We start from the raw sequence: 72,089 nt of genomic DNA, 5'->3' as shown, positions 1-72,089 counted from the left end.
AATGTAGGGGCTTCCAAAGAGTCAAAATCTTTAGAATAGGACTGATTAAAAGTTTCATTTGTTGAGTCAATGCTTGCTGCCAAATTTTCATATACTTTATTTTTAGATATAGTTGGTATATAGAAATGCAAGTAGTAGACCTGGTATTAGCAACATTAGATCTTTGAGTTAAGTACCTTCTTTGTTATATCCCACTGCACCTTTGTTCTATAGAGATGTAACTTTAATGCTTTAAGGAGATGCAGATTAAAGAAAAACACTTCAGGGGAAACAAAATTAACATTCATTAAGGAAGAGAGCCAAAAGGTGTTAACAAGCCTCTTGGCCAAAAGATAATGTAAATCACCTGAGACCTTTTGTATACAAAATGATATACGGAAAGAATCTGGGTTGCGAACGCTACATAATTTTGTGTTATCCATTGATCTCCATGTTTTATCAAAAGTATAAAAGGCCTTCTGAACAATAAAGGAGGGGGCCAGGGGCCGGGGGCCAGTTTCTCGGACCAGTTTCTCGAACTAGTCTCTCGGCCTGGTTTCTTGGGACTCTGGCTCCCCCCATGTCTTTCTCTCTCTTTCTTCTTCTCTCCCTTTCCTTCTCTCTGCTCTTTACTTTAACTTCAGGCTGAATCTCCACCTGGGGCGCGGAGGCTCGCCAGGCCTACTTACTTGCCCTGGCTGTTAAGACCCGCACGAAAGGGAGCTTAAGGCGAGGCACCCTTAGATATTCAAGCGGGCGCCGGTGGCCCAATGTAGATGGTGCAAATTCCTTGTCTGGAATTTTATTGGCCTTCCGCGTAAACCAAGCTATTCAGCCCTCTTCCTCCACTTACTCTTCTTACTACACTATAGTTTCCTAATCTAATCTTATATTAATAAATAAACAAGTCTTTCCACGCCAACGCCGTCCACCCTTCGAATTCCCTGGATCCACCGGGGCTGGACCCCGGCAATTATCTATCATTTATCAGATAGACAGAGATCATAGAAAGAACATTCAAGACAAGGAAATAGTATTCACTAAAACAGTTGATAAAATGCAGCAAATAGGCCAGTATGACTGAAGTATAGGCTATGGTGTTGGATGAATGATAGAGGTGAGCACAGAGAAGTAATCTGAGAGCTCAATTTAGGAAGAGAATTAACATACTAAAGAGCCTGGATCTGGTTCTAAGCGGGGAACTCATGTAGATTTCTTACCTCTGGGTGCAGTGTATGGTATTGATTGTGCTGATGGAACATGAAAAGGTAGGGTTCTCCAGGGGCTTGGGATGGGCAATGTGTTGCTGATGTTAGTTTCTCAGTGTGGTGGGGGTAGAGAGTCCTTGCCTTCTTAGCAACTGAGAATTTCTCTCCACCTCAAGGCTGTTATGCTTGTCTTCCAAGGACTTCTTTCTCCTGGGAACCACATGGACCTTAAGGTCTACCACATGGTTGCTGTAGCCAAATTCATACCCACAAATAAACAAACAAAAGGGTCGTTGAGGGTAGTGCCAAGCCCTGCATCAATGTGGAGAAGTGGGAGACTCTGTTAAAGTCACAGGAGACAGTCTAGTCTTCAGTGGCACCCAAGATGCTCTTTAGGAGTCCTGCTACACCACATCCTTGATGTTGTTGAATTTAGCAGGTTTTTCTCTAAAGGGCAGGTCAGATCCAGAACAGACTCTTGGTCGTACCATTGGTTGCAAGGAGTATGCTCTAGACAGCACCGTGACTCTCACACTGTGGTTTGCCATTGGCGCCACCATTGTCTCTGGGTAGCTTTGATTCATGGACTGTGATTGTGAGTTCCTCTATGATGTGAAAGTTTTGTGGATGATCTTATGCAGGAGGGTCAAATGGTTGGTGGTTCAGATGGCATTCCTGATGACCTTGAGAGAGTCCTTATGTTTCTCATGATTCACTTCATTGCACACACATGGGGGATCAGCAGAAGAGGCAAAGATGAGGACTTCTGTGGCTTCCCCTTCAAGTATACCCCAACCTTCTCAAAGATGGTGAAGATACAAGGGGAATCCACACCAACATCACCCCATTTGATGATAATGGGGATGAGGCCTAAAATAGATTTTAAATTTAGTATGCATAGCACATAACTAATGTGTGTCAACAGTAATGACTCTGTTGGTGTGTGATGGATGAGGTGGCAAGTTTGCCTAGGGGAGTGGGTATAGAGTTGGACTGAGACATAGGAGTCCAAGGTTATCACCTGGTAAGTCAACCTTCTAAGCATTCTTGCATAGTTCAAGGGACTAACAAGAAGCCCATAGGACTATCAGGATAGTCCTGCTGAAACAGAGCACCAGCCAGGACCAGGTCATCATTTCAACCCTATCGACTTGTAACCCCTTCTCTCTGGTTCTATTCCCATCCAGACTTGCTCAGCCCTAACCAAAATGCCTGACTTGATATTAAAGGAGTTCACTACCTTCCTCTTTTTTCCTTCCTTTCTTCTTTGCTTTTTTTTTTTTTTTTAAAGAACTTGGACAGGTTATCCCTGCAAATTCCTGCCATTTAGTTCACTTCCATGCAATAAATATCCACAAGAATTTAAGGGAACAGTTGGAAGAAAAATTTGTTTGTGCCTTATGCACTTGGAATTATAACTATATGCCTTGATCTTTCCAGATTATTTCTTATTTTATGTTCTTAGCTGAGAAGAACAATTGTCAATAGTAAACTGATTATTATTTGGGTTAAGTCCAGTGGGCTTTGCTTGTGGCTCAGCTGGTAAAGAATCTACCTGCAATGCAGAAGACATGGGTTTCATCCCTGGGTTGGGAAGATCCCCTGGAGAAGGGAAAGGCTACCCACTCCAATATTCTGGCCTGGAGAATTCCATGGACTGTATAGTCCATGTGGTCGCAAAGAGTCAGACACAACTGAGCAACTTTCACTTTCACTCAGTGATATTCTTAAGAATTTAAAGGAGCATAGATGGTGGAGGTGACAGCCCTCTCTATGGACTCTCTCACAATATAGAGATCACTTATAATGAAATTCTAACCAGTAGATTATAATACCTCATGTGGTGGTTCAGTCACTAAGTCGTGTCCAACTCTTTCAACGCCATGGACTGTAGCCTGCCAGGCTCCTCTGTCCATGGGATTCTCCAGGCAAGAACACTGGAGTGGGTTGCTATTTCCTTCTTCAAGGAATCTTTCCTACCCAGGAATCAAAACCAGGTCTCCTGCATTGCAAGCAGGTGCTTTACCAACTGAGCTACAAGAGAAGCCCAATTCCTCATATAGTTGATAAATAAATAAAAATTTATGTCTAGCATTTAACATTATCACTTTGAGTTCCCATACTATCCTTCTGTTTTAAGTTTAAAAGAATTACTATGACTTTTTCTCAGTTTTGAAATCAGGCTCTGATTCTTGAGGAGATTTGTTTGCTGCAAAAAGATTTATACTTTTTATCCTAAATTGGGTGAGAAGTGATGCAGAAAGAGAACATCCTCACATCTTGTCATTAAAATATTTAAACTTGGGATTAATCCTTGTAAACAAGTTGCCCAGTACAACACTTAAATGCTACCTGAAGCTTAGATAAAGTAAAATATGAATTTGATCAGGCATAATGCATTAGCAGAATGTCAGTTTGTGATATTTTTAAATGAGACAGGAAATTCATGATGGGTGATAAATTGCCTCTCATTAAAAAAAAAAAAACTAAGTTTTTTCTCAGTATTTATTTCTGAATTTGTATACTTTTGACATACTTGTCAGGCAATGCGTTCAGTCAGTTGTGTTCAACTCTTTGCAGCCTCATGGACTGTACCCCGCTAAGCTCCTCTGTCCATGGAATTTTCCAGGCAAGAATACTGGAGTGGGTTGCCATTTCCTTCTCCAGGGGATTTTCCTGACCTGGGGATCAAACCCGAGTCTCTTGTGTCTCCTTCATTGGCAGGTGGATTCCTTACCACTGGTGCCATTCCTGGAGAAGGAAATGGCAAACCACTCTAGTATTCTTGCCTGGGAAATCCCATGGACAGAGGAGCTTGGTGGGCTACAGTCTCTGGGGTCACAAAGAGTCAGACACGACTGAGTGATTGGACAACAATAATACTTATCAACTTAAAACACACACACACACACACACACACACACACACACAGGGACTTCTCTGTTGGGGGAAATAGTGGGGAGGTCACCTGCCAGTAGGAGCTATGGGTTCCATTCCTGGTCTGGGAGGATTCCACATGTCATGTGGCAACTAAGTCTGCATGCCACAACTACTGAGTTCCACACGCCTTAGAGCCCATGTTCCACAGCAAGAGAAGCACGCGCTTCTCCGCACCACTGCCATGAGAGGCCAACGCACTGCAACTAGAGAGTAGCCCCCACTCGCCACAGCGAGAGAAAAGTTTGCCCAGCAATGAAGACCCAGCACAGCCAAAAATTAAAAACGTAAAAGCTATGAGTCGAGTTTATTTAGTGTCTTCCTAAAGAGGACTATAGCTGGGGAGACAGCCCCTCAGAGAATTCTGGAGAACTCTTCCAGGAGGTAAACAGGGGAGGTCAGTATGTATGAGAGTTTGGTTAAGAGAATATGGACAACCAAGCACACATCCTGGTAGAAGTTTGTTGCTAGTCATGAGGTCGTGAGGAAACAGACCTCTTAGTTTTTCTAAGTATGGGAAGATACAGTAGTTTGGGTTCATAAAACACTCTCCTGAAAAATATCAAACTATCTGAAGGCCTGTTCTGCCAGTTCTCCCAGAGCACAGAGTATCTCACTCCTAATCTCCACCCTGAGCTTTCAGGGTGTATTAAAGGTCAGCAACTTCAGTGGCTAGTGACTCAGTCCTTGTAGAGCTGGATGGCTTTTTCTTCAGTTGGTATACTTCTCTGCCACATGTATGTTTTCTAACTTATTAAGTGGGAAAAATAAGCAGTTTCATAGAATAAAACAAACGATTACATAAACCAATCAAACTTCACTAAAAGGCAGAATTCCCTTTCGAATCTTTCTAATAGCTCTTCTTTGGGTTTCATGGCCGGGTGGCTCTACCCCTCTCTCCATCCCATAAGCCTTCATTTACTGAAGATTTTGGCATCGCACTCATAGGAGTCACGACTTCCAGGGCTCCTGCCATAGTTACAGACAGCATTCACATCTGGTGAGAAATCCATCTAGCTTCAACTTCATCTCCTTAATTTACAAAATTTGAACTTCCATTCTCCATGAGCAAGCTGTTCTCAACCATATTCTCACCAAGAACAACTTTATTTCTGGAGCTGGACTCTCCAATATAAAAATAATCCCTACCCACACCTCTTTAGTGGTTCAACTTTCACCCACCTTGTCCCACCGAGTTCTCCAGTCCCTCCAGCTCCTCTTCCCCTCATTGCTTCCTTCCCTCCTCTGACTACAAGTCTCTTTCCAGCTATCTCCTCCTGCGGCATCCACCTTCCAAGTCCTGACCTTGGCTAAATGTACACTTGGTCTTTTCTGTCCCTGACCCTAGGTACTGAATGCCAGCGGAGGAAACCACAGGTTGTTGTTACTACCTGTTTTTTGGTCCCCATATCTCAGTGAGACCCTCAAAGCAATCTTTTAATACTTCTTTAGGAAACAGTCTCTTACTTTCTTCCTAGGGATTATTCAATTTTCCTTAAGTCCCAAGTTCCCTGCTGCCATCTTCTTTCTCAGCAGGTTAACACTGAACCATATTTCACAGTGAATAGTTGAAGCTTTCAGGCATGAAATCTACACTCTTGTTCCTCAGGGCCCATGTTTTTCCCCACTAGGCCTCCACTAGACTTAAGGGGATTATGTTAAACTGAGAAGGTGATGGCACCCCACTCCAGTACTCTTGCCTGGAAAATTCCATGGACAGAGGAGCCTGGTGGGCTGCAGTCCATGGGGTTGCTAACAGTCGGACACGACTGAGCGACTTCACTTTCACTTTTCACTTTCATGCATTGGAGAAGGAAATGGCAACCCACTCCAGTGTTCTTGCCTGGAGAATCCCAGGGATGGGGGAGCCTGGTGGGCTGCCGTCTATGGGGTCGCACAGAGTCGGACACGACTGAAGCGACGCAGAAGCAGCAGCAGCAGCAGACTTAAGGGGATTATGTTAAACTGAGGCAGAACCAGGATAATTATGTCAGGATATTGGCAAACACCATTTAGCAGTTATTTTTTGTTTGATTTTATAGCGACAAGCTTTCCATCTTATAGATAATGTGAAATAGTCCTGTCCTAGGAACAATAACCCTCAAATATCATCAAAATGTCTCTTTCATGTTTCATAGGTGCTCACTGAATGAGTGAATTCGGTAAATGAATGCATACAGGTGGTAAACAATCCCAGGAGTGGACTGATACATGGAGAAGTATAAGAAGTTTGGGAAGAGATTTCAGCCCAGGAACTTATTATTTAGAAGTATTTGAACAAGATGTTATATAATAAGGTTTTGAACTGTGAGGAATGGGAGACTAGAGATAAGGCAAAATGAGGTGCTAATTATTTACGCAGGGGAGTTCAGACAAAAATGTTTTTAATTTATTTTCTGTTTTTGTTTTTTAAGACAAGAAAGATCACAGTCCTCAGATTCTCAGTATATCTCAGGGAAGAAAGGCAGAATAGTTATTTCTCATATGCTATAAGGTGGGAGTGTTGGATTTAAGGCAATATAGAAAGAAAAAGCGAATCCCTTCTAGGCAGTAGGACCGAAAGAAAATTGTAAATAAAGGCAAAGGGGGAGGGGCAGTGAAAATTGTGTCTGGGGTATGACAAGAAGACTGGTTTAACTGGAACATTAAGTGTGATAAGTGGGGTGTGTGGGGGGGGGTGTGTCTGTAGGGTGTGGTGTTTGCAGAAACTAGGCACAGAAATTTCAACTCAGGGACTATTTTGTTAGAAATGTATTGGTGCTATTGGAAGCCACTTTAAAGTAAATCCTATATTGGTGCACTCATATTGGAAGAACCCTGTTGCTTACGATTCTGTGGCAGGAACTCGCAAGACTGTCATTCCCTCTTGTCCAGGTGTCACTAAAGAATCAATATCTTTAATAATTATTCAACAAACTTGGGGAATTTTCTCCTAGATGCAGGCTAATGCCCTAGATGTTTGAGGAGATATAAAGATGTTTTTTTAAAATCTCATGGTGGGGGAGGGGAAGAATGCATAAGCAATCTATAATATATTAACACCTGATTTACGATTATTTCATGCTTCTGTGTGATCACCACCAGGGGGCGAATTCCCTCCCAATTATAAAACGAGCTGACAGAGGGAAGAAAAAAGTGCTTGCACCAGAGCCCATCAAAAGAAGAGTCTCTAATCTGTTTTACAGAGTCACAGAACATAGTTAGAGTCTCTCTTTTTGCTAGATTTAGATAGGTTGTATAGTCCCATGGAAATAGTGCCATGAATAGTGGTTAGGTTTTGCAGGATGATTCCAAAGGTGTATATTTTAGCTAATCTTTCATGTAGTTAGGAAAAAACAAAGCCTATATATACATATTGCTGGAAGTAGCGCTAGTGGTAAAAAATCCACCTGACAGTGCGAGAGTTGCTGGTTGGATCCCTCGGCAGGGAAGATCCCCTGGAGTAGGAAATGGCAACCCGCTCCAGTATTCTCCCCTGGAAAATTCCATGGACAAAGGAGCCTGGCAGGCTACAGTCCATGGGGCTGCAAAGAGTCAAATATGACTGAGCACACAAGAGTATGTGTGTGTGTGTATTATTTATAATTTTTATGAACAAATTTCCCAAGTACAAACTTTCAGAGCTCAACCCATTTATATCAGTGACTGCCTGTTACTTCAAGACATTAAATAAATGCCAAATGAATAGAGGTATGTATTTACCCTTAATACTTTCCTATCTTCTGAAATGTAGAACCACACTTATTAAAGAAACAATAAGGATTTGCCAATACAGTTTAAGACAACCTATTTTCCCTTTTATGAAAGAATAAATGTTCACCTCTATTTTTGTAGGTTGATAGAAATAGACCTACCTCCCCTCCTTCACCACCATTCCCAAGCATTTGATCACAATTGTCTGGAAAAAAATTATAAATGTTTCATGTCAGGTTAAAAATGAGCTGTGCTATGCTTATCAAATAGCTTCAGGCTCTGCAAATAGCCTCTGTGCTGCTAACACAAAGGCACGTTCATTATATGATAATTTTTTCAGCCTGATTTGCTCCCAAAGCTATCACAGGTAGAAATTCTGCCATTAATATTATCTTCAAATGAGAAAGACAGGCACTACAAGTAAGGTCCTTTATTTGTTTTGTAGCAAAACTTTGACATTACAGCCAATGTGACTAAGGCCTGTAGCCCTCTGTCCCTAAGACCCAGCTCCTTTAAGATTTCAAGATCAGATCGGTATCTGCTATTCCCTCTGCTAAAAGGCAGTTGGGGTTATAAGCCACCAATGAGCATTTTGTTCCTAGTTAAGCCAATAGAAGAAACAGTCAAACATTTAAGATCAAATTTTTCCTTCCATGTACATTAGTAGAAAGCATTATACAGGCAGAACCCTATTCCTATAAAGGGGGGCTAGTTCATTACCAGGAATGACTCATCATCCAGTTTGAGGCCCTAGATGATGGGTCCTTGATGCAGGCAGGACCCTCAAGAGGTTGAATGGCCTCATGAAATTATACCAGTGTTGCATAAAAATGCATTTTTGTGGAAGACAAGAGTTTCTTAGATTTTCAAGTTGCTGACTCCAAAAAACTTAACAATCTAGATCTCCTATTTCTCTTCTTTTCATTTTCATTTTTCTTTTGGATTTCATTTTTCTTATGGATTTTGACATCTGATTAAGAATATCAACCCTAGTGTCAACTCAGGAATTGAAAGCCTGATTGTTTTACCTCTTAAAGGTTATGTCATTTGGATGAGTTTCTTAATTTCTTTAATACGTAGTTTCTCCACTTGCTAATGAGAGAGATAACTAATTGTGAGGCACAGAACAGGCAAATGTTAAATGAGATATTAATTCTAACATCGAGAATGTGGGTTTCCTGAAGAAGGAGCTCTGTGTTTAGTGCCTGTGAAAACAACAACAGAAAGATAAGACCCCCTCCAGACAGGGGAACCTTGAAGATCATATCTAGGTTACTCATCGCCTAAGAGAAAACATACACTAATCACCCCTTCCTCCAGACAGGCCATACATTTTTCTGTATCTATTAGAGTGTAACCTCGGGTTTATTGATTATTGGTTAATTGTTTGACTGGTTGAGCACATAGCACGTGAATGATGGGGTTATTGGGATTGTATTTTCCTTGGATTATGTAAGTCTCAAGGAATTTGGAGTGGTGGGTTCAGACACATACACATGGGGTATAAAAGATTTTCACAAATGCTGGTCGGGGTCCTTGGCTAAGAGGAGACTCTGCCTTGGGCCCGCCGGTGTAATAAACTGCACTCCACTATCTGCATTGTCCTTCTGAGTGAGTTTGTTTCCCGGAACGTGTGGCTACAACATTCCCAGTTGGCACAATGGTAAAGACTCCGCTTGCCAATGCAGGAGACACAGGAGATGTGGGTTCAGTCCCTGGGATGGAAAGATCCCCTGGAGTAGGAAATGGCAACCCACTCTGAATTTCTTTCCTGGAAAACTCCATGGGTAGAGGAGCCTGGCAGGCTACAGTCCGTGAGGTTGCAAACAGTCAGACGCAACTGAGCATGCAGCACAAAACCAAGAGTGCATCAGAATCATGCTGGAGGGCCTGTTAAAACAGAGATTACTGGGTCCCACCCTCAAAGTGTCTCATTCAGTAGGTCAGAGATGGGACCTGAGATGAGCAAGTCTCACAGGTTCCAAGGGGATGCTGATGCTGCTGGTCTGAGGGCCACGGTTGTAGAACCAGACCTTCCCCCCGAAACACCTGTGGAAACCTGTGTGCTGTCGACTCAGTCGTGTCCGACTCTTTGCGACCCCGTGGACTGCAGCCCACCAGGCTCCTCTGTCCATGGGATTCTCCAGACAGGAATCCTGGAGTAGGTTGCCATGCCCTGCTCCAGGGGATCTTCCCGACCCAGGGATCAGACCTGCATCTCCTAAGTCTCCTGCATCAGCAGGCAGTTTCTTTACCACTGGTAGGAATATAATGCGTAACACATATATAGTTTTAATTTTCTATTATGTGGGCTCAATCGATCAGTCTTGTCTGACTCTTTACGACCCCATGGACTGTAACCCACCAGGCTCCTCTGCCCACGGAATTTTCCAAGCAAGAATACTGGAGTGGGTTGCCACTTCCTGTTCCAGGGGATCTTCCCGACCTAGAGATCAAACTTGAATTTCTTGCATCTCCTGCATTGGCAGGCAGATTTTTTACCACTAGCACCAACTGGGAAGCCAGTTTTCTAGTAGGCAGGTTAAAAAAATGAAGTGGGTAAAACCAATTTTAGCAATTTTTCATTTGATCTAATATATGATATTACCATTAACAAGTAATTGATGTAAGAAATTATTAATGAGATATTTTACATCTTTTGGTACTAAGCCACAGAAATCTGGGATGTATTGTACATTTCCAGCATATCTCATTTCAGATCAGCCTATTTCAGGGGCTTGTGGCCACTCCACTGGACGGCACAGTTTTAAGTATTTGTGGGGGGAGAGAACTGGACAGTTCTGCATGTGTTCTCAGAATGAAAAACTCCTCAGAGAGTACTGGGCTCTTTATGCCATAGATTCTTCTGTTAAAGAGTGACACAACTTCTCAAAAAGCCAGATGTCCTTGTGTGAGAAAGTGGAAGGCTTGGGCCTGAGATATTTTTCATAGGAAGTTGCATGTTTCACCAGGCAAAGAAAACATCCTTAGATATCCGTTCTGGTGCTCCTAAAATATTCACATTTCTGAAACCACACTCTTATTCCTTGAAAGTAAACTCCCAGCATGCCCATAGATTCTGAGATTCCAGTCAAGTCCAGGAGTGGTGGACTAGCTGCTTTTGTTTCTTCCTGGAAGAGAAACTGGTAGACCATTTGGAGCAGAAACCTCCAGGCAAACTGCCACATCAGTAAATTAGAGTCACCATCTTCCAATTCAGCTTTCTCGCAGATGGCGATGGTGGCCTGTAGTGCCCAAACCTAGGAAGCGCGTGCCTGAGGTGAGAAAGCCCGCCCACTCCAGAGAATTTCTACAGCAGACCGGGTTGAGTACTTCACTAATGAAAGTGCTCAGTCGAAACTCACAGTTTCTATTCAGACAATGTTGAAGCTCCTTCAGCCAAGGATTCTTATTTCTGCTCAAGTAGTCCTTAACCCACAAAGCATTACCTTCTTAAATGTCTTGAGCTGAAGAGCATTTTCATGTTGTCTCTGCATAGTCAGGTTTTTAGGATTCAGAATAGTTGTGCTTTCAAAGTTTTGCAGTCGTGCTGAAATCTGTTATTGATAATGTGATTCCATTTCAGAAATATAATTCAGGGGCTGTATCAACTATATTTCAATGTCAGATGTTTTGGATTTGCTCTGGAATCACTGAGGTTGTGCCATTAGTTGAGAATAAGGCATGAAGTGTGACATGTTTCTGAACCTGCAGTGTGGACTGGTCGTGGCTTATTTTCCTAAGTAACCAAGTCTCGCTGACTCTGCTCTGCTTTATTTTCTTGAGCTTCAAGCCACCGTCATCGCTACCCATCAGCGTCCCTGTCTTGCCCTTTCACTCCAGCACCCAATCGTCTCCCTTCTGCAGTTCAGTCTTGTTTGCATTCCAGTCTCAGTTAACTTTGAATATAACTTTATCTTTTTACTTGACTGCATTCACAGAGAACTCTTGGGACAAAACTCAGTCTAATTTGACCTTGTTTTCTTAATATTATCAACCTTTGTTGGTAAATTATCTTTAAGCTAATTGCATTTTTCATTGTTTTATTTTCTATTTTGCTTTTTAAGCAGGAAGAAGAGGCAATAACAGTTGCAGAGACTTCCAAAAGTATAGTTTATGCTATAAACTAGCATGAGGGATGGGGACAATAACTCTTCATGTTAATGTCAGCTTTTTTTTTAATTTACTTTTTATTGAAGAATAATTGCGTTACAAAATTTTGTTGTCAAACCTCAACATGAATCAGCCATATGTATACGTACATCTCCTCCCTTTTGAGCCTCCCTCCCATGTCCCTCCCCACCCCACCACCCGAGGTTGATACAGAGCCCCTGTTTGAGTTTCCTGAGCCATACAGCAAATTTCCGTTGGCTATCTATTTTACATATGGTAATGTAAGTTTCCATGTTACTCTTTCCATACATTTCACCCTCTCCTCCCCTTTCCCCATGTCCATAAGTCTGTTCTCTATGTCTGTTCCTCCATTGCTGCCCTGTAAATAAATTCTTCAGAACCATTTTTCTAGATTCCATATATATGCATTAGAATACGATACTTATCTTTTTCTTTCTGACTCACTTCACTTTGTATAATAGGTTCTAGGTTCATTCACCTCTGAGAGGCTTATAAAAATCCCTAAGCCTACCTTCTTATAATCTAGAAAAAGCCCACACTCAAATTCTCACCTTTACCTTTAGGATAGCAGTTGCCCAGTCCCAATGACAACTCAGGAGAATTGCCAGAGAGGGGAAAAAAAAGAAGCAGCAGCAAAAAACAAACCTGGCTTTCTATAAGTTATATAATGTAGGTGGGAAACTTTGCCTTGAAAAGGGCCTTTTAGAATAAAAACATGGGCTTCCCTGATAGCTCAGTTGGTAAAGAATCTGCCTGCAATGCAGGAGACCCCAGTTTGATTCCTGGGTCAGGAAGATCCACTGGAGAAGGGATAGGCTGCCTACTTCAGTATTAGGCTTCTCTTGTGGCTCAACTAGTAAAGAATCCACCTGCAATGTGGGAGACGTGGGTTTGATCCCTGGGTTGGGAAAATCCCCTGGAGAAGGGAAAGGCTACCCACTCCAGTATTCTGGCCTGGAGAATTCCGTGGACTATAGTCCATGGGGTCGCAAAGTCGGACATGACTGAGCGGCTTTCACTTTCAGTATAAAAACATAAAATTTAACCCAAGAAAATCCTTTAAAAGCCTTGACCTTTGCCATGAAACCCACAAAGGCAGGTTCAACTAAGAATCCATCATTGTCATTAGAATTTGAAATACACCAGATGTGTTTCAGAAAGACGCAAAATTAACTGATTTCAAAATTAACTGATTAACAAAGCAGGGCTTTGATTTATTTGGCTTAGTGTGTAAGTCTTTGTGATAAAAAATATTCTTAGCCCCTTACTGTATGTCAACCATAGACTTGAGCTCCAGATATACAAAGATGCAGAGGACATCATCCTGGGAGGGAGGCAGACAGACACATGAGCAGATGATGACACTGTACAGGGTGATGAGGGCTTTGACAGGCATAGAAAGGAGCGACAGGTTTTACTTGGGTCAAAGAAAAAGTGACATTCAAGCTAAATTTTGGCAGAGAAACAACAGTTCCTCAGGTAAATGAGGAACAGTTCCTCAGCCCTCAAAGTAAATGAGGGCTGTTTCAAGCAAAGAGAACAGAGACACAGATACAAACACAAAAGAGAACTTCATGAAGAACTGTAGTAGTTTGAAAATGACAGGAGTGCAGAGCATCTGTGGGGTGCCTGGAAGCAGAGCAGGAGGAGAGCAGGTCAGGAAGAGCCTTGTTCTGGCAAAGGAATGTAAATTCCATCCCTCAGACAGTGGGATTTGCAAGTCAGGGGAGTGGTACTCCTACCTAGACACATTTTAGCAGTGTCATTAACAGGAGGCTGGATTGGAGAAGACCAAGACTGAAGGCATGGGACTAATAGTTCAGGAGGTGGAGATGGTGGGACATAAATTAAGTAGTGGAAGTGGCAGGGAAGGAAAGAAATACTAGGAAGGTTTTTTAAGAAGTGAACTGACCACTTGGTGACTGATTAGACGTCGAATATGAGAAAGAAGGAATTTAGAAAGGGATTTTCTTTTACTTCCTTGATGAAATTCTGCATGCCTGTTTCTTCCAATACTTTGTTAGTTTATTCAGTTAACATGTATGGAGGGTTTATTATGTGCCAGGTGTCATAGTAAATGCTGAAGATACAAATTCAGTTAATCAGCAAATATTTCATAGACACATGCTTTCCATCAGGCACTGTCTTATACGCTCAGAATCCAACAGTGGAGGAAACAGATAAGATATGTTGAAACAAGCAGAAAATCCAAACAAAGAAAAAACAAATAGAGGAATAAAATGTTTCTCTTTATTAACTTGTTGATCAGCAGGTAAGACAACCTCTAAAGCAGCTGCTTCATAATGATGAGTCAGAGACAGGATTCTATAGCCTTGTGAGAAGGAGTCAGTCTTGTGAGAATAGGTACTGGAAATTCTGACAACAGAAACCAGAACAAAGTTTCGAGCATCGTGGTGTTCAAATTTTAGCAAAACAGAATATTGATGATATGCATAGTCACCTGCAAGAGCAAAAAGACCCCAGCAGTTTTCCCCAGAAAGGTGCGAGTGGTTATTTCTTAGGAACTTAACATTAGAGCAGGTAGAATGGAAAAATCATGAGACCAGGGAAATTGAAGATAATTCAGAAAAATACAAGCTTTCAAATCCTTGCTATCCTGCAGTTTACCTCAAGTGAAATAGATGATAAAAGTTGGTAAATTATATAGCATATTAGAAAGTGATGGACATTATGGAGAGAAACAAAAAGCACAGAATCGGAATAGGGAAAATAGTGCATGTGCGTTCACAAATAAATGACTGTTCTTTTATTAATAAGTGAGATAACCTGAGAAGGACGCACAGAAGCAGTATAGATGCAGATAAGAAAGAATGCCTGTCTTCAAGGAATTCGGTGTCGTGAAGTCAAACAAGTGCAATATCATGTGAGACATGCCAAGCTGGAGGAATGCACGGGTGGTATGGCAGCTCATGCATTGGGTAGCTAACTCAGCCAGACAGCAGAGGATGGTTAACAAAAGCATCTCCAATAAGGTGCCACCTTAGCTGCAACCTGAAAGTTGAATTAAAGTAAGTTGAATAAGATTTATTCAGTGGGCTTTGTTCCATGAAGAAGGGACATCATATGACAAGGTATAAAGTTATGATAGTTTGGAAATTCCAGAGAACTTCCATTAGCTTAGAGCTACTGAGAGCAGGGTGTGTGTGGAGGGGTAATGGTGACAAGAAAAGAAGGGCTGGATCGTGGATGGACTTGAACATCACAGCAAGTAATCTGGATTTCAGACTGAAGGCCATATATGTGTGCATGCGCGTGTGTGTCCGTGTGTGTGTGTGTGTGTGTGTGTAATATCACTGAAAGATTTTAAGTGCTAAAAGGATTTTAAGCAAAAAATATTGGATTAGTTTTTAGAAAGATTAGGCTCATAGTCATGTTATAGATGGATTAGAGGAGACTAGGAAGGAAAAGAATCCTATAATAGAGTTAGGGAGACCAATTTAAAGCTCATTAGTAGTAAATTCAGGCAAGACAGGAGAAAGCCTGAAGAAGTCGAAGGCTTGGTAATTGAAAGGCGATAGAAGGCAAATTGAGGAGCTATTTAGATAGTCTCTGTTGATGGTGCAAACTCTCAGGCCCTCAGCCCCATTTCCCCTCCATCGCTCTGTTGCTAGTGGGCAGAAGCCCAAACAGAATCTTCCACTTCAAAACCTCAGCCCAGACAAATCAATCCGTCCATCCATCTTTGGTGTAACTCGAGCAGCTGCTCTGGAACCATTGCCTCTGACAGTTCATGGTGTAAAGCGTGCCACAGAGCTGTGCTAGGCATCGTGCAGGTGTGTATGAAAGTAAGTACATAATACTGCTCACCCTTGTGCAGGACAACTGAGAGGAGACCGACTGACAGACTCCGGAGTGTGCATTATGGCAAGAGCGTAAAGGGCTGAGTAATGGAGAGTAGGCGCTCAATAAATACTTGGAAAGTGAAGAAGAGAGGCCTGGCTCTGTCTGCGGAAGCTAGAGGAGACTTCACAGAAAGACATTTGAACTGGGTTTTGAAGGAGGCATATACAGTTTCCTGGGTGCACAGGGCTAGCATTCAATGAAGACAGACTTTTAATGACTGTGGAGACAGGCATGGTCAGCTGTGAGATCCTTTTTCTGTTTTGAAATCTCGCTTAGGTCCACAGCCATACTCAGTTACCTAAATTCAGCCTTCTAATGATGCAGGAAGGAAATGATTTCATTCTGAAGGCAGAGACATAAATAATCACAGAAAACCAAAAATATAAATGTTATTTATCTCTGGTTCTTCTGTTAATGTATCATTAACATTTAGAATAAAAACCCAGGGGGAAGCTAATTCTAATATTTGAAATGATTGAAGAAACAGACTGAGGAGAATCTACGAAAGGCCTGGAACTTCTGTAAGCATCTGAGGAAGGAAGATATGTAACTTGAAAGTTAAACAAAGAGTCTGGTGTCCCAATTCTTTCCATGTCAGTTGTGTCTCTCCTAAATGAGTCTGAAGAGTTAAACAGGCCCTAAACGAAGTCATAGAAAGACTTTGAGGCAACATGAGGACATGAATTTAGCCCAGCTCGCAGATGACAGAAAGGAGCTGGGGATGACCAAAGCTTAATGTTTCCACAGCCTTAGCTCCCCCATCATTACTTCTCATTAGCTTTTTATCACATTTAGGAAACTCTACTCCATATTCTGTAATAACCCATATGGAAAAAAGAGCCTTAAAAAGAATGGATATATGTATACGTATAACTGAATCACCTTTCTGTACACCTGAAACACATTATAAATCAACTATCCTCCAATATAAAATTTAAAAATTAAAAAAGAAAAATAAATAAAACAGAACGCAGATTCCACCCCAAATGCACCAATCTGAGAAAACAGTGAAACCTGTCAGAGGCAAACATTAAATTGTAGTTAGCACTGAATATAGAAGTTTATCTGACTCAACCAGTCATAGATCTGCGTTTGCTAAAGATGTAATGGGACAGCTGGGTTTGTAATAAAAATGTAGCAACTGGTTCTCCAGCTGCTGACATTCAAAGCACCATGGGAACTGAAGGACAGGTGCACACTGCAGTCAAGAGCTGAGTAAGTGTGTACGTTGACTACTTGCCTTGCTCTTCGCTCAGTTATGTAGGAAACACAGAAAGGAACTTAAGACATATTTCCTAACAAAGCACCGTTAAGTACCTACCTCCTTCCCAGGACTGCCTAGCTTGACTTTGTCTGCTCCAGGCAGGAAGACTGCCCGTCAGTCTTCCTGGAAGACTGAAAGAGTTGGACAACCCTGCAAGACACAGAGCTTAACTTAGTCCTGAGGGGGGATGCAGAAAGAGTTGGGGGGTTGGAGACAGACGGATCCTCTGTCGTCCCCTCTGTCATATCAACTGGTAGGCGAGTGGAGACAGGACAGGCTAGGCTTCCAACACGGAGAAGGCAATGGCAACCTACTCTAGTACTCCTGCATGGCAAATCCCACGGACAGAGGAGCCTGGCAGGCTGCAGTCCATGGGGTCGCTAGGAGTTGGACATGACTGAGCGACTTCATTTTCACTTTTCACTTTCATGCATTGGAGAAGGAAATGGCAACCCACTCCAGTGTTCTTGCCTGGAGAATCCCAAGGACGGGGGAGCCTGGTAGGCTGCCGTCTGTGGGGTCACACAGAGTCAGACACGACTGAAGTGACTTAGCAGCAGCAGCAGCAGGCTTCCAATAGCAGAGAGGAAAATGGTTCTGTTCTTGAGGATGGGGCCCTGGGAGGATAGAAATATAAACAACTGGCAAACACAAGCTGGAATCAAGATTGCCAGGAGAAATATCAATAACCTCAGATATGCAGATGACACCACCCTTATGGCAGAAAGTGAAGAAGAACTAAAGAGACTTAATGAAAGTGAAAGAGAGTGAAAAAATTGGTTTAAAGCTCAACATTCATAAAACTAAGATCATGGCATCCAGTCCCATCATTTCATGGCAACTAGATGGGGAAAGAGTGGAAGCAGTGGCTGACTTTATTTTTCTGGGCTCCAAAATCACTGCAGATGGTGATTGCAGTCATGAAATTAAGACACTTATTTCTTGGAAGGAAAGTTATGACCAACCTAGACAGCATATTGAAAAGCAGAGACATTACTTTGCCAACAAAGGTCTGCCTAGTCAAGGCTATGGTTTTTCCAGTGGTCATGTATGGATGTGAGAGTTGGACTATAAAGAAAGCTGAGCACCGAAGAATTGATGCTTTTGAACTGTGGTGTTGGAGAAGACTCTTGAGAGTCCCTTGGACTGCAAGGAGATCCAACCAGTCCATCCTAAAGGAGATCAGTCTTGGATGTTCATTGGAAGGACTGATGTTGAAGCTGAAACTCCAATACTTTGGCCACTTGATGGGAAGAGCTGACTCATTTGAAAAGACCCTGATGCTGGGAAAGATTGAGAGCAGGAGGAGAAGGGGATGACAGAGGATGAGATGGTTGGATGGCATTACCAACTCAATGGACATGGGTTTGGATAGACTCCGGGAGTTGATGGTGGACAGGAAGGCCTGGCGTGCTGCGGTTCGTGGGGTCGCAAAGAGTCGGACACAACTGAGCGACTGAACTGGAACTGGAATGGATTCAAACTCTTAGGGTCTCAAAGGTGCACAAAGGAATTAAGACTTGATATAGAAGGCAGCAGGAGCCCTTGTAGATTCTTGAGCAAGGCTTCAAAGTGATAAATAAAATATATATTTGGGAGATTTATCTGTCAGTGTAATGCAGACTGGATCAGACATGGAAGAAAACAGTAGTTTCCTAAGTTATTGGAATTATCAAATTCTGGTTGATCACATAGGGACAATGGGAATGGAAGGATGGGAAATTCTTTTTTCATCTCTTATTATCCAAGTTGGGCTTCCCCAGTAGCTCAGCTGTAAAGAATTCTCCTTCAATGCAGAAGACACAGGAGATGCTGGTTCACTCCCCGGGTCAGGAAGATCCTCTGGAGGAGGGCATGGCAACCCACTCCGGTATTCTTACTGGAGAATCCCACAGAGGAGCGTGGTGGGCTACAGTCCATAAGCTCCAAAGAGTTGGACACAACTGAAGCGACCAAGCACACACACACATTTTCCAAATGTTGGTTGGGACGGGAGTGGAGTGGGAAAAGATGGCTGCTTGACTGGGAAACTGGAAACAGAGCAAAACAAGTTTATTCACTGAATGATTTGGGACCATGTGACAATTCTCCGGTGTTCTGTAACCTGTGGAAATAGCCACATCATTTGAAAATGGCTGGCTTTGCATTCCTGTCAGTGGAATCCTGGCCAAGGAATAGAAATGCTATTTCATGTAGAATATAGAAGCCAGTGTATGTGGAAATGCAGACTTCCCAAGTCAGAGAGTAGTAGTAGTGAAAGTCACTCAGTCATGTCTGACTCTCTGCAACCCCATGGACTATACAGTCCATGGAATTCTCCAGGCCAGAATACCGGAGAAGGTAGCCTTTCCCTTCTCCAGGGGATCTTCCCAACCCAGGGATCGAACCCAGGTCTCCCACATTGCAGGCAGATTCTTTACCAGCTGAGCCACAAGGGAAGCTCAAGAATACTGGGATGGGTAGCCTATCCCTTCTCCAGGGGATCTTCCCAACCCAGGGATTGAACCCAGGTCCCCCACATTGCAGGCGAATTCTTTACCAGCTGAGCCACAAGGGAAGCCCAAGAACACTGGAGTGGGTAGCCTATCCCTTCTCCAGCAGAAGAGAACTCAGATCCAAAGGGAACTGTGAGGGCTGGTGTTTCTGTGACAGAGAGCTGTGTGATGCAGCATGTGCTCTTATCTGGGGGAGGGGCAGGATTACCTGGTCGCCTTGGATGGCACTTGGAGGACACAAATGGAAAAGGTAAGGCCTCCTCCAAAGAAATTTCTGAATTCGCTACATGTTTATATTCCTTTTGACGCAGTAATGGGATTCTAGGCCTGTACAATTATATTTTAAAAAGAATTTCTTAACATTCTCTCCCTTTTCTTCCTGTGGCCTCTATCCTCATCCTTTGGATTAACACCAAGTTAAAAGAGCAGATTTCCACATTTCATTCTTATTTTTAAGCATCTCATCTTTAATGTATCCATGAATGCAGACTATGTTACAGCAGCATGAGAATCTTCTTTATATTTGAAAATAATTTCTACAATGTTCAATCATCAGTTTCCTCTTTCAAGCATAATGTTAAACCATCAACCGAGGAAGGCTTCTTCCATTCTTGGTGAAAAATCAAGAGAAGGTCCTTTTATTAATGGCATGAATATGAAAGTGAAAGTCGTTCAGCAATGTATGACTCTTTGCGACCCCGTGGACAGTCCATGGAATTCTCCAGGCCAGAATACTGGAATGAGTAGCCTTTCCCTTCTCCTGGGGATCTTCCCAACCCAGGGATCGAACCCAGGTCTCCCACATTGCAGGCAGATTCTTTACCAGCTGAGCCACAAGGGAAGCCCAAGAATACTGGAGTGGGTAGACTATCCCTTCTCCAGTGGATCTTCCTGAACCGGGAATCAAACCAGATCCTGCCATGCAGGCGGATTGTTTACCAGCTGAGCTATTAGGGAAGCCCCATTAATGGCACATCCACTACAAAATCATTGTTGATGATCAAAGTTCAATTTAGTTTAGTAGACTTATTTTTAATGGAATTTTCTAACTGTGAAATTAAGGAACTCTGATAAGCTATGTTTTGATAGCACACTTAATATAATTCCTTTCATTTCATCCACAGACATTTGAGTGTCTCTTTATTCCAGCAACACGCCCAGTGCTAGTGATTCCAGTTTGAAAGAAAGAGGTGACCCTCCCTCTTGACCAGGGTTGATCCCTACCATCTGCACTCTGCATTTCATTTCCTCCCATCTTCTCTGGGATCTTTTAAGCATTAATTATTTAAATCATTCATTCAGCCATTCAACAAACATTTCTGAGACACTTTACACAACCTGTTGCTGAGTCTGGAGGTGAAGGGATGAAAAGACAAACCATGTTAGATGGATATTGCCATTCAGTGTGAGAAGACTGTCCCCTTTCCGGTCCATCTTCTGCCTCTCCACTCCATCAGACTCTTGCGGTCCCTATAACACAGCCAAGCCCTTTCATCCTGAAAGTCAAAGTTGAGGCAGCCCTCTTTGGTCACCTGCTTCTACTCTACAGTTTTTATTCCACAACACCATGTTCCTTGTGTTTCTCACAACTCCGGCTTTATCTTCGTGGTGGATTCATTACCTTTTATTTGCCTTTTAACCCCAAAGTTCAGTCGTTAGCCTCCTCTATTCTCCATTTGTCCAGAACCCCTAGGGATCTCATTCATGCCTTCAGCCTGGCATTCCCGTCAACTCCAGACCCGTATTTTCAACGTCTCAAGGATCTCGTCTACAGAGACATCAAAATCGGGATCTTATCGATTCATTATATCCAACCTTGCAAACCTTCTTCCCACCTTCCGTTTTCTTATCCAACTTGAGGATATCACCACTCAGATACCTGGGCCCGCCTCCTTCTCTGACTCCTATAGCTCTTATCACCTTGCTCGGCAGCCAGCCACCACCAGGATGGTAATCTTAAGGCACAGATCTCTCTGAGCCTCTCTTTCTTACTCTGACAAACTGAGCTAGTCATCGAAACCACATGGAGTTACTGTGACGATGAAGTGAAATTATATATAACATCGGACACAGTGCCTGACCCACAGCAGACACTCAGCTTGTGTTTGTTTCTTCTTTGTCCTTTTTCCTTCCCCTCATGCCCACCCCCATCAGACTGCGAGCCACCTGAGGACAGGGTCTGCATCTTCTTTACTTTCTATGAGGAAGAATTGTTTAATGAATCACAGAACCTATGTAACAGGGACCTAAAATATGCAGACCTTCTAAGTCTGTATTTAAGAATCATCATTGCTACCAATCTTTCAGATTTCTGTGTTCCTACTGTGAGAAGTGCAAAGAGGTACAACTTTGGTATAAACTCTATACCATGATTGCAGTAAACAACAAGGGGGTTTACACAGGGTGTGTTTTTCACACCTATTAGGAACAGACCAACTATAAAACCTATCGCCATGCATTCAGAACACAGCCGGAAGCCCACGTTTCTAAAATCCACCAAAGTTCTCAGTCTGCATATTGTGTGAACCAGAGGCTTTCATGTCCTTATTTTTAATGGAGTCTTATATTTTCATCAATTTGCATTGTACCAGATGCCAAGGTACAAATTATTTTTGGTAAAATAGCATCTTTATCCTGTGAGAAAGAAATCAGAGTAGCACACTTCCTTTATGAGGAATTCTTTGTTATAGTTTAGCATTCACTATGACAACATGGCCAAGTGTGGCTGAATTGCCATCTCACTCTGAAAAAAAATTTTAATTCTAGCTATGTATGAATTATAGGCAGCTATTTCCTGATTATACAGAGATCTGTTCAGTGTTTTTCTAAGTTAATTGTTGTGTAGTAGGTAGTGGTTAATCGTGTTTGCTTTGAGCAAAAAGAACTGCTTGTTTAAGAAGGCAGACTATAAACTGCTGAGTCACAGTTTACTTTGACAAAGAGAAAGTGGACCCTAAAGAGAATCAGTGAAGCTGGGGCACACAGTACATAGCGAGGGCATGGAGTGGAGTGTGTACTCCTCCTCCTCTGGCCTCCAAAGAAGCTAGAAGGAACAGATCCAAAGCCTTGGGGAGCCTGCAGATTGAGAAATGCAAAAACTGGAAAGAGGCTAACCTGGGCTTTATGCAGTTAAGTGACTGGGGAAACCATTTAAGGTTTTTCTCCCCTGTTTTCACTTATTTTATGAGTTGTTGTGTAGCTCATAATAAACACTTTAAAATGAACTTTATTTGGTTTGTTACTTTAAATAAATTCTATATGAAAATACTGATGAGCATGAGGGAAATTGAATTCTGTTTTTCTTAGATGACACTTAGCTATTTGTGGACTCTTTACGGAGGGACCTCATCTGCCGCTGTGGGCTGTGAGGGTAACTTGCAAACTCAGAGTATCTTGTGTGAGGGGAGACAGATGAATTAATACAGTGATATGTGCTATGTATTTACTAACAGGGCACAGTATGAAACCCACAAGAGATACCACACCTGGCCTGGGAGGGTCACAGAAGACCATGGAGGAGCTGACATCTAAGTGAAAAGCTAAAAGATGTATATGATCTTTTACATCAAGGTCTTGACAATCTTCCAATTTTCTCTCTTCCTCCTAACTTAAGTTAGGAACAGGAAATAAGAGAATGTATTTTAAGGAGAAGTTCAGTCGCTAAGTCGTGTCTGACTCTTACAAGACCCCATGGACTACAGCACACCAGGCTTCCCTGTCCTTCACTATGTCCCGGAGTTTGCTCAAACTCATGTCCATTGAGTCGATGATGCCATCCAACCATCTCATCCTCTGTTGTCCCCTTCTCCTGCCCTCAATCTTTCCCAGCATCTGGGTCTTTCCCAATGAGTTGGCTCTTCACATCAGGTGGCCAAAGTATTGGAGCTTCAGCATCAGTCCTTCCAATGTCAGGACAGCCTTAAAAAATGCTACTCCTAATATATGATGACATTCCTTGGCCTAAATTATTGTGTCCAATTTTATATGCTGAACATGACATTAATGTAGAAGGAAAGAGTGGTATCAAGAGTAGAGTTAACTATTTCTAGATATGTTTCCCAGGTGGCGCTGGTGGTAAAGAACCTGTCTGCCAATGCAGGAGATGTAAGAGACCTGGATTCAATGGAGAAGGAAATGGCAACCCACTCCAGTATTCTTGCCTGGAGAATCCCACGGACAGAAGTGCCTGGCAGGCTACAGTCCATGGGGTCCCAAAGAATCAGACATGACTGAAGTGACTTAGCATGCAGATATAATTTAGTCATATTTTGGAACAGAAGTAGTACCAAGAGTAAGAAAAAGCCGTTCCACCACCAAAACAAAGCTGATCATTCTAAATATTTTTCCTATATCAGGTAGTGAGTTCTATCACAAATGACTGGACCATGCATATTGATGTCATAAATCAGTTTCCTCCTCCAATACGTTCTCATGGCAGTATAATAGAAAGTCAGACCCTATGGAGAAACTTTTATCGACTAGAGTATGAATGTCTCTTCATACTGTTCATGGGGTTCTGAAGGCAACAATACTGAAGTGATTTACCATTCTCTTCTCCAAGACTGAACTGAACTGAACTGATGAATGTCTCTAGGACACTGGCTTTGCTGGGATTATAGTTAGACAATTTGAAGTAGCCCAGACTGCAGAAGAACAAGCCAGAAGGTGTTGCTGATTCTGAGTACATGGCAGACACGTCCCTGAGTGAGAGCCTGCTTGTTCCTGAGAGGAAGTTGAAGAAGCCAGTGGAATCACTGGAGAAGAGAAACCTTTGTGGTTAATGAAGGACAGCATCCAAAGGAAAGGGGAGAAAGGATTCAGTTTAGTTCAGTTCAGTCGCTCAGCCATGTCCGACTCTTTGCCACCCCATGGACTGCAGCACACCAGACTTCCCTGTCCATCACCAGCTTCCACAGCTTGCTCAAACTCCTGTCCATCGAGTCGGTGATGCCATCCAACCGTCTCATCCTCTGTCGTCCGCTTCTCCTTCTGCCTTCAATCTTGCCCAGCATCAGGGTCTTTTCCAATGAGTCCGTTCTTCACATCAGGTGGCCAAAGTATTGGAGTTTCAGCTTCAGCATCAGTCCTTCCAATGAATATTCAGGACTGATTTCCTTTAGGATTGACTGGTTGGATCTCCTTGCTGTCCAAGGGACTCTCAAGGATGCAGTGGAATACACTATTCTCACAAGTTGAAGGCAACCCAAACCTGGAGGCAGTAAAATCTCTAGAGGGGGAAAAAGAATTCAGGCAGAACTGGGGATTTCACTTAGCCTTATAAAGAGTGTAGGATAAATTGTCTGCAGGATCACTGGAGCAAAGAGTACAAATAAGCTTGAAAGACTCTGATATTTATATGGAATAGCTGATTGAAAACTGCCCTAGCACAAGCAGAAGAAAAGAGAAGTTTAAAGTCTCAAAGATGCCAGGTTTACTGAACCGAATAAGATGCTTTTTCCTGTTCAGCAATTTATTGGGTTCTCTGGCTTATTGCTTCTTTCCTCACGTCCTCATGAACATTTTCACAGCATATGGTATTCCCTGCTTTATTAAACTTCTCAATTCAAAAACTCAGTGAGCTGAACTGTGGTTACATATCTCCCAGCCTGATTTCTTTCTGCTGGCTTTTCTAAGCAAAAAATTATTTGTTAGAGCTTCCAGGATAAAATAGACACACAGAAAGATGCTTAGAGAGTCTCTGATTCGGGTCATTTCCATTGATTTTTTCGGATGGTGCCCATGAAATCATTGTGATCAGTTCTTCTCATGGGTTTCAGGGTTTTCATTCTGCCCTTCTGGGAGCACAGGGAATTTATTCCTGCATGGTTGGTCTGTCTTTCTTTCCCTTGTTCATTCTGCAAACATTACTAAGCCATCTATGGCTGGGGGATAACAAAAGACTTTAATGTTTGCAAAGCACTTTCATATATGTTATTATTCCAACTTTCAAAAAACTCAGAAAGGGTATGGTCATGTCATTCCCCTGCTTGTGCTTATGAGGGGTCTGCAGCAGGCCACCAGCCACTGGAGGATGCCCCAGCCTCCCGTGGCAGATGAGGCCTGATGATGGTTTCCATCCTGACTGGCAGGGACCATCTCTCACCACTGCCCCATAGAGCCGAAACTAGCAATTTTGTTGTCATGGGGTCCAGAGGGAAAGCCTACCCTCAAATCCTCAGAGGTGGAGGTGTACAGGAGAAGGTGGCGGGGAAATGGCGTCCTCATGCATGGCCAGTCGTCCTTCATCTTATATCTCAGATTCCCTCTCTTCACCCATGGAGCTCCCCTGGTGGCTCAGATGATGAAGAATCTTCCTGCAACGCGGGAGATCTGGGTTCAGATCTCCCCCGGGTCGGGAAGATACTGAGAAGGGAATGGCAACCCACTCCAGTATTCTTGCCTGGAGAATTCCATGGACAGAGGAGCCTGGTGGGCTATAGTCCATGGGGTCACAAAAGGTCAGACAGGACTGAGTGACTAACATTTTCACACTTTCACTTTCTCTCCACCCTGTAAAAGTGCTGCGGAAGTTGTTGAGCTTCAGGTGCTACCCAGTCACAGGACACAAGGAATTAAGATGCTGCACCAGCAGGAAAGTCACTCAGTCTTGTCCGCCTCTTTGCAACCCCATGGGTTATACAGTCCATGGGGGAGGACCTAAACACCTTGGAAGCTGGTCCTGTGCTGATCTGCCTTCTCGCGGGTACAGTGTCGGCCAGCAGCAAGGAAGGCTGTGTGATTCCTCACACATACTAAGCCCTCTTGACCACCGGGCCTTTGACCTTGTTGCTGCTGCAGGAATGTCATCTTCTGTGCCCATCCATATGGCCAAGAGCTGACTCAGGCGTCCTCAACTTGCAACAGGCTTCTTCCTCTGTGTCTGCTGTACATTGTACTTACTTCCAGTAGAGCTTTGTAAATTCTAAAGGCAATTTGTTCCTGCCCCTGACCATTTAGCTGAGTCTGGGTTGGCATGACAGCCAAGTGTGCATGACACCAAAGTGTGCATAGACACCAAAGTCTATGAAGTGAAAAAAAAAAAAAGACCAAACCTTTGGAACTGGAAAGCAAAAGCAAATGGTTAATGTCATTTTTAATGTTCCAACCAGTCATCTTGATTCATGTATCCTTTGAGTGAATAAGCAGAGCATGTAGACCCAATCAATAGATGGAAGACAGAGGAAAACGAGGTCAACTCAATGTGTGAGGGATTATTTTTTTCTGTTTCTTTTCTTTCCCAGGTAAATCTGTGAAAACTCTGTTTTGACTTATGGTTTTATGTTTTCTGACGCTGAGTGACTGAAATGATAGAGATTCAATAACTGTTTTTACACTGTAATCTTCAGATGATCATCCTTTGGGATGCAATTTCATTTTAGGGCAAAGAGAGCCCAAAAAGATGCTCTATGCAACTCAAATCACATCTCACAAAGGTCTCCCTTTCTACCTTTCAGTTACTTTCAATTACACCCGATTGTTTCTGTCTGCTTCTCCTACTTTATTTTTTCCCCTGTGCACTTAAATTATCTGGCCTACAATGTATTTTACTTATTTATTATGCTATTGTCTGTCTTCTCCACTAGAATACAAACGCCTTGAAGAGTTTTGGTCTATTTTGATTACTGTTAAACCCTAAGAAAGATCTTCACGACCAAGATAATCACTATGGTGTGATCACTCACCTAGAGCCAGACATCCTGGAATGTGAAGTCAAGCAGGCCTTAGAAACCATCACTATGAACAAAGCTAGTGGAGATGATGGAATTCCAGTGGAGCTATTTCAAATCCTGAAAGATGATGCTATGAAAGTGCTGTACTCAATATGTCAGCAAATTTGGAAAACTCAGCAGTGGCCACAAGACTGGAAAAGGTCAGTTTTCATTCCAATCCCAAAGAAAGGCAATGCCAAAGAATGCTCAAACTACTGCACAATTGCACTCATCTCACATGCTAGTAAAGTAATGCTCAAAATTCTCCAAGCCAGGCTTCAGCAATACATGAACCATGAACTTCCAGATGTTCAAGCTGGTTTTAGAAAAGGCAGAGGAACCAGAGATCAAATTGCCAACATCTGCTGGATCATGGAAAAAGCAAGAGAGTTCCAGAAAAACATCTATTTCTGCTTTATTGACTATGCCAAAGCCTTTGACTGTGTGGATCACCATAAACTGTGGAAAATTCTGAAAGAGATGGGCATACCAGACCACCTGACCTGCCTCTTGAGAAACCTATATGCAGGTCAGGAAGCAACAGTTAGAACTGGACATGGAACAACAGACTGGCTCCAAATAGGAAAAGGAGTACGTCAAGGCTGTATATTGTCACCTGCTTATTTAACTTCTATGCAGAGTACATCATGAGAAACGCTGGGCTGGAAGAAGCACAAGCTGGAATCAAGATTGCCAGGAGAAATATCAATCACCTCAGGTATGCAGATGACACCACTCTTAAGGCAGAAAGTGAAGAGAAACTCAAAAGCCTCTTGATGAAAGTGAAAGAGGAGAGTGAAAAAGTTGACTTAAAGCTCAACATTCAGAAAACGAAGATCATAGCATCTGGTCCCATCACTTCATGGCAGATAATAGATGGGGAAACAGTGGAAACAGTGTCAAACTTTATTTTGGGGGGCTCCAAAATCACTGCAGATGGTGACTGCAGCCATGAAATTAAACGACGCTTACTCCTTGGAAGAAAGTTATGACCAACCTAGATTAAAAAGCAGAGACATTACTTTGCCAACAAAGGTCTGTCTAGTCAAGGCTGTGGTTTTTCCAGTGGTCATGTATGGATGTGAGAGTTGGACTGTGAAGAAGGCTGAGCACCAAAGAATTGATGCTTTTGAACTGTGGTGTTGGAGAAGACTCTTGAGAGTCCCTTGGACTGCAAGGAGATCCAACCAGTCCATTCTGAAGGAGATCAGCCCTGGGATTTCTTTGGAAGGAATGATGCTAAAGCTGAAACTCCAGTACTTTGGCCACCTCATGCGAAGAGTTGACTCATTGAAAAAGACTCTGATGCTGGGAGAGATTGGGGGCAGGAGGAGAAGGGGACGACAGAGGATGAGATGGCTGGATGGCATCACTGACTCGATGGACGTGAGTCTGAGTGAACTCCGGGAGTTGGTGATGGACAGGGAGGCCTGGTGTGCTGCGATTCATGGGGTCGCAAAGAGTCGGACACGACTGAGTGACTGAACTGAACTGAACTGAACCCCTAAGAGCAAAGAGCAATGCTGGCATATAGTAGGTAAGCAATAACTATTTGCTGAAGGCGTGAACACTTCTTTCCATCAGAAACGAGTCTGCCCCATGGAGGGGTCCTGTGTGTGTCTTGTATGTGTGTCCCCCACTCCCATCTGCTGTGGAGCTGAGACATCTTTGTGTCCACACTCTGTAGCAGGGCCCTTGCTCAGCATTCCTGGCTCCAGCTCGGGCATGTCCATGAGAAAGGAGCCTGTGTGGGACCTATGTTTATAGTTAGATAAGAGAGTAATAGCCTGTGATCTTCTCTCCATTTTCAGCAGGTTCACATTTATACTGGCCTGAAGCATATTGTGAAGTATAATATTTGGATCTATAGTTATCCCTTAGCCACCTCTGTGAGTAAATGTTTTCCCAAATATGACAAATTCTGAATGACAATTAAAATGACAATTTCTGAATGAAAGGACAAGAGAAGTAAAGAGCAGTAGTTGCAGAACTTAGAGGCTGATTTTTTAGGATTGAAGTCCTGATTCTGCACTCACTAGTTTTGTGAACTTTGTCAGTTTCCTCATCTGTAGAATGGGAATAATGATAGTATCTACTGCAAGGACTGTTTGGAGTGAATACATAGGATGCTTTAAAAAGTGACATGTATAACAATAGTGACTATGTGTTGGCAATTAACATTATTTGTCATTATTATTATTCCTGCTTGAAGAATGGTCTTGAGCTAAATAAATTTACTTTTATTGGCAGTAGTAAGCATGTTTAGATACTCTTAATATTATTACAATGATATTGTAGTATGCAAATGAATCTGGCATTTTATTAACCAGAACTGCCCTAGACTGGCATTTATACCTACAGAGCAAAAAAAGAATGTTCATGATGATCATTCTGCTCACTGGGAGATCTTGAATTAGCTTCTGAATTATTGAAGTTACTATAGCTTTGGGGTTGAGTGGATTTTGTTATAAAGAAACTATAAACTACTTTTTTTGAAATATGATAATCTGGAAGTCACAATATGCAAAGACTCTTCAGTAAGTTTATATTCTTGACTGCCAGGGAGAAGTAGTGCAAAGACTCCTCAAAATACAAGGACAGTCTGAGAACCAGTGATACTCTGTGCAGCTAAACAGAGCATACTGGGAATCCAGAGGTGCTGGTTCACTGGGCAGCCCTGGATGATCTGGGCAGATATGCAGGGGCTTCCAGGTTGCCTGACATCTCCAGGTACCATCTCATCCCACCCTGACATTCCTAGGATGACTGCAAGTTTGACTATAACCCCAAATTCCTGATCACCAGCAGGCTTCATCCTCGACCTGTCTCTCCACCATTATCACTCACATTCTGATACAGGACCCCAGAGCCCGCAGACCTTGGGAAGGGGATGGGCTGGAGTTAGTCAACAGGGCTGTTCAGGGAAACAGTGGCACGAGTTCTCCCCCTCACGTGTCTTCGCTGAGGCCGTGGGAGCTTAGAGAGGGAGTGGGGGAAGAAGATCACAACAGCACGGGACAAATAAATGAAAAAAAAGAAAGTGGAAGTGGAATTAAATTCACGAAGGTAGGGAGAGCAGATAGTAGGCAGAAACAAATGGAAAAGTTTGAACTTTTAGGAGCCAAAAGTTCTACACAATATTTGCCTGATAGTTGCATGTACAGTGTTAATCACCACATATTAAGCAATATGATGTTAGATGATTTATATACCATTTCTACTTAATTTTTACATTCTGTAAGTGTGATATAAGTGTTAGTTGCTCAGTCATGTCCAACTCTTTGCAACCCCATGGACTATGGCCTGCCAGGCTCCCCTGTCCATGAAATTCTCCAGGCTGAAATACTGGAATGGGTAGCCATTCCCTTCTCCAGGGGATCTTCCTGACCCAGGGATTGAACCCAGGTCTCCTGCATTGCAGGCAAATTCTTTACTGTCTGAGCTACCAGTGAAGTTACTGTTCTCTTTATGTCATTAAGGTCTGGGAGGCTCAGAGAGGTTGCTTTAAGTCACAGAGGTAATATTTAAGGCTGTTCAGGGAAATTATGCCTGTGTTCCATGCCACAAAAAGTGATTTAAACTGGGCAGGTAGATAACTGAGGATAAACTATCCAAAAATGTCAACTATTCCCCAGAGGGTAGATGAAGCATGACAACTCTTTCATCAATAGAATTTTAAAAGGAGCAAAATTTTACATACTTCAGCTTTACTGTGGTATTAGTTTTATTGGAACATTAGTCACACATGATGTTAAAAATACTGGAGAATTACATGAACTGAAAATGATTCAAAGACTTTAGACAAGGGTCGAATGGAGACAAAAGAGGAGAGGATTGGAGGGAAAGGGTGGGGAGGAGAGTAATCTGAGAAAGTGGGGAAGTGGGGGGGAGAAGGAGAGGGAGAGAGGAGGAGAGGTGAGAGTGTGGAGGAAGAAGGGAGTTGTGTGGCAACACTCATTCTAAGCTAAGACCGTTTCCATGGCTAGAAGATGAACAGATATTTGTAGCATGAAGAACTACTCTCCACCCACTCCCATACCCCACTCAGGGAGGATCTGAATAGAACTTTTTGTCCATCTTTGGTCTGTTTTCCACAAAGCAGCTGGAGTAATCTTTCTTAAACATAAATTGAATGATTTAACTTTTCAGCTTAACACCCTTCAATGGATTCCCCCTGCTCTCTGAATAAAACCCAAATTTCTACTATAACCTTCTGTGTGTGCTTGCTAAATCACTTCTGTCATGTCCAAATCTTTGAGACCCCATGGACTGTAGCCTGTCAGACTCCTCTGTCCTTGGGATTCCTCAGGCAAGAATACTGGAGTGGATTGCTATGCTCTCCTCCAGGGGATCTTCCCAACCCAGGAATCAAAACCATGGCTCTTAGTCTCCTGCATTGAGAGTCCAGTTCTTTACCACTAGTGCCATCTGGGAAGCCCCTGTAACCTTGTAGGCCTGCATAATCTGCCCCTGCCCACCACTCCAACGTCATAGGAGCTGAGACTTTTCCTGCCACAGGGCCTTTGCACACACTGCTCCCTTTGAAAAAATACTCTTCGCAGCATGCTTCAGTGCTCATATGTGATCTCATCACAAAGGCTCTCCCTGACCGCCATATCTTAAGTGAGTTTCCCTTCTTGTCTATCATTTCACCATTTCATTCTCTTCATAGTGCTAATAGTAATTGTGATTATACATATTGTTTTTTTTTGTTTCTGTATCTTCTTCACTAAATTTTTAGGCTCCTGAAGGAAGAAACTATATCTCTTTGCTATACCTGCTGCCAGTGGTCTTGTTTATTTAATAAATACCTGGTGACAATGATGTCTCCCTGCAGTGTTCAGGGTGGCACACACCATCCCTCAGAATGGATCAGATCTAAGCCGTAGCGGTAAAGAATCTGCCTGCCATTGCAGGAGTCACAGGTTCAATCCCTGGGTCAGAAAGATCCCCTGCAGGAGGAAGTGGCAACTCACTCCAGTATTCTTGCATGGAAAATTTCATGGACAGAGGAGCCTGGGGAGGCTACTGTCCATGGGGTCATGAAGAGTCAGACACAAGTGAGCACACACAGACAAGATAAAGAAAGGCAGTCAGTACGTGCAGTGGTTTGATGAGGTCTCTGAATAGTCAGATGTGGAGTGAATACAGGGGTCAGTGAGCTCTGTTGTCATAAAAGGAGTGGTACTAGAAATCGTCTCGTACAAACTAGAGATGTTTAGGCACGGCTTTGAAGTCAAAGAATGAATAAGGAAAAACTAGTGTGCTCTGCTCGCCATTGAGGGCAGGGTTGTAGTGCAGTCAGCAGACTGTAAAAAATGATGTGTAGACTTTGAACACTGAGAATTGTTGTTTGCTCCCGGGAGATTTGTGTGTGAGTGTATGCTACACACACACACACACACACACACATACACACACAGAGGGTTCTAAGAGCTGCCCACTGGTGACCAGGAAGAAAGAGCACAGCTGTCCTCTCAGGGGGTGGCCTGAAGAGAGCCCTGGGAGCCCCAGAGCTCCCGTCGGACTCTTCCCCTTCAGCCTCCCCCACGCATGCCCTGGAACCACCCCCCCGTCCCCTCCACGCACCCTGTTCTGTCCTGAGTTACTCAGGCCCTGGGAAATGCAGTGCTGAAGTGTGAGTTCTGTATGCTCTGCCAGGTAGGAGGGATCTAGAGGGTTTCCTGAAGGACAGGGAACCTGGTGTTGGTTTGAAGTGGCAGCCTTGGGTTGGGGAACGGCAGACCTTAGGCAGCACGTCTGCTGCTGCTGCTAAGTTGCTTCAGTCGCGTCCGACTCTGTGCGACCCCATAGACGGCAGCCCACCAGGCTCCCCCGTCCCATCCAGGTGATTCTTCTGATCAGGGACTTCTGGAACTCACTGCCCCAGAGGGAGGGGATCCTTCAGGGGTGGGGGGAGGCTGGCATTTTGACCACTCTTTATTGATCCTGCTTCAGCGAGGACTTGAAGGAAAAGCCTTCCCGGGAGAGAAGCTTGTGGACTGCCTCACTGAGAACAAACAATGAAAGAGCCAGGCTTCCAGTGGGCTTGATTTCTTTATTTATAAACCAGTCTTTCAACCTTCCTGAACTTCTTAAATTCATCTCAGGTTGTAGAGTCTGTTATCCTGACAAGTTGGGAGTGACAAACCCTATTTTATGTCTTTGAATGTTGCTCCCAAACACCAACCTTGAGAGCTGGCACCATCATGGAGGGGGGTTGGGAAGGGAGGGGTGTGCATGAAAATTAAAAAAAAAAAAGTTTTAGTCCTAGAAGCCTTTAGATCTCTTCCAGAAGGAAAGAGTGTAAAGTTACCCCTTAGAACAGATCATTCGCAATTATACGGTCATGTGGCAAATTTGCTCCTTTATTTTTTTAAAATCAGTTCATCCGAGTCCTTTTTACCTTGGTAACCAAAATAGCACAAGATTAATTAAAGAGCAAAAGTGATGATATAGATGCCTCTGTAATCCTGTGCAGCTTTCACACAACTCTTAATTGGGAAGGGTATGAATATATATATGTATATATTATATATTCTATGTTGTGTACACACACACACACACACACACACACACACACACACACAGAATGCTAATAATGGTCTAAAATAGCAGTTTTTCCAGTCCAGCATTTATACTACATAATAACATTGTAACACACTGCTGTGCTTTAAATGACAGCAGAGGAGAAATTTTCACTCATTATACATTTTAGGGCTGCAACTCTGTGCAACTCTGTGTTTGGGGAGATTTTTGATACATAAACCTTGAATGCTAATAATGGTCTAAAATAGCAGTTTTTCCAGTCCAGCATTTATACTACATAATAACATTGTAACACATTGCTGTGCTTTAAATGACAGCAGAGGAGAAATTTTCACTCATTATACATTTTAGGGCTGCAACTCTGTGCAACTCTGTGTTTGGAGAGATTTTTGATACATAAACCTTCCGATATGGTCAGATTTCAGTGAGGCTTATGGATTAAAAAAAAAACAAAAAACTTGATCCTCAATGGAATCTCTGAGAGAGAATTTGCATCTCTCTCAGAATTTTATAATGACAAAGGTATGCCCTGTAAAAATGGTGCATTCTTTACCCCACTCCAGTTCTGGATAGAGAAGCCACGCAACCAAACCAAAGGATGGCTTGAAGGCCCCACCACTTCAGATTATTAAATATTTTGGATAAGAAGTGTCCAGTTGCCCTGGGCAGCTGGGGCCAGGCTGATGCAGGGGCTTTGCAGAATGAATACATTCAGTATTTACGCCATGGACCACTGATTTCAAAAATTATATTAAAATTCTTACTCTTAAGAAGCTGCAAAGTAGCAAAGCTACTCTTTGCTTGCTTTGTTAGTTCTTTGGGGGCAACCTGAGTCCCTCCATATTCCATGTCTATGCTCTCGAGAGTGCCTCCTTTCATGCACAAAGCCCCCAAGTTCAAGTGTGCTTGGCTGACCACAGGATAGCAGCCCCCTACCCAATGTGAGTGTTTACAATTTTAAACATAAATCCACATCCTGGAGTCCTAACGTAGAGTATTATGCTAATATACAACAATGAGTTATCAGAGACAATGTAACATTCTCAGAGTATATAACAACATAACTATTTAGCAATGGAGTCTTCTAAGTTTTGCAACCTAATGTGAGTGAACAGACATCTAACATCTTGGAGTTAATATAATTCTGCACTGAGCTTATGAAGACTGTGATACTGAATAAAAGAACATACTTTCACAACCACGAGGAGTTATTACTGTGCAAAATACAACTAAATGATTATTTTCCGTATGTATGATTCCCAGATGGAAATTATGGATACAAAATAAAAATTTCCAGTGTCTGTTCTGGTGCCTGTCTTAGGAATAGCAACAGCAATTATCACAAAGAATTCCACAAACATAGAGTCATTAAGACTATAACATAAGTAGGAAAAAAACCCGAAAAGCAGAAATATGTTACAAACGGCATCATAACACATATTGTCTTGCTATTAAAAGTTAAAGTCTTCCAGAACTTCTCCATATATACCTTAATTCATCAATAAATGTGATTTTCATTGGTTAAAGTGAAATGAAATAAAACACAGCATATTTTTGCCTCTGGCTGTAGAGATGTTATACATGAAATCCAAACTGATTTTTTTTTTTAAACTTGGTGTTTTCCACTTTATCTTTTAAATATGTAAAATATCTTCTACTGCTGGCTCCGTTGGTTTCATGGTTTTGTAAGAGAAACAGAAGTGCAGAGCCCTGACCCAGCTTCCTCTGCGAGGCCGCCTCAGGTGAGTTCAGCCTCAGGTGTCCAGCAGGGTGGCCTGCCCCACCAAGAAGCCAGCTGCAGGTTCAAGTGGTCTAGGTGAAATTCCTCACCATGCAAGCATTTCTGTCAGCATCAACTCCTACATTCACAACAAAAAGCAACATGAACAGAAAAAGAAATCAGGGCTGAAGGAGGAGGAGAACCAGGTCTAATTGGTGAAAAGGAACAAAATGGGCATTTCTTTCCTGAGGTGCCTGCTTCCTGTGATATTTCCCCTGAGGGAAAACTTCAGCAGCCACGGCACTGAAAGATTCTTCCATTTTCTTCAGGAGGAAAGGTTCGAAAAAGTGGACCTTTGCGAGGAAATACTGCAGACTTCCAAGTTGGTGAAAGAACTCCCAGCGTCGCTTGGATACTCCGGGTAGGAGGAACTGGAGGAGATGATATTTTTGAGCCTCTGGAGGGCGATGATTAAAAGCAGGAGCAGGAAGGCTAACAGGCTGAGGAATATGGACACATAGATGTAGACATTTGACAGGTGGCCCGAGGACGGGTCCACCGATGTGGACAGGGATGTGGGAAACAGCTGGAGGAAAGTCCCGTTCTCCACACTCCCTGAGAATGCAGAAGGGGAGTCAGGTGCAGACATCGTTACGGAAGGTCACAGAATGCAGTGTATGAAACGTCAGTTTCACACAGGGCTTAAAAGGGACAGAACCAGCATTCCTTCTGCTGTGATAGCATCAGCAAGCACTGCAGCACAGCAGAGCTTCTCAGTTTCCAAGCAAAGGCGACAGGTACGAGGTGTTCATTGACACTGCAAAAACAAAGACAAAAAACCCCAGACAACTGAGTGCATTATTCAGAAAGAAGTCACATTGACTCATTTCCAGTTTTCATTTCAGCATGGCTTACTTATAAAATCCATCAGGGAGGGGTAAAAATGAAATCTCTTTCCCAGGAACAAGTAATGTTCCTGACTTTATGTTACAAATGATGATATAAAAATGCACTTTATTTGATCTCATAGTACCCTAGGTGCCAGGTTTCTCCAAAATAAAAAGGAAAGTACATTTCTGGTGTGTTCCATCTGCTGAGATTTCAACAGATGCTCCAAGCCTGCTCTGAGAATAGGACCCCAAAAGTTAGCTGCAAACCTTCCTCCTCCAGAAAATGAATTCCCTGCACTGTCCAGCCCACTAGCACAACTTTTTTTGACCAGTATTTCCTTCTAGCATGCTTTGGAGAATCACTGCATGTGTAAGCTTGCTCTTCATATTTGCTGACGTGTTTATAAAAGCGTGTCTCTCTGGGATTGGTGCCATTCCTACATATTTGTTTCCTTTTAGGTCTACCTCTGTACTCTGTTCTGCATATTTTAGGCAACGAATAAAAAACCTTTAGATTGATAAAAGCTGGATTTCCTCTTAATAATAGAAAGAGTACTGGGTTTGCTGTTAAGAGCTGTAAGTTTGAGGCCTGAATTCTCCTTTATCTTAAATTGCCTAGCTTCTGAGCTTCACTTTTCTCATCTGTAAAATAGTATAGTACTGCCCCCACTGCACACTGTGTTATGCAGGGATCAAGGCAATAGACAGGGAAGCACTCTGTGAATTGTTAAAATTGGGCCAAAATGAGCTCAGTGTGTGTGTGCATGGTGGGGGGAGGTTCATCTGTGTGTGGGGTGTATGTGTATGTGTTGTGTGTGGGGGGTATGTGTGGTGTGTGTGTGTGGGGTGAGGGGTGTGATGTGTATGGGTGTGTGTGTGGGTGTACGTGTGGTATGTGTGTATGTTTGTATGGTATGGTGTGTGTGGGATGTGGGGTATATAAGGGGGGTATGGGTGTAGTGTGGTGTGTGTGTGTGTGTGTGTGTGTGTGTGTATGTGTGGTGTGTGAGGGGGGAGGTGCATGTGTATATGTGTGATGTGTGTGAATGCGTGCAGGGAAAGAAATGCTCTTGGCCATGTTCCCCCTCCTTATGTGGTCCCTGTGAGAAACGCCAGAAACAAAGTGGACGGAGCCAGGCAGGCATCCTGGGAGGGAAGGTGTGTGATTCTGCAGGCTCCAGGCGTGGGTGTGGGTGTGGGTGTGGTGTGTCTCTACCGCCCTCGCGTCCGTGACTGGAGAAGTCCCAGCCAGCTTCTGCCTAGTCCGTGTGGGGGCGAGGGAAGCAGCCTGAGGGAGAATGGTCCCTCTGATGGATGACTCTCTTTCCTCAAATCCGGCAAAGATGCTCTTCCTAGCTCTTTATGGCACTGGACCATTTGGTTGTAAATTTCCAGATTTCCTGGCATCAGAGGTAGTAAAATGCTGATGCAAAAAACATCCTCTGTACCCTGACTTTCCCTTTCCCTAACCTCTGCCTGCATTTTACCTTGACAACTTGCCTTTCCTTCCATTCCTCAAATCTAATTAAGTGACTGATTCCTTGAGGGGCTAACAGTGGCCGCTGTGGCTGTGGCTGAGCGGCACTAATGATGCCCAAGAAGGAGGGACCCTCTGAGAGGGCTGCCCTGGCGGCAGTCAAGCCAGCTAACAATCTCAGTGACTCCTCAGAGGAGGCCATGGGACAAGCTCTTAGTATTTCCTAAAATAATGAGACTCCCACTCCTCATTACACTTTGGTAATTTTAATTCCATTAGGCTGCTATAGGCTCCTAAGGATCCTTTGGAAAAAAAAAGACAGAATCACAGTGGGACTGCAAACGTGTTCCACTGATCTGGTAGTAATACCATGCCTTATACAGCAGAAAAGTGCCCTAGCCATTCATCTGTAGGGAAAATAGCAGCATCTCAGAGACAGCATCCTGGAGAAGGGAACGGCTACCCACTCCAGTATTCTGGCCTGTATAGTCCATGGGGTCACAAACAGTCAGACATGACCGAGCGACTTTCACTCCCAGGCAGCATGGTGCATAGGAAAGAATCGTGTGGACTGAATGGAAAGAAATATTCAAGATGTTCTGATAAGACCTCCTAAGTCTAGCTGAGGAAACTAAGGACAAAGATGCTGCCTTGCATCGATATGACAAAAATAAATGTATCTAATTAGAAGATAAGTGAGGACTTCCACCTTTTATACCATCCAGTCTCAATTTTCCTATCCTTTGGTAGTAATGATTTTATGCCTTCTTTTTCTGGCGTCGGTAAGAAGGTAGGGGCTGTGCATTTTGTGTTCACAGAAACTAGTTTGTAGGAGAGGCAGAGCAGGAATTATTATTCCCATTTTGCAGATGAGGAAACTGATCAACAAAGAAACTGTGATTTACTCAGGGTTCACAGCTAGTCAGTAACAGAGGACAGAGAGGAACCCATGCCTGAACTGTGTTCTTAACTTTCCTCAACTGTGGTAGGAAGAGAAAATGATGACACTCAGTTAATTCCTACCTGCCACTTTGGACAAGTTCACAGTTCAGTCTTGATATTTGTTTTCCCATCTGTCCAATGACACCTTTTCTATCTCTCCACAAGCTCCTAAGTTAGGATGTGACACTGTGTCCAAAATCATGCTTTGAAAATAAAAAAAAGGCCATCCAAGTAAAAGACCAGTAGATACACATCTTTCTCAATCCCTCGAAGAACTAGAGGGAATTCCAGGTCTCTGCTACTCCAATAATTCTGACACGTACAGGTCATACATTCAGCTGAAATTGACTGAGTTTTCTAAAACCACCTTTGCTACTCAGCTCTGTATCATTTTCTGGAGGTGGGTTTGGAGGCACCAAAGCAGTCACTGGTAATTCAATGATAGAGCTCACAACTGGCTGCTAGACCAGTTGCTAAATCCAAGGTTATCTATTTACAATGTAAATATTCCAAGAGTACTTTTCACCTCCTGAAGATCACCTTCTTTGAGGCAAAAGCCCATTGTGAGCCTCAAATGTCTATGGAAGAGTTTACGGCAACTGAGGCTGAGAATATTTGGGGAAAACGTCTGACCTTCCAAGTGACCTTGGGAGATAATGGTAGAAATGAACAGATGACAACTTGCATCCTCATTCAACATTTCACAATTAAATATCTTATCTAAATATCCTTCCCCCAATATTTTAGATTTACTATTACTTTCAGAATACTACCTAATTTAAAATGACAGATCTACAAACTTCATTTCACTCTTCTACTCAGAAACAATAGAGTGTACACACTGTTAGAATAATTTTAACTTGATGACATCACTTCTCATTTTCTTATAGATGTCTTAAAAATGGATAACTCCTCTTTCTCTCTGGTGAATATTTTGAGTCTGTGTGTAATGCTGAGGATGACCCAGAGTGTATGTGTTCAGTCACTGAGCAGTGTGAATGAGGCTGTAGGTGGTACTGTGGAAACAAAATCAAACAAGTGTGTTTCAAGATGCTGCTTCTTGGGCTGTTTCTCCCAAACAGATTAGGTTCAAAGAAAAAAAGAAAGCGATTTCATCTGAAATGCATAGCCTCGACCCATCCAGGGGCAGCGAGAGCAGACTATCCTTTCACGTGGCACCTAAATCCATGTGAGGATTGCGATGCTTTTTTTTTCTCTGACCCATTCTCAGAAAGTTGTGGGGGGTTTTTTTGTTGTTTTTGTTTTTGTTTTTTGTTTTTGTTTTTGTTTTTGTTTTTTTTTGAGAAAGGAAGAGGAGACAGATCGCATTGTAAATGAAGATCTAGGGAGATGTTTCAGTTCATGATCAGCCAGCTATCCCTTTTGTCTCTTGGAATAAAAATAAGTGCTGGGAAGAAGTCTACAAATAGCAGTCACCTCCTGAAGCGAAGAAGGATGGGTGTGTAATCTTACCGTGAGTCCAGTGGGGTGGGGAGTCAGAGGAACCGCACAGCTAAGGCAGACCTGGTGGGGGGGGGCGGGCCTCTGTTGCATGTTACTTAGTGCCCAGCCTCTGTGACTCCTCGGAAAGAACGGAAGCTTTCCTTCCCATGGGCTGATTATGAGGACTGTGAAGCTCTGCAGGAACAGAGCATACTCTCTGGTGTGTGTACCTTCCTGCTTGTTAAAAGGAAGAAGATTCGATAAGCCCTCCTCTCTGAGTGCTCTCCTGGATGCACTGCAAGACCCCTGGGCAGCCAGCTTGTGGGAGAGGCCTCTGCCAGGGTCTTGACTTGTACAATATAGTGGTGGATTAAACCCAGCCTACCGTCAGCCTCCAATCTGGCACAGCAGTCTGAGTTTCTGACCTTTATTTAAATACATTTCTATGTGAATAGCAACTCTGTGAAAGGTGGTGGTGTTGTTGTCGTGGAAAACTGGGACAAGCTGCTTTGTTCCCTTGTGGACATTATTCAGAGTGCCCTAGCAGTTAGGACGTTGAATCAACAGTTCACTGCTGTGTCATTCTCTAAAAGGTGGGCCTCCCAAACCATTAGCAACAATTTGCTACAGTATTAACATGCATGGTAAAGGCTCTTTCCAGGTCTACAAATGTAAACTGTAATCGTATAATGTAATGAATAGTTTCAGATGATATATTTGATCTCTTTCTTTGTAGGACATGTAGAAACTACCATTTCCAGAATCTGGAGGGGAACTTATGTCTTAGCACAGTTGTTTTTAGTTCTACTTAGAAAAGAACATGTTTTATATAGGACCTTGAATTTTCCTTTACAATTTGCATGATTTCTTTTCTCTTAATGCTTTTTCTTCACCTAGTGCCCTTTTAGGTCATGCTAGGTAAGAGAAGGTAGGTGCTGACAATACATACTTGCCACCCACTACAAGTAAAGTAAATCTTCACTTGCAGTCAATGGCAAACACTTACCCCTGGGCTTGCAATAATGAAAATAAAGTTCATTATATTACTACTAACCTTATTCAAAGCTGATTAAGCCCATCCATGCAGGCATGCTAAGTCACTGCAGTTGTCTGACTTTGTAACCTCACAGACTGTAGCCCACCAGGCTCCTCCGTCCATACATAAGGTGAAGTCGCTCAGACGTGTCCGACTCTTTGCAACCCTGTGGACTGTAACCTACTAGGCTTCTCCATCCATGGGATTCTCCAGGCAAGAATACTGGAGTGGATTGCCATTTCCTTCTCCAGGGGATCTTCCCGACCCAGGGATTGAACCCAGGTCTCCCGCATTGGAGGCAGACGCTTTAACCTCTGAGCCACCAGGGATGCCCATATATTTGCTTATTTGAGAACTGCTCCTGCTTAGTCAGTATAGTGCTTTGGGAGAAGAATTTTGTGTGAAAATTAGTGGAATCTCATTATGATTCCGTGTCAGCACAATAAAAAATAAAACCAAGCAAAGAAAAAAACTGAGTCTATCTGCTATTCAGTGTGGAGTTAGAGAGCCATTTCATGAAAAGAAATGTGGAGAGATGAAATTTCTGAATAACGTCCTGGAATTCATGGTCTGGTCTGGATGCACGTGTGCTAAGTCCCTTCAGTCGCGTCCAACTCTTTGCGATCCTAGGGACTGTAGCCCCCCAGGCCCCTCTGTTCATGGAATTCTCCAGGCAAGAATACTAAAGTGGGTTGCTACGCCCTCCTCCAGGGGATCTTCCCAGCCCAGGGATGGAAACTGCCTCTTCTGTCTCCTGCATTGGCAAGGGGGTTCTTTACCACTAGCAACACCTGGGAAGCTCCCCTGGACTGGATAATGGCAGCCAGAAAATGAAAAGGAACAGCCCTCCTTGTCTGTAGTTCAAAAGAATGATGAGAAAATGTAATCAGAACTTTTTCATAGTACTCTGGTGAAAATTAAAGAAATGTTGGAGTAACAGCTTAGTATCTGTGATTTATTTTCAAAACTGGTTTCTAGGGTGGGTCTTTAGGTGGCTTTGGATTCAGTCCAATCCCTTATTATCTCTCTTTACCTCAGTGATGGCTTTTATCTCTCTGGATTAGCCTCCGGCTCAGTAAAATATTTCCTCAGCAAAATAATTAAATTATTTCCAAAATACTTCTATATTAGGCTAGTTATTTTGTGCAGATTCTTTAAAAATTAGTTATCCACATAAGGTATAATTCACAGAATATTCAGAATATACCTTTCTTGATATGCAAAACTATATAGATTGAATGAAATTAAAAAATAAAAATAAAAACACAAGAAACTATTTCAAAAGGAGATAGGAAACTAAATGTTTTGACCATCTATCTTGTACAGCCTCAAAAGCAATTATACATGAGTTCCCTTGCATCTATAGCACTGTTTTCCTGGGGAAATCAAACTATTATTTGTAATAAAGATTGGCTACATTCTTGTGAACAATTTTATGCCAAAATTTCTGCCTTAGTAAGAATAATTTATTTTAAAATGATACTCCCTTAGGAAAAAGAGAATTTAAGTGGATAATTTTCTGGACAATGATGCATGATGCATGCATTCTCAATTGTGTCTGACTCTTTGTGACCCTATGGACTATAGGCTGCCAGGCTCCTTTGTCAATGGAATTTTCCAGGCAAGAATACTGGAGTGGGTTGTCATTTCCTCCTCCAGGGGCTCTTCCCGACCCAGGGATCAAACCCAAGTTTCTTTCACCTCCTGCGTTGGCAGGCGTATTCTTTACTACTGTGCCACCTGAGAAGCCCCCATTTTCTGGATTAAAAAGGTCAAATATAAAACCAGTTTTAGGCATAGTATTTTTGTGATTTTTTAATGATGTTTAGAAAAGACCAAGAAGGGGTCTACCCTGCACTCTGGGAAGAATGGACCTATCTATGTTGTTAACACAATGAATCAAGTCAAAATGAGAAAAGTGGCAACTTAAAGGCTGAAGGAAGCAGGAACTGGTTCAGAAGTAGCAGAACATGATAGTCACTTTCAGGGAGCAGGAAAAAAAGATTATTGGCTGAACACTTGATTTAAAGAAAAACCAAACAGTCAGAGAAATAATGACTTGAAGATCACAGGCAAGGTTGAAATGAATCAGTGTGAAGAAAGATGGTAAGAAGCAAGATTGACCTTTCAAGATGTTACAGAATTTTTAATGGGAACTTTGAGGTGCAACTCCCTTCCTCCACTCAGCTCTGATCATTTCCAATTTTTTAGAAGAATATTAAGAAAAAAATATATATTTTTTAATTCTTAGAGAAACTAGTATACAAAAAAGGTTCCTTTTTTTTTTAAATTTTAAATTTTATTTTTGCTACCCAAGGGCTTTGTCTAGTTGCTGTGTGAAGGCGTTCTCTAGCTGTGGTGAGCAGGCTGTAGAATACAGGCTCAGCAGCTGCGGTGCGTGGGCTTAGTTGCTCTGGGGCATGTGGAATCCTCCCAGGCCAGGGATCAAACTTGTGTCCCCTGCATTGCAGGGTGGATTCTTAACCACTGGACAACCAGGGGAACCTGCTTGCTTATTTTTAACAAGACGAGACATGTTTTAAAAATTTCTCAACCATGCTCTGATTGGAGAATGGCATTTCCTCCTTTCCCATTGCCTTTTATTCTATCTCCACAATTAAAATAATTTGTATTAAGTTTAGCTTTTGTCCAGGAAATGCTCCTAACAGTCTTCTTATGGAGTATGATATTTGGAAAGATTTTGTTTTTGTAAACTTAATTTTGCAATTGCCATAAATCACTTTTTTTAAACCTTTATAGGAGACCACAAGGTATTCCCGGTCGACTCTCTCAGGCCTCAGGGGCCTTCGAGTGCCCCTAAAACTACTCTAAGGAGACAGGGAAGAGCTTGGAAATATGGGATTTCTGTAAGCTTTGATAAAGTCCACCCTAAATTTAAGCAGATTCCTCTGAAGTAGGCAACTATGGGCCCCTGGGGCCATGCAGCATAAGAAGAGAGTGAGTGAGCTTGTACAGCTCCTGACCAGTGCCACTCTTTATTCTCTTGTTCCCATTGTTATTTTCCTTTTTAAATACACTTTCTTCTGTTTGTGACTAACCTGATCCCTCTTTCTCTACATTTCCTTCCATCTCCCATAGGTATCTAGGCTAATGTGTTCAATGAAAACTTTTCTGATGGCATATGCTTCTGTATATGTCAATCATTGTTTTGTGTATACATTATCTTGTAATTTTTCATCTGTCTTGTAAGTTTTCAGCTTATAAGAATGGATATACAGTAAATGTTTTATTCACTTCATAAATTAAACCCCAAGCTTAATTTTCCATTAAAATATCTTGGTAATTGAGGCATATGGAAGACAGAAAGATAAATTATCTAATATATCCACTTCTAAAATTTGCACCTAAGAATATGCCAAAACCTAACAAACCATTCTCTTAACTATAAAAATCACATGTACAGGTACAATTTGAAAAAAAAAAAGTGATGATATAGGTTGTTTGAAAAGAACTTCAGTATTAGCAAATTAATTAAACAGGCCATGATTTATTTATATTTCTCTGTTGACAACTATAGTCATGTATTTGTTTAAACTAAGATGCTTTATAGCCTCTTCTTAGAAATGGACTGGAATATGACAAGTATGTGTGTTTTAAGTCCTGCATTTCCCAGCAAGGACTCAAGCTCACAGAGTCTTCCATCTGATGACATTTTCAACAAAGCATTTACTTGAATTAATAATCCATCGCCCCTCATAATAGAACTACAAATAGAACCTCAGCTGATTACATAGTGTGTACATTGCCCAACCCTCCTGGATATTAGCCCAGGGTTTAGCATAATTCATACATATGGATTCTACTAAATACATTCTCTCATTATTCCAGTCCTCCATGGCTGAGAGTCAACGTATGATGATGCTTTCCACAGAACGGGTATTTAAAAATAATAATGCTTGGTAATTGGCAGCTTAGGCAGGCTAAGTTTTGGCTACAACCAGTTTTGGCTGTATTACATTATTTAGTATTCAGCTGAATACTCAGAGAAGAAAAAGTAGGATGCAGATGTCGAGATTTATCCTCTAATGCAATGAAAGATCCTTGGACCCATTAAAAGAAAAAATAGCTTTGTTATAAAGGACATTATAATGACAACTGGGGAAATTTGGGCATAGACTCTACATTGGATAACTGCATTGTAGAAATATTAAATTTCCTAAGTGTGATATAGGAGAACGTTCTGGTTATTAGGAAATACATGTACAAAGTAAAATATCACAGTAGCAGCAACTAACCTTCAAATGGTCAGCCAAAATTAAAAAAAAAAAAGTACACACACCCATACAGAAAGAAAAGATGATGAAACAAATATGTTAAAATATTAGCAACTGATTAGTTAAAGGATATGTAGGTGTCCATTGTTATTATTCTCATAGTTTTTCAGTAGGATTGGTGATCTTTAACATAGAAGTTACATGGTTTATCCCCAAGGGTATTAAGAAAATATATTCGGTATAATATGCAGTAAGTCAGTAAAAATGTTAGAAGCTTCTAAATAAATACAGTGATTAAGCCTGACTTTTCAGTGGGCTTTGGAGAAGTTCAAATATTTGCTGCACCATCAGCTTATGATGCCCAGAGGTACGAGAAGTAAAGTCTCAGAGAATGAGAGAGAGGAGGTTTAATCCTCCTAGGGAACTAGATCCATAGTGGCAGGACAGGCTGCCTGAACACCAGGAATGGCGACTGGCCAGCCAGCCTTGCTCATGACTTCACTCCACCACCACTCACTGGTCTGAATCTCTGTCTGGACCTCCAGATGAACGTAAGATGCTCGATGTTCATCTTACATCATCAGTCATCCTCAGAGGCAGCCCAGGATATCTTTCCTCCACTTTAAATACCCAGTCAAAGGGAGGGGCTTTGTAGGTATCCTGATTCAAGAAAGAGTAGTTTTCTTTTTTAAAATAATTGAGATATAATTGACGTATAGCTTCCTAGGTAGTTCATTGGTAAAGAATCTGCCTGCCAATGTAGGAGACTCAGGTTTGATCCTTGGGAGGGGAAGATCCACTGGAGGAGGAAATGACAACCCCTTCCAGTATTCTTGCCTGGGAAATCCCATGAACAAAGAAGCCTGGTGGGCTATAGTTTATGGGGTCACAAAGAGTCAGACACAACTGGGCAACTGAGCATGCATTACTCTTTAGTATAGCAGCAGTAACTGACATATAACATGGTATTGGTTTTTGGGTGTACAACAATGGTTAGATATTTGTATATTGCAAAAGGATCACTACAAGAAGATAATATGTGTCACCACCCACAGTTGTAATTTTTTCTTATGATGAGAACTTTTAAGATATTAGCAACTTTAAATATACAATGCAGTAGTATTAACTACAGTCAACATGACAAATGTTATATCCCCATGACTTACTTATTTTATAACTGGAAGTCTGTACCTTTTGACCACCTTTGCACATTTCACACACCTCCTGCCAACCAACTTGTTCTATGAGCTTGCTTTGGTGTTCTTTAGATTCCACATATAGGTGAGATTGTGTGAATTTGTTTTTTTGTCTGACTTGTTTCACTTAGTATAATGCCCTCAAGATCCAAGAGAGAGTAGAGTCATTTTCTATTGAGGGCTACTGTGTTGGCAGGCTCTGGGGAAGGTCACTGAGACTCCCAATAGCCAATGAGGTCCAGGTTCCACACAGGGCCCACAGGAAACACAGAAGCAAATAAACTTAGCAAAAGTGCATCAGTCTTCAAACTCCAAGTTCAGCAGATCAAAGAACTCATGCTTCCTGCAACTCAAATCTAGCAGCCACTTCCCTAATCACTCTGGTTTGGGTGAGTCCTCTATTCTGGCAAGAGGAATAAACCCAAATATGTGAACTCTCTTACAGTTCAGGGTCTGCATGTTTTGAAATAGGAGCCAATAAACAATTTTTAAAGAATGAAACTGCTGCTTCTGCTGCTGCTGCTAAGCTGCTTCAGTTGTGTCCAACTCTGTGCGACCCCATAGACGGCAGCCCATCAGGATCCCCCATCCCTAGGATTCTCCAGGCAAGAACACTGGAGTGGGTTGCCATTTCCTTCTCCAATGCATGAAAGTGAAAAGTGAAAGTGAAGTCGCTCAGTTGTGTCCAACTCTTAGCGACCCCATGGACTGTAGCCTACCAGTCTCCTCCATCCATGGGATTTTCCAGGCAAGAGTACTGGAGTGGGATGCCATTGCCTTCTCCGAAGAATGAAACTAGTCATTAAGAAATGCAGCTGCAAATTTTTTTTTCAATATGGAGCATTGATATTAATAGTGCTTTTCTTCAGTCATAAGCAATCATATGACTGAGGCTCCAGGTAGGTACCCTAAATTGATGAGTACCAGATGAGTCAGATTTTAGGCAGAGGTTACATAAAACACCAACCGTATAAGGAGACAAAGTGCCCTCTCATGGCTCTGAAATTACTCTTCTACCAGGATTCCCAAGTTCACCAGGGAAGGCAGGAGACAGAAATGAGGACAGTGTGTCCTTCATCAGGAAAGCATGTTCCCTCAAGAAACTTCCCATGGTCCTGCTAATCCTTTGTGTAAACAGAGTGGCAGAGCTTGCCTTGATATTCTCTCATTCATCCTTCCTCTCTCTCTCTCAGGCAGCACAGTATACTCAAAAGTCTGGCTAACAAAAAGAATGTCTATGTGTTCCTTGTACCATGCAGCACCATGATATGGCAGATTATCAAATGTAGAGGAAATCAAGTAGCCCTGGCAGCCTGTTATTTGAGATAACAACCCAGGACCAGAGTTTGTCAAAGACAGTATACAAGCAATAAACAAATGTAGGCTCAAATGCTCCCAGAATGGATTTCATTTTTAAAAATGGGAAGAGGTCAAATCGAAAAATAATTAGTCATTATTTGTAGAAAACAGACTACCACACTGATGGCCTATATAAAAGACTTATACATTCTTTTAAAAGTACAAATAAATATGGCTTTACTCGTGAAAATTACGAGTATCTTTTATACAAGATTTAACAGACTTTGGCTTTGTCCTTTATGAAGGTTGAGCTCTCCACTTCACCCTTTAAGGTTGTGTGCTTTGTGTTCTTTTATTAAGGTCGTAGGAATACCCTTAATCAGAAGCACACATTCACACAGCACTCATTTCTCCTATATCTAAGTGCTTTTTTATTGCAGTGTATGTGCACTGGATGTAGAGGCAACGTCGTGCCAGAAGAGTGGTGACAAGGAGCAGGGGGTGGTGCAAGGATCCCCAAGTCATTGTGGAATGAAAGGAGGTCTTCAGAGTGACAGGCAGAGGAAGCTGCATCTGACATGCTTGTGTAGGAGAAAGGATGTCCAGACAAACGAGTTTGGAAAAACAGTAACACAGTGAATGACAGCAGCTGATGTGTATTTAATAAAAAGCATATACTGCTGCTGCTGCTGCTGCTGCTAAGGCACTTCAGTCGTGTCCGACTCTGCGTCCGACTCTGTGCGACCCCATAGACGGCAGCCCACCAGGCCTGTGTGTATGTGTGTGTGTGTGTGTGTGTGTATGGTACAAGGGTATTTTCTTTAATCTTCACAACTCTGTACTGTAGTTATTATTATCCCTTAGCCTGCTTTAACTAATGAGAAAATTAAGGATCAGAGAATTCAAAAGCTTGCCCAAGGTTACCCAGCCACTTAAGAGGCCAGACTGGAATTCAAATCTATATCCCCATGTCTCCAAATTTTATGTTCATTCCATTTCTTCTCTCCAGGGAGACTGAAGATAAAGGAGGAATAAATTTGAGACCCGTGGTCATCAGTGATCCTCACATGTTTCTGCTGTCCTTTCCTCTGTCAAGGCATGTTGTAAGGCTGCATGTTTCCACCCCTTCTGAAACTAGGGTGGCCACATGACTTGTTTGGATCAGTAAAATTTGTGGAAAATTTTGTGTCACTTGTGGGTATAAAATGTAAGACTACACGTGAGATTTGCCACATGCCTTCCCTCTGCTCCAATAACTGTGTGAATTTGCTTCTCTTGTGGCTCAGCTGATAATGACTCTGCCTGCAATGCAGGAGACCTGGGTTTGATCCCTGGGTTGGGAAGATCCTCTGGAGAAGGGAAGGGCCACCCACTCCAGTATTCTGGCCTGGAGAATTCCATGGACTGTATAGTCCATGGGGTCACAAAGAGTTGGACACAGCTGAGGAACTTTCACTTTCACCTCTTCTTTCATATGTGAGATTTGCCACACGCCTTCCCTCTGCTGCAATAACTGTGGGTTTGGGCCAGCTTCTGCCAATCTAGGTTCCTGGGTGACCAAAGCCAGTGCATTTACCCCTTGCTGGTTGTGTGAGCGCTTAGTGTGAACAATAAAGAGACTTCTGTTGTTTTAAGCCACTGAGATTACTCGCTTATTTTGTACTGTAGCATAATCTACCTTCTACTGACTAACTCACTGTGACAGCAGAGGTTTTGATGGTATATAAGAAACTGACTTTAAAGCAGTCAAATTCTGAATAATGGAGAGCTGCATGAATTACTATATATTATATTAAAACTCTCTTTAGGCACTGCTAAGAAAGAAGGTTGTAAAGCATGTTTTTGGTTAGCTTTAATTTCAGACAAGAGTGAGGTTTAAAGGAATGAGAGTGAGCTACTGATACAGCTACACACATTCCCTGACAAGCTGGAGCATTCAGTTCAGTTCAGTTCAGTTGCCCAGTCATGTCTGACTCTTTGCGACCCCATGGATAGCAGCACACCAGGCTTCCCTGTCCATCACCAACTCCTGGAGTTTACTCAGACATATGCCCATCGAGTCAGTGATGCCATCCAACCATCTCATCCTCTGTCGTCCCCTTCTCCTCCTGTCTTCAATCTTTCCCAGCATCAGGGTCTTTTCCAATGAGTCAGTTCTTCACATCAGGTGGCCAAAGTATTGGGAGTTTCAGCTTCAGCATCAGTCCTTTCAATGAATATTCAGGACTGATTTCCTTTAGGGTGCATGAAGAGGTGCTATTGTATATGGACAGTCCTGCCCAGCTGTCACTTTAACCTGAACAAATGGTTTCAAGAGGGACTAAAGTGAAAGTGAAAGTCACTCAGTCATGTCCAACTGACTCCATAGACTGTATAGTCCATGGAATTCTCCAGGCCAGAATACTGGAGTGGTAGCCTTTCCCTTTTCCAGGGGATCTTCCCAACCCAGGGATCAAACCCAGGTCTCCTGCATTGCAGGCGGATTCTTTACCAGCTGAGCCACCAGGGAAGCCCAAGAATACTGGAGTGGGTAGCCTATCCCTTCTCCAGCGTATCTTCTGGACCCAGGAATTGAACAGAGTCTCCTGCATTGCAGGCAGATTCTTTACCAACTGAGCTAAGAGGGAAGCCCTCAAGAGGGACTAGGGGAGAGACAATAAAGACATGAAGACTAACTCAAGACCCCTAATGGATAAAACAACTCATTATACAAATAATGGGGTAGTGGTAGTGACTTTAGTTAAGAAAACTATTTTTGATATAATCAATGATTCACTCAGCAACTTGTTAACCATGTTCTACGTAAGGTACGGTGATAAAATATTACTATATGTGCATGAGTCTTAATGCACATGCATATTTTTATAGTGACCATCTTGATTAAAAATTCTAAAAAACCTTTCTTATATTACCCACTTTATATGTCCCTTGTTACATAGCCACATGCTACTTTCCCAGTCTCATTTTTCTCTTGTCCCTGAGAATGGTGTTCCAGGCATATCAAACTATTATAGATTCCCCACATATTTTGAATTCTTATATTTAATTCTTATATTTGTATGTCTTCTCCCAACTCCACCCCAAATGCAATTTGTTAATCCTTTAAGACTCTGCAAACCTTCCTGCCTCTGCCTCATCTGATAATTCACTCATAATATAAATCCCTACCTATTTTTCTCTAAGCAAATTTCTAGCTCCTCCTTCTGTATTCTCAGGATACTTTCTATACCATTCTACAATAGCATTTCTCACATTTTATTGTACTTGTTATATTTGTTGACCCACTGGTCTGCTTTGATACTATGTACTCTTAGAACAGAGGACTAATCTTTCTATCTATGAATCAGCAATCTCTATTATAAAGATGCTCAGTAAGTATTTGAAGGAATGAAGGAATCAAAGGATAAAAGAAATGAGAAACTTGAAGCTTCTTGGAGAGGTAGTTTCTATCTATTCTACTTTTGGATTCACAATAATATTTATTGAATGAAGGAATAAACAATCTTATATTAAATCATACTGATTAGGCAAAGGGTAGCTATTCAATAGTAAAAAAAAATGATGAACATGACCTAAATTTATAAATATTTTAGTTAGGGCAATAAAATGAATAGTTCCATGCTCCAGACAAAACTTGGACCATACTTTTATCAAGCAATTGTGTCTCTCAACAATATTCAACAAAGATTTCATTGAGTTTCCTGCCCACCAGGATAATGGAGGAATCTGCTGTCAACACTGAAATATATTATCATGAACGTAGTTGAGTGGCTGGAATGAATGTATTCTGAAGAGCACAATAAAAATCAAAAGGGAGTTTACCATAGTGAATCAGTGAAGATGTGACTGGACATGGAAACAGGATGCATTGTTTTTTTAAAATGTAAAGTTAAAGTCTATGATAATCCCATTCTTTGAAAATTACCAAGTCTCGTACAATCACAGTCCTTGTCTCTCTGCTCATCTGTGGAAGTAAAAAGGGTCAAGGGCAATACGCTGATCACTGTAGGGAAGGGTATTATAACTAGTGCATACAGGAACACCATGTTTTATCGTGCTATTAGTCACTCTATCTCAAAGTTAAATATACCTTCCCCTCAAAAAAAAAAAAAAACTAAAAAAAAAAAAAAACAATTTCAGTAGAAAATGAGCACAGGAAGAGAAAATGTTTACATTTTTACAAATTTCTCAATGTAACTACAAAGCCCACCTTAGAGATCAGTGCTACTATTCAAATATCCACTTGACTCCCTCAGGAATAGGTGGGTTATGAGTCCTTGTGAGAAGAGGAACTTCAAAGCACTGCTTCCTTCATCAAGAAGGTTTTACTACCAAAAAATCATCCAAACTAAAAAGCGTGCTTTCATGCCTTATTTGATTTATATTCTGGCTCAAGTTCCGTCTCTCCTGGTGAATGAGTAATTAACAATTCAAGTGCTGGTGCGTGAACTGTACTTTGAGTAGCACTTCATCTCAATTGCAGCCATGGTAATGGGGGCAGTGATCTCCCCAGCAGTATTGTGTTAGGAAACTGATCCAGACTTCCGCTTCTTAGAAAATAATAAAAGGGATGACAACAGTGGAGCACAAAGAAGCAAATATTTTCTCTTCTCATTCACTGAACTAACTTAAGACACTTTTCATGCATCTAACGCATTCCTTCTTTCCTATGTTTACTCTCAATATTGACTTTCCTCTATGAAAGGAAACTTATATGTATTTAATTATACATTAAAGGATACTGTTTTTTTTTAATAGAATCAAGGAGTTGTAAGTCCTTAAAAATCAAGAAACTGATGTCTCTGAAAGTTAAGTGAATTTTGAAGGTTATTGATTATACTCCTAATGGAAAAAGAAGGCAGAAGACAGACAGAAGCTACAAAATGAGAGCCTAGGACTCCTTTTCCAATTTTAAATCCAACTAACTCAGCTGGGCTGGGTGGCCAACAATAGGAAATCAGATGAAAAACAAGTTAGTCAATTTCTTCTGTTATCCAGAGGTTAATTCATGATATAAATTGAAATATGTGCCAGGCACGGTCCAATGGATAAACATAAGATCAAACTTGATAGAAATGATAAAGTGATGAGAACAGAATGAAGGATTTTGGAAACTAATTCAGTTGAACCAGGCCACCTTTGTTGAAAATGAATCTTTGAAGGTCTGAAAAGCATCAATCAATATTATATTGTCAATCTAAATGGCATGGTGCCCATAATCTAGCACTTGAATCATGAAAACTAAGGTCAAAAGCTCACCAACGACTTTCTCATGAGGAATTGTTAGAATAATCAATTGGTGGCCAAGGCATGTGAGGGGCATGAGGGCATGGTATTGGCAAATATTTTATTTTTTGACCTGGGTTCCATCTGCATGGGTGTGTTCAAGTTGAACACAAAAAATCATAAATTATGTACTTATGACTTGTGTACTTTCACTATGAATGTTAAGTAACAATTAAAAAGTACCTTTTTAAGTACAAAAAACATGTTGGGCATATAGAAGATATTCTGGATCACAGTGGGGAATATCTACTACTTGTTGGATGAATTACTGAGTCCTTTATGTTTTACTGAAAAAATGCACAGCATTATAGGTCAATAAGACAAATAATAAATTCTGAGAATTTACCCTATGGGGAAAAATAAGACAAATTTAAAGGGTGCACGCACAAAGATGTACTCTGTAGCTGAACACTGGAACTACCAACGAGTCTAGGATTGGTTAAACAAATGATGGCAAGATTGTATAAATAGGGGATTCTGGTATAATCAAAAGAATTATGTTTTCTAACATGGAAAGACGCTGGACATGTCTGGCAAAGTAAAAAAGTAAACTTTAGAGTTGTGCATAGTATGATTCTGTTTTTGTAAAATAATTACCAGCCTGGCTATTGCTGCTTTGCACACACACACATACACACACACACACACACACACACACACAATTTTAGTGACATGCAAAAACCAAACCAGACTAAACTAAAGGAGGTAAGAGGTCATGTACCAGGTTGCTAACATATGATTTTGTTAGCAGGTGATATTATGGGTATGTTCACATTCTATTTTGTGCTTGTCTGCATTTGAATGTTGGTACAAGAAAATGAATCTTAATCAGAAAATACAGGTATTTTCGTTAAGAAATAGAAATAAAATTTAATAATAACTTACACAGTAAAATATTACTGATTAAGCCCAGAACTCTTTCTCCCCTTCCTTCTTCTCTGTAAAGTATATGCTTAACACAAGCCTTTAAAGTGGTTCATATGTACCTTTTATTTCAAAGCTTAAGACTCTCAGGCTGAGGCCAGTAAGTCAACCTGCCCAAAAGGATGTGACTGTACTTTCTGTTACAGTTGCATTTTACAGCATGTTCTGAATGTTCTGTTTAAGAAATGAGAAGATTAAGTCCCTCTGCTATAATCCGGGTCATGGGAAAAGTGAAAGTGAGTAAGAACCAAGCCAGCATGATTGGTAAATTGCCGAACACATCTGATGAGTACTAGATGGCCATGGCAGAGGAAAGCCGCTGTCTTGGCTACCCCAGGGGGTAAGTCTGTCCTCTAAATGTTCCTTGGATGGATATCTTTAGTGTTTGGACTGTGCTTTAAGTCAGCTTCTTGTCTATGTGAGTTTGAAATAGGTTCTTAACAACCACCTATCCTTTCGTTTCCCATCAGAAACTGTATTCAGGTCTGTTACCTTCTTCAGTTACCCTTTTTAACAACTATGATGGGCTTATAATTTCCACACCTGTTCACTACTGTCTACTACAATGTCAGCATCAAAATCAAGCCTGTAATATTGTACAAATAATAAATCTGGACTGACTGAAAAGTGAAAGAAAGTGAAGTCGCTCAGTCATGTCCGACTCTTTGCAACCCCATGGACTGTAGCCTACCACGCTCTCCTGAAAAGTGAAAGAAAGTGAAGTCGTTCAGTCGTGTCCGACTCTTCGCGACCCCATGGACTGTAGCCTACCACACTCTCCGTCCATGGGATTTTCCGAGCAAGAGTACTGAAGTGGGTTACCATCTCCTGCTCCAGAGGATCTTCCTGACCCAGGGATCGAACCTGGGTTTCCTGCATTGTAGGCAGACACTTTACCGTCTGAGCCACCAGGGAAGAGTCTAATCTCCCATCTTAACACAACTTATGCGTGTATGCTAAGTCACTTCAGTTGTGTCTGACTCTGCAACCCCACGGACTGTAGCCCACCAGGCTCCTCAGGCAAGCATACAGGAGTGGGTTGCCATGCCCATGGGATCTTCCTGACCCAGAGATCAAACCCACATCTCTTATGTCTTCTGCATTGGCAAGCTAGCACCACCTTGGAGAAGGCGATGGCAACCCATTCCAGTGTTCTTGCCTGGAGAACCCCAGAGACAGGTGAGCCTTGTGGGCTGCCATCTATGGGGTCGCACAGAGTCGGACACGACTGAAGCAACTTAGCAGCAGCGGCGGCAGTGCCACCTGGGAAGCCATTACAACTTCAGTTCAGTTCAGTTCTGTTGCTGATTCGTGTCTAACTGTTTGTGACCCCACGGACTGCAGCACACCAGGCCTCCCTGTCCATCACCAATTCCCAGAGCTTTCCCAAACTCATGTCCATTGAGTCAGTGATGCCATCACAACTCAATAGATGACAATTTAAAAGTTAAGAACTCAGAAAGTGTTTATGACAGTCTCTCTTGTTCCTGATGTGAATTCAGAGGATTGAAATACTGACACTGTTTTGGCGAGATTGTGCCATTTCATGTTTAGATATACTGTTAAACTGTATATGGCTACTTGACCATTCAGAACCCTCATTTTTTTGTTGCCAAAATTTAGTGTAGACTTAACAATGACTGTGTCTTGGTTCCAAAGGTGAGCATGGATTCTATTCATAGGGAACTCCTGATGGAGTCATTTTGTGTCATGAGATGCAGAACACTTGATCCCACAGAGATATCTACCACAAGTCAGAATCAGACGTGCTGAGGCCCTAGAATGTGGCTCAGTAGTCTGCTACCCTGGACCTGAAAAGGCCAGTGGATGTACAGATGTACACCAGCACATTATGTATCTCTTTACATCACAGACATCCAGGAAAATCTGTTGAATTGAACTAACCAGCGGCAGGGAGAACAGAATGGATCTTACCTTCAGTGAGGCTTCTTTAAAGAGAACCATAAAGGTGTGTGTGGTGAGCTCTTCAAAGCGCTTTGCCTTTATGTAGAGGAATCAAAGATAGTAAATAAATAAGCCAAATAAATAATAAGCCTCCAACCCAAACACAGAAATGGAACACTCCACCCATTTTCTGGAACTCACTATTCCCAGACTACTTCTCAGGTTGGCAAACGGTTCCCCATGCCTGATGCCCAGCATTTGAAGGTGACTGGGGCATCCTCTGTGGGGCTGGTGTCGATGCAAGACAGCCTCACTAACACTTCAAAAGGCCATTTATCAATACATTACAGATCAACTGTGTGCGGATTATCAAGGGTGTGCATGTGTGTGTGCGGGGGTGAGGGTGGGGTGCCTTTATACTTAGTAAAACAGTGCCAATATATTTAAGCATGCCTTGGAGCCAAATCACAAATAAGCTAAAACACAGAAGCTAGCTATATATACCTTCTTTTGTCTTTTTAAGGAGGATGTATTGTGCTTAATGCATTAAGGGGTTAAACCTTTGAAGAAAAGGGTATCACATATTTCGCCTCTTTTCCTGTTGATAGGCAACTGTCTTGACAGTGAATCTGGAAAATCTAAAGTGAAAAGCACCTGTTGGCGGGGGGTGGGGGGTGGGGTGGGGGTGGGGGAGGCCTTTCGGGGCGTGGTCCCTAAGTTGGGCCCGGGAATGCTCAGGACATAATCGCCACCTGTTTCCCGCCCTTGGCACCTGTAGTCTGGGCTGACTTAAATGCGAAGGCTGTGAGACGTCCTGCAGCCGTCCGATCCCATTCTCGCCCGCAAAGAACCACCCAAGTGCTTCAGCACATTATTTTCCAAAGGAAATTTTATGAGCAGAGGAAATGAAAGACAGTAAGAAACGGACCCCATCCCTGGAGTCTGACACCAAACCCAGGAACAGCGGGGCCCCAGGCGTCTGGCGGTGGAAAGCGAGCGGGTGCCTGGGACTCAACGAGACCAGTCTGTGAATGGAGAAGACCGATGCTCCCCGCAGGACTCACCTTCCTCCTCAATTAGAAATCAGACAGTCTGCCCATGGTCCACGGACCTCGTCAGGAAAACGCGGGATTCCAGCGTCTCATGAGATCAGGGAAAACGGGGAGGAAGCTGATGCGTTTTCCAACAAAGACTCGGAAAATCGCGGTTGGGGAACGGCAGCCTGTTCCGCGCCAGTAGAACTTGCTCGGATTTAGTGCCGCCGGGGACCCGTGAAGACGCACGCGAGGCAGGTAAGGTACAACGCGGGCAGTCAGTGTGCGCGCCGCGAGTCCTCAGAAAGGGAGGGTGACCCTAGAAATCCAGGTGGGCGCCCAACAGACACGAACGTGACCGGAGGCACCGCAAAGGCGAGAATAACCTTTTTCGCAAAGGCGAGCGTGCACCCAGAGACACACTCCGCAAAGTGTAGAAGTGCCTGCACTTGAGCAGGGGAATCAACCCATCTCTGCAGCCGCAGACGCGAGGGCAGTCCTCCCCGGCGCCCCGTGTCCGGGATAGAAGCGGGTCATCCCGGGACCAAGGACACGGCGTCCTACTGTAGCCCCGAGGAGTCGCCCGGAGAATAGACAGAGACGGGCAGCGGAAGCTGCTCGCCTGCGCGAAGGGGACACATTCGGAGGTGACCAGAACAAGGAGCTCAACCGCTGGGAGCCGGGGAGAGTTGGCGAGGCGGCTCGGGAGGGAGCGGAGCCTCTGGGACCCGAGGCCACCCCAGGAGAGGAGTCGGGCTGCCGGTGTCACAGGGCAAGCCCCCTCCACGCTCGGCGCCCCGCGCCTCCCCGGCTCCCACTCCTCTGCCTGAGCTCGCGGGCGGCGTCGGGAGCCCCTCACTGACCTGCGCATCGGGGCGCGCGGATGTCCCCTGCCGGCTCCCGAGCTCGGAGTGGGACGGGCTGCGTCGAGCTCCTCGCGGGCGCTCCGGGTCTCGCCGATCTGCGCAGGAGAAGCGGCCGGCGGGAATGGTGGAGCGCACCGGTGCTGCGCGCGGCTGGGGCGCACGGGCGGACGGCGGGCGCAGCGGGAGGCTTTCCTCCGCCCGGCAGCCGCACAGCCAATGGCGGCGAGCGGGGCCCACTCCTCGCCGCCCCCCAGTCGCTGCTCGGGCGGGCACTCTGTGCTAGGACTGGAGCCAGGCTCGGGCAAGGGAGGAGCTTGCGCCAGCGTCGGAAAATCCTGGAGCGGGAGGAGACTTTTGCGCAAGGAACCCCATCTGGGGAAGGCAGATGTGGTGGCCTCAACTTTTGTGCGTGCGTGTGTGTGTGTGTGTGTGTGTGTGTGTGTGTGTGTGTGTGTACGCATTGAGGGAGGCGACTGGGGACTTAGGGACCTTTCTCTGCAGGCAAAAGCATCTACTTTCTGACAATGCTTCCCCTCTTTTGTGAATCCCACGCAGCCCCCACTCCAAACCACGAGTCTCGGTGCATTACAGGAAGCCCAGCTCTGAGCTGGGTGGGGGCATCCCCCGGTCCTGTGACGGGCCTCGCCTCAGACCTCTCTCCTCTGGCGTTTCTCTTCTTCCCCCTTCTGAGACCTTTGGCAAATCATCAGATGAATAGGATCTCAAATCATGAGATGAATAGGATTGCAGTTTCCATCACTGACAGGGAGACAGGCAATCGTAGAAATTCCCTACTGGGCCACTGGCTCAGAGAGGCACACATCTTAAAAGAACTCTGTACAGGGAGCCTTTAACTGGTATGCCTAACACCGGTTACCACTCCGCCCTGTGACCTTCCCCCAGTGACTCTGGATTCCTGTTTTTTCAACTGGAAAGCGAGAGGCTTGGATTATTTGATGTCTGAGGTCTCTTCCACTTTGACAATCAACAACCCAGGTGGTCCTCTGGCCTCTACGGCCTGCGAAGGGCTGAGCCCTGGGAGGTGTCCCTGGCGTGGCCTCCGGTCCCTGCTCTTCCTGCCGGGCTGCATTCCCCTTGGCATCATCTCCCTGATGAGACGGCCAGGAGCACAAATCAATATGAAAAGACGCTGCTCAAGCCTCAGTGACCATGTAAACTTGCCCAGATACTGCCACCTGCCAGCACCCAGGTCCTGGGGTCATGGTTGCTGTACCCCTGTTCAGTGGGTCTCCAGGTAGAGGCCAATGAGCGTGGCAGGCTTAACTCCGAGGCCCCTTTGGTAAGAGAGCAAAGGCGCTCTCTCTCCCATTTCCTTCTCCAGGGATATTGCCCATATGTTCATCTTTTCTGTGTGACTCTTTGCCTATAGGATCTAAAAAGCAGGATGCTGGAATGAGTCGCACTATCCAGAGGGCATGTTCTGAGACGTGTTTCTCTCCCCACACACTTGCCTTTGTGTCCTAAACTTTACCATCCACACGCTACTTTCATGAATTGTCCTACATCCACTTACCACTTGCTCTATAGGTACTTAGATTTCTATTTAGCCTCCTCATAAGCAGTAACATCCATGAAATCATTGCTTTGTTATAAACCAATTGTATTTCAATACAAAGTAAGTAATAAATAATCTGTGAGGATTTTCTTGGTGTTTCCTGAACTTGGTTTCCTAGGGCTGCTGTAACAAATTTCCATAAACTATTTCAAAACTGATATGAGAGGCAAAGCTTCTCATATTAATTTTTAAAATTTTTCATGTACAAATGATTTAGAAAATGTTAATGATCAAATTTGTCTTCAAAAGTAGGTTAGGCACCATTCAAGGTCCTGGGAATTTGTGGGCACAGTTTAGAGACATAGTACCAGCTTCTAGCAAGCATGATCACCCTATCTTTCCCCCAACCCTTTTCTGCCTTATTCAGAGAGAGATGAATGGTTTTTTTAAAAAGTGTGGAATTTGGAATCAGATGGAGAGTCATTAAATTCTGATGCTCTCATTTATTACCTCTGTGATTTAAGCCAATCACTTAACTTCTCTAAGCCTCCATATAATAGTGTTCACATTGTTATGTTGTTGTGAGGGTTAAATGTGTGTGTGTGATCTTGCACACAGACACACACATACACATATATACATACACACAGAGTTCCTAGCAACTGCCTTGCATGTAGTAAATGCTTAAAAATATTAGCTCCATCTTTTCTTCCTTGCTACCATCAAAGCAGCATTCAGAATTACTTTGTCCATTCTCTAATTTCCTTCTAGGTTATCAGGAATCTTATGTTCTGTGTCTAATATTCCCAGATTCTCTGCTTCTTTTCCTTAATTCCTTCATTTCTGCCCTGCTTCTAATGAGTTCTTCTCAAACTCTGTCCTCTCTCTCATGCCTCCATCTCTCTTCTTTCAAGCTGTTCCCCCTTTACATCTGCCCCAGTTTCAGAGATCTGTGCCCTGTAAAGGAACTAAGATAACTCAGAGAAGACTGTGGGTCATAAAAACTCTTACTTCTTTTGCTCTTTCATGAAGTGTCAATAGTCCTTTTTGTTTCTTTGCTTGTTTAAATCATAGTATTCCCCCAAGGCGTGAAGAAATTTATGTTATCTAATGCTGTGGAAAAATTCCTGGACCACAGTCCTATTAAATTTGACAGACATTTTTGAACATCTGCTATATGCCAAGCAGTGCCCCAGGCACTAGGGAGATAAAAATAAAGCCAAAGTCTTCTAAAATGCTTACAGTTCAACCGGGCAGACAGACATATAAATACCTACCTTGAATATAAGCGTGCCTTGTGAGGCTTCAGACAGTGCAGGTGAAAGAATCCCCTCTGCTTTTGTGGCCATGAGATTGTCTTGGGCTGGCCAGTCAAAGTACTCAACCTGCCCACAGCCCCCGCTGAGTGGGGAGCCCTGTTCTGCTCCCCTGGAGCAGAGCTTATTGGTTTTGTCTTCACGTGATGGATGTCCACATTTTTTTTTTCTCTTAGCCACCCGTCATCACGCCACTGTTTGAAACTTTGTGAGAGGCAGAGCCCATCTATCACTGATGAAGCCTGAAAGGCTGTATATTCTTTCCCATCCTCTGATCACCACCCAGCACCAGTGTAGCTGGGGTGAGAGCATGTGACCTAGGCTTGGGCAGTCAAATATACCTCCCTTGGACCCGGAATTGTATCTTGGTCACACAAAAGAACTGAGACGAGGAGAGTGCTTTCTGGAAGTGATTGTGACCTGTGTCCAGGTTCCAGAGTCAGCAGGGGCAGGAGGACAAGCAATGAGACCTGGTTTCCAGTGCCCAGGGTCAGTTACACATCATGGCTTCTTCCGTTCAGCAATGGCAGGAGTAGCCACCCTCAGCTGATTTGGAGGTATGACTTGGCTGCTGTTCTGGCTTCTCAGCCTCCGTTTGTTTCTGTTCATTTTCTGAACCTCTCTCTAATCCAATATCCTTTCAATATATTTTTTCTTTTCTTAAATGAGCCAAACTGATTCTTAGCAACTAAGAATGCTTTGGCTGAGTCCTGATACAAAGTCTCTACCTCAACAAGGAGAATGCTAGCTAACTGATCCAGGTAACATCTCCTTCTAGGACATTCAAATTGGAAACATGTGAGTGGGTCAGTCAGAACCCAGAACAGAAGCTAAAAACACACACCCAGGGGCTATGAGATAGCAGGGACTGTGTATAGGCTGAAATTGTGAGTAAGTTATGAACAAGCAAAAGTTATGAGCTAACAGAAATCAAAGCACATGAAGAGGGGAGGAAGAGGTGGTTGGCTGACAGCTGCAAGGAAGCAGAAGTCAGAGGCACTGAGTCCCCATGATGGGGAAGGAATGGATGAACCCCTGCTCTCCAAGCTTCAGATCACCCTTGAATTTGAACTGTTTTCCATTTTCCAAACTACATTTCCATTTCTATGAAACTGATTAGCCATAGCTATTCATGGTTCCTTGAAATTCCAGATGCTCTCTTTTCAATGTATATCCTTATAACAATTCCGCTATTATTTGAGGTAACCAGAATAAGACTTTCCATATGATCAAAGGATCCCAAAGATTACAGTGATGCTATGACCCAGGACCCAGTAAACAACTGTCAAGTGTTATACTTCAGTAGTCACTGACCTGCCTCTCCAAAGATGTCCTTTGGTTTCCTATTTTCCTGGAAGTTTCCCAGCAGGAGTACCCTTCCTCTGGACCAGAAGATAATAGTTTATAAGAAGCCTCTGTTTAAAATATGCTCTATTCCTTGGAGGGAAAGAAGAGCCAGAGGTATTTCTCTCTGCATTAGCTATTAGCACCTGAGCAAATTAAATGAGTTCGTTCTTAAATCAAAACTCTTAGAGGTCTGATAGTTAGGGGATGAGCTGGTTATAGGGCAGAAAAACGGGACACAAGGGTGGGGTTGGGGAGGGGATGATAGAAAATGGCGGTGAGAGGTCCCTGGGACACTTCCCCATGGGAGAAGTCCTGCTGGGCAGCCAGTGTGGAGAGTGCTGGGGGCAGTGCGGCCTGAATGGCAGCCGGCGTACTCTTCACAATCTGCCTTCTGCCGGCTCCAGGGCGTGACCTTGCATAGTTGCTGTTACCCTTCAGCTCTCGTAGCAAGTGAGGCTGAGCTAACATGGCAGCATAAGATGGCCATCTTGTCTGCCCGCTTTGCAATTCTGCTCAGAAATGACATCAGTTGTGCCTTGGGATTTCCTGAATTCATTACCACAGCCTTCATTTTATCTCCCGAAACATACAATGCCCTCTCATGGCTTGTGCAAAAGGAAGTGTCTGTGTGCCTCACGTAGTCAGTGAATGGTACACATTCTAGAAAAAAAAAAGTGATTCTGTTAATGAAACTTGACGCAGGAAGGAAGGAATTTATACACGCTACTGTGTTTCAAGGGAGAGAAGATACATTGAACCTGTTTTAATGAAAGCAGAAGTCTGAAGTTATCTCTATAGTGGTTTATTTATTTTGTCCAAGTCTAAAATGTACCTCAGGGTTTGGTGTTTTTCTTCTTCTGAGACTAGTGGGTAGAACTCTTCTCGGAATAGCAGTGAGTCACATCAGGGTGCAGGTAGGAGAAGAAAAACAACGCCAGGGACCCATCTCTTCTTTCTTAGCTACACACTGCATCTGCTGGGGGCTGTGCTTGCCCGTCAGCTCTGTTGTGCGGCCAAGTGACTTACCGTGAGTTATAAATCAGCGATGAGCAATGTGAAAAGCAGACAGGGAGGTGAATGCATCCTCCACATGTCTGTCTTGTGACTGGCTGGAGTCCATGTGCAATTTTGAAAAGGATGTTTGGAAAGGATATTCATCATTTTAAATTGCTCGGTGGGAGCTTTGCAGTTCATAATGTGCCTCTCAGGTACGTCTCAGAGACGTCTTTGCCTTGAAGTGGTTTGCAGTTTCATAACAGCAAAAGGGCAACTTTAGGTTGTTAGGCTAGAAAAGCTAATTTCAAAAGAGTTAGCAAGAAATAAGTTTGGGAGGGAGGGTGAGTGGAGGAAGCTGAAATATTTGAGCTGAATTCTACCCCATAAGATCTGGCACTGGAAATTCCCTGGGTGTGCCAATAACTTTGCTGTCCATGCCTCAGTCCAACCCTCAAATATCGTTGGGAAAATCTACTTGGGCATGAGCCTTCAGATGACGAAAATATATTTGCTCTTGTGGAAAAACAGTTAAAAACCCGACGTATGATAGTTTAACAATGCTTGAGTTGACCATCTGCAAGAAAATCGTTACTGAAATGTTTCTGAGCCAAACACATCTGCTGCGCTCTTTGCATTATTTTGCGGCTTTACTCAGAGAAATCCCAGTCGGCAGTGCTGTGTGCTGTGTGCCGTGTGCTGTGTGAGTGGTGCTGACTGTCAAGTGGAGAGTTGGTGTGTGGGCACCACTGCCCCAGACATCCAGGGGAGAACGAATCAGCAATCAGCAGCCTGGGAAAATAGGCATCTTGAGCATATGTGCTCTAAGGTCAAGAAGAGAGGAAACCAGTGTTGGATTTTGATTCAGCGCAATAAATATGAGCAGAGTAGTATGTGTGCAGAATAGGAAAGATAAGATTCTCGCAAACCCTGAAGGAGGAGGGGAGGGAAGAACCGCAGATCCAACAGGACTGCTATTGCAGAGAGGGCTTTATTTTTCATAGGCTAAAATGTCTTTTAGAAAACCTCCAGAAGAGATTTCTGTACAAAGCACACGTGACACTAATTGGGAAGTGGTGCTATAAAAACTATAAGGGTAGTAATTGTATTTCCACCTCTTGCATCGATAGTCAAGGCAGATAGGTAGAGAATGTTTTCCCTGAATAGCGCCTTGCAGTTTAAACCTCTTAAATATGGTCTGTTAGTCAGCACAACCTTTTTGAGCACCTCCCTTGTGCCTGAAGCTTGTTCACAGTCGGAATAAGATAGAGTTGAGCTGGAGTAGATGATCATCAGGAAGATATCTGAGAAAACAGACCCTTCTAGATATACTGTGGTCCACCCCACCACCCCGGCCCCTGCCCAGTGTGCAGAAACTCCCATCCTGCCTTTCTCTAGTTTTTTTCTTAAAACAAATTTTATTTCCCATTTTCTCATCCTCTTGGTTTTCCTTTACCTACTTCATCATGAACTTCCACTTAATTTCATCCAGCTCTCCCACCCAGCGGCCCTATAGCTTTTCACAGCTGACCATCTGCTCTTGTTCTCACTTCCATCTTACCCCCTTCTGAGATTTCAGGGGTCCTTACTCCAGTGGGCTTCAAACTCAGTGCCCGTAAGGCACAGGAAGACTTCCCAAGAGAAGACTTGTGCAAAAAAAAAAAAAGTTTCAAGGGAAATTTCAACTTTATATCAAGTATTTTTCTTAAATTGACCACCTTGAGAATTTACAAACATTTGTAATACCCTTTCTTGTACTACTCATGAGAAAGATGTGTACCTCACTGATCCCAAATCTTACTATGGGAGATAGGAATATAACCGATGGCCTATATTTGCTATAACTTAATCTAGAAAGAATTAAATTCACCTGTGGATGAAATAATTAGAAAAAACTTCTTATTTACCTTACTGGGCTTCCCGGGTGGCACTAGTGGTAAAGAATCTGCATGCCAACGCAGAGGAAATGCAAGAGACACAGGTTCCGTCCCTGGGTCAGGAAGATCCCCTTGAATTGGAAATGGTAACCCGCTCCAGTATTCGTGCCTGGGGAATCCCATGGACAAAGGAGCCTGACAGTCCATGGGGTTGCAGAGAGTTGGACATGACCGAGTGTCAGAGCATACATATTAACCTTATTAAGATAAGGTTATGTTAGCTTGTATGTTTGATATTTATTTATAAAAGTTAAAATAAATGTATGTTTTGGTAAAAAACTTTTAATCTATGAAAATTATTCATCAGTTATACATTAATAATAATTATAATAGTAATTAATTTAGAAGAAAAATTTTAACACTTAGAGCCCTATGCTCACAGAAAATATAAAACTTACATTAAAACTTCAGTTTGGAAAAAAAAAAAACAAACTTCAGTTTGTATACAGTTGGCCTTGAACAATGGAAGATTGGGGTGCCGCCTCTCCCCACAGACACTGAGTTTAGCTTACAGTTGGCCCTCCGTACTCAGTTACTGCATGTCTGTGGTTCTTCATCCTGGGATTCACTCAACACCTGAACCTGTAGTACTGTAGCATCTACTATTGAAAACATTCCGTGTATAAGTAGACCTGTGTAGTTTAAACCTATGCTGTTCAGGGGGCAACTCTATATGTTTGTTGAGTGAGGGTGATAAATAAAGAACTTGTGATTTAAAAAATACATGGTGAAATTTAGTTGCCAGGGAAGATATGTGGACCAGAAGAACAGATTCAGATAGAAAGGAAGATGTAAAATTTCAATTTAAGAGCACTTTTATTTATTTTTAAGTGGATGACGGTGGGTACCAAATTTATATGGCATTAAAATTCCTTGATTACTGCTATAGACTGAATGTTTGTGTCCCCTCAAAATTTATAAGTTGAAAACTAATCATCAGTGTAATGGCATTTGGAATATTAACCAATCACCCTCTCACACTGATCAGTCACTCATCTGTGGTGTTGATTAGACAACAATAAGAGGGAGAGAAGAGAAAGGTTCTGATTCCTTGAAAAAGTCATACTTTGACATTTCAGTGGGAAAATGAGTACCAAGAGGGCAAATTGAAGAACACTGGTGTAGTACAAGGGTAAGCAAACATTCTGTAAGTGACCAAATAATACCTATTTTAAGCCATGGCGTTTTGGTGACACCTTCACCTCTGCTGTTGTAAGCAGCCGAAGAGCATATGTAACAGAGACCTGGCTGTGTTCCAATAAATCTTTATTTGTAAAAGCAGACAGTGAGCTGAATTTAGCCAACTCATAGTATAATACATTATCCATGACCCACAAGAAGCCTGGGCAGTAGTTGAGTCTTGAAGTTACCTAAAGGGAATATTCGCCTCACATAGTCAAGATGCAGACATCCGGCTTGATCTTTTTCCTGTCACTGATGGGCCAAGATTCTCAGATCTTTTGGTGTCCTCACAAAGTGGCAGCTGGCGTCTCCCAGGTTTTCTGAGAGAGAGCAAGGAGGAAACCACGATGCATTTCTGAACTGTTATAAATCACACATTGTCACATTCTGTTTGCTAGAAATGAATCATTAAGTCTGACCCTCAGAAAAGAAGAAATACAGATGGCCAAACGGCACATGAAGAGATATTCAGCATTGCTAATTGTTAGAGAAATGCAAATCAAAACTACAGGGAGGTATCACCTCACATCAATCAGAGTGGCCATCATAAAAAGTCTACAGATAATAAGAGTTTGGGATTAACATGGGCTTCCCTGGTGGCTCAGATGGTAAATAATCTGCCTGCAATGCAGGAGACCTAGGTTCAGGTCAGGAAGATCCCCTGGAGAAGGAAATGGCAACCTACTCCAGTGTTCTTGCCTGGAGAATTCCACAGACAGAGGAGCCTGGTGTACTACAGTCTGTGGGATCAAAAAGAGTCAGATACGACTAAGCAACACTTTCATTTTCACGTATTTTGGGGATCAACATATTTACACTACTATATGTAAAACAGATAACCAACAAGGACTTAACTGCATAGTGCAGAGAACTATACTCAATATTTTGTAATAACCTATAACGGAAATGAATTTGAAAAAGAGTAGATATACATGTATGTATAACTGAATCACTTTGCTGTCTCAGTTCAGCTGTCTACCTGAAACTAAAATAATATTGTAAGTCAACTATACTTCAATAACAAAAAGGTCTGACCCTCAGAATATACCTTTTGAGAACAGGATTGTCAGAGAGTCTGTGGACATATTTTAAAGACACTACAAAGCTGTTGTGATGTTTTGGTTGATATGTTTTAAGAAATCTCAGTTCAATACTTGGAAAAGGGAGCATTTTAATAACTTTCTTAAATAGTTTGTGGCTATTCTTAGATGCAACACCAAATGCTAGTTTCTTAAAGGTGAATTGCATCACAGAATCTGAAACCATATCCATGAACTTTTCAAATTCTGTTACATTAAAATTTATTGGTTTATTTTGTGCTTTGAATCAATATTTTACCCATATATTTTGTAACATGATGCATTGGTCATTTGGAATATTGATTCTTTGAATTATTCAGCTCTCTCAAATGTTGGCATATTTCATTGTAAAGTGTAAAATGTTTTATCTGTTAATGTTGCTAATCATCAGAAAAGTCTTTGAGCATTGAAAAACTGCCAGGCTTACACTGGTAGATACAATTTTTCTAAAATTCTGATTTTCACTGCAAATCTTGAATCTTATCCTTGGCAACAAAACTGTCAGTTGTTTTCCTTGAAGTGACAGTCTCATTGGTTCATTGTTGAGAAAGTTTCTGCCAAATACTCATGTCTAAATAAACATGATTCTTCACTGAATCAAGTGAAAATGGCAGTCCCTGAAAAAAGTTGCTCATTCAGCTCACAAGTCAAGCAACTGTCCAACTGTTGATTTTGAGACAACCATCATACTTCAGTATGTAGCAGGGGCACTTTTTGAACACTTCCCGTTTCATCAGATTATAAAAAATCAAGTACATCTAAGGACTGATATTTAATAAAGTAAATAATTTGTGTTGCTTTGTAACAGTCATTGTAAGGTGAGACTGTTCTCTGTTTTTTTTCCCCTCCTGCCAGTGAGTGGCAGTGAAGTACAATGTGCATTAGAGTAGCACACTGATTTCACATGATGCCAGTACACTTAGGAGCCACTGCCTCGATTTGGGTTTCGCCACCAACAACTTTACCCATCATTGCTTTTGTACCATCTATGCAAATCTTCCCTGGTGGCTCAGACGGTAAAGCATCTGTCTACAATGCAGGAGAACCAGGTTCAATCCCTTGGTCGGGAAGATCCCCCTGGAGAAAGAAATGGCTATCCACTCCAGTACTATTGCCTGAAAATCCCATGGACAGAGGAGCTCGGTAGTCTACAGTCCATGGGGTTGCAAAGAGTCAGACATGACTGAGCAACTTCACTATGCAAAACAGCACAATGAAAAAGACAAATAATGTCCCAGTATTATTATTAAAATAGTTGTAAGTTTATACTCGAAAGTAACGTCAATGACCCTCAGAGGCTGATAGCCCATATTTGGGGTACTGCTGTCCTAAGGCATTGGCTAAAGACTAATTTCTCCTGAGAAAGTCTTGTGTCTTGTGTGAATCTTCTCACAAGCTTTAACCTTGATCTTCTGTCTTCCTGTCTCCACCCCTCCCCACTGGCCATCTCCCACCACCATTGCCTTTACCAATTAGGCCCAGGAGCTGTACTTGTTTTCTTGGGAGAGACTGTCTTCTGACTTGTTAAGTTTTGTGGGGAATATTTTAAAAAGATTTACCTTAAATATTAAAAGTTTATCTCATTCAGATGATGGAAGTTACCTTAAAATGATTTATTTTTAAAAACAACCATCTTAACTCCAGTGGAGGACTGCCATATCCTTGCTATTAACGTTGGTTAATTTTCTAAAGTATAGGACATGTTAGTAAGTCATGAAGCTAAAAGTGAGATAAATATTCTTTTCCTAATTGAGTGCTGACAATTTACGTGCTCTTAGGAGAAGGCAATGGCACCCACTCCAGTACTCTTGCCTGGAAAATCCCATGGATGGAGGAGCCTGGTAGGCTGCAGTCCATGGGGTCCTGAAGAGTCGGACACGACAGAGCGACTTCACTTTCACTTTTCACTTTCATGCATTGGAGAAGGAAATGGCAACCCGCTCCAGTGTTCTTGCCTGGAGAATCCCAGGGACGGGGGAGCCTGATGGGCTGCCATCTATGGGGTCGCACGGAGTCGGACACGACTGAAGCAACTTAGCAGCAGTAGCAGCAGCAGCCCACCTCTTGCAGGATAAGTGACAAGTATCAGTGACTCAGAAGTGGATCCATGTTCAAGTTGTGATGCCTTAGCTCAGCAGGATAGAGTCAGCACAATGCATGATGTTCAGAGGGACTAGTGATTCTTTGATACCTTTTTTTTTTTCTTTTATCACACTGACTTGAGTCTCTGCACCACATTATTTGTCATGGTATGCACTGACCGCTGAATTTTTTCAGTTTGTCTGAACTCAGTTTTTGCAGAGAGGTTTCAGGTATAAAAGGAGAATCAAAATGCAGTCAGCACTGACAAGAGAGCCATCTGAAATAGAGCTGAGAGGCCACTGAAGAAGTGTGACTCAAGCACTGCTCACCCCAGATGAAATCTGAACTTGGACCACTTCTTATCTTAACATAGGCATCCAGAACAGCAGCCCAAAAACTCAAGATATGTATCCGATCCTTGAAAGTGAAAGTGTTCGTTGCTCAGTTGTGTCTGACTCTTTGTGACCTCATGGACTGTAACCCACCAGGTTCCTTTGTCCGTGGAATTCTCCAGGCAAGGATACTGGAGTGGGTAGCTTTCTCACTGCTTCCCTTCTCCAGGGGATCTTCCTGACCCAGGGATTGAACCTGGCTGGGTCTCCTGCATTGCAGGCAGATTCATTACCGATGGAGTCACCAGGGAAGCCCTTACTTACTCTAAAATAATTTGTGACAGCTTATCCCTTAAGGACAAATATTTCCTTTCTTGCATCAGGGTCAGTCATAGTTTTTAAACAACCTTGTGGCTTTTGCCTTGATTACCAACTGAACTACAAGGGAAGCCCTTGATAAGCCCCAGGCACTTTGTATTCTCCGGGACCACTCTAAACAGTTTTACCCATCTGTGTCTCCTGAATTGCAATTCTCAAGACCCCAAATGTAGCTCTTCTTTTCAGCCTCAGTACTGATTATTGTTCGATACAGGATAGATTATGCCTTTGCCCCTAACTTTTACTCGAGGTGTGTCAGAACTTCATGCAATCTCTGTAGGAGTTTACTACTTGGTAATAAGTTGGGAATTAGCATCTGCTTGGTCATTTCTATTGCACTGATCCACCTATTGTTTTAAGAGTCCGTGTTACGTCTAAATTAGGGCTCTCATTTATCTCTGAGGCTTCGTGTCACATCATTAACTCCCAGTATCCAAATGATGATTTATGCAGACCATTTGGCTACGTTCACACAAATTACTTTGAGGGCCTTAGTGTAACTGATCGAACTCTGTTAGAAAATGTCAGTTAAAAAGATTCTTTGCAACAAATTTCATTTGTAATGAAATCCTTCTTGCTGTTGGGCAGGAGCACAATCTAGGTTTTATAGGGCCTGAGAGTCACATGACTTTGGGATCCCTCTAAGAAAAAAACAAATACATAGTTATAAAAGAGATCTTAGTTAAAATTAAAAAAAAAAAAGTAAATCATAACAAATTATGGAAGGCTTGAAGATTCAGAGATCTCTTTAGGCCAACTTACCAGAAATGAACACATAGGAATGCTTCCTGATTAGCACCTGGCTTGCTGGCCCCTCCTAGGACACTGGGACTTTCATAGCTTCTTGCCTTCATAGCCCTGGGCAAGTGAGAGCCCCAAAGGGTCAGCCTTGTTAACTTCACTGTGGATCCACCTGGCATTGGAAGGACTGTCTATTCCAGACACTGCCACTTTTCAAATCCTGCTGTCACACTGGCTGTTTTTCAAGTGACCCTAAATCAGGCGAAGTAGAATCTTGAAATAAATTGCAGTGACAAAGACACTTAGGTTCTTGCTTTTCATTAAGCATTTAAAATGTCATTCTAAAATGACATTTTGAAGGCCTGCTTATTCTAAAATTGTATTATATTTCACATTATTAGACAAGGAAGCCTCTCAGAGTGAGCCAAATACCATCTTTGTCTATAGGAAACTTATAGCTGTTACTGAAAGGAGATTCTACAAATTTCACAAATTCAATTCATGACTCCCATCAATTTTTTAAAGAGGTCTGCCCCTTAGGAAGGCAGTTTGAGAGGCAACATTTTAATGATCTCCACTGGAGATCAGGTAGTTCGTTATCTCAAATATCATATTTATTATATTAATAGATTGACATGCTAATAAAAGGGCAAATCCCCATGCATATGTTTTATAGTGAAGGTAAAACCCTCAGAAGCATGAGATTAGAGTGATGTCAGTTAAAACAGCCATAGAGATCTGTAAAAGTGATCTTTTAAAATATGCAGCAAATTGGTCTATTGTAAGGGATTTTCTTCTCTTCATCTGCCAAGGTTATTTAGTGATCTCTTCTCTAGTATATCAGTTACTTTACTAAATGCATGAGTACAAATAAGAAAATTTAAAAAATAGTCTCCAGAAAAATTTATGAAACCATCATATTCTATAACTACTAGAGGTAATAGATCCATAAAAGGTAAGTGCATCCATAATCCTTCATCTTTTGTAACATCAGAGCAGTATATATGGCTTCTAGCATGTGGTTCTCATTACATGGATAGAATTGGGACATTCTAATCACATGATTATTGAATCAGCTGTTTATTTTTGTGCCACAGAAAA

General features: G+C 42.6%; 1 protein-coding gene across 3 annotated transcripts; it reads right to left on the bottom strand.

Moving 5' to 3' along the window:
- SERTM1 (serine rich and transmembrane domain containing 1) lies at positions 33,322-58,593 on the bottom strand. Of its 3 annotated transcripts, XR_001918945.1 has the most exons (4): positions 58,083-58,593; positions 57,250-57,538; positions 56,216-56,281; positions 33,322-36,369 (listed from the first exon to the last, which is right to left on the bottom strand). XR_001918945.1 is itself a non-coding variant. In XM_005687506.3 (3 exons), exon 3 carries the CDS (start codon positions 36,199-36,201, stop codon positions 35,878-35,880), a length of 324 nt encoding a protein of 107 aa, XP_005687563.1. In that variant the 5' UTR covers positions 36,202-36,369; positions 56,216-56,281; positions 57,250-58,075; the 3' UTR covers positions 33,322-35,877. The 3 variants fall into 3 exon arrangements, 2 of the variants coding, with proteins under 2 accessions (XP_005687563.1, XP_017912149.1); XM_005687506.3 differs by lacking the exon at positions 58,083-58,593 and having other exon boundaries at positions 57,250-58,075; XM_018056660.1 differs by lacking the exons at positions 56,216-56,281; positions 57,250-57,538 and having other exon boundaries at positions 36,208-36,369.

This window comes from Capra hircus, chromosome 12, assembly GCF_001704415.2.
Source record: "Capra hircus breed San Clemente chromosome 12, ASM170441v1, whole genome shotgun sequence".
Taxonomy (NCBI): domain Eukaryota; kingdom Metazoa; phylum Chordata; class Mammalia; order Artiodactyla; family Bovidae; genus Capra; species Capra hircus.
The sequence above is the reverse complement of the archived record's forward strand: the minus strand, read 5'-3'. Positions and strand labels throughout refer to the sequence as shown.

Coding starts and splice junctions, on each gene's coding strand:
- SERTM1 (XM_018056660.1), bottom strand. CDS start 58,546: ATGCGTACACACACACACACACACACACACACACACACACACACACAC. Junction 36,370..58,082: donor CCGCGCGCCCCGATGCGCAG/GTCAGTGAGGGG, acceptor TTGTTTTTGCAG/TGTCAATGAACACCTCGTAC.